General features: G+C 37.5%; 1 protein-coding gene across 1 annotated transcript; it reads left to right on the top strand.

The window, feature by feature from the left end:
• The first annotated feature begins 37398 nt into the window (after positions 1–37398).
• On the top strand, positions 37399–41822 carry LOC122034402. Its single transcript, XM_042593639.1, has 3 exons — positions 37399–37824; positions 38287–39646; positions 41477–41822. Exons 1-3 carry the CDS (start codon positions 37411–37413, stop codon positions 41722–41724), a joined length of 2022 nt encoding a protein of 673 aa, XP_042449573.1. The 5' UTR covers positions 37399–37410; the 3' UTR covers positions 41725–41822.
• Positions 41823–72089: the final 30267 nt, after the last annotated feature.

The raw sequence follows: 72089 nt of genomic DNA, 5'->3' as shown, positions 1-72089 counted from the left end.
ATTTAACCATTTGTATTGTATTGCAGGTGTGGATGTGTGAACATGTCAGAATAATGGATCCTTACAGACAACATGCCCTTCCAAGAATATGTAGATGGAAGTGGTCAAGCTCCCGTGTGGAGACAATAAAGTCTAGGATCGCAGAATTACCTGTTGTAAAAATAATTATTGATTTAAGTCCATCGGACCTAGAGACACATTTTCTTTCAAACGATTCTCTAAACGATGTTGTAGAGCATATAGATCAACAAATTGCTGAGGGGTTTTTACAATCAGCTGCTGAGCAACATCCTGAACAAGTTCCTAAGCAATTTCCTGAACAGGCAGCCGACGCTCAGGAAAATCCCAAGGCATGTCCTGAGCAGGAGAAAGAGGCTTGTACAATTGTCAAGCAAGGGAGGCCGAAATTGGTCATTTGGAGTCTATGGTTGAGGGCAAGGACTGACTCATTGCCCAGATGGAGACCAGAATTAGTGAGTTAATTGTTGAGATTCAAATATGTGCCAGTGATGCAGAACTTCAATAGCTTCCAACGGCAAACCAATTGATGAGAAGGATAGAATTATAGATGTAAAAGATCAAATTATAACAGAGCAAGATAGAAAAATTAAAGATTTTCAAAGTCAGTTGCTTGCCAAGGATATAGTGCTATTACCTGCCAATCGACCATTAACATGGTCAAAGAGGTGTGCTACAAAGAGAAGGACACCCCCAATTGCCAAAGAGATTAGGGGAGTGCCCTTGGCCAAAAGGAGTAAAAGTGTCATTTTCCAAGATGAGCAGGAGACAGAGATGACCAAGGGCAAAGGAGAGGAAAATGTTGAGCCTCCTGTTAATGTACCAGATGCCCCTGTCTCATCTACTGATTTAGCTTCCACATCTTCATCAACTAAAATCTTGCATACGCTTGTCAAACAAAAATCATTAAGGTACGATTTTGGTAAGTTAAATGTTTTGTCTTTTAGTCCTAATTCACATATAATTACTCACACAGAATACTTGTCTCTATATGTTTGTTCAGCAAGCGAAGTCATATTTTAAGAAAACTAAAGATGATGTGGTGGCAGAGGAATTGTTGAAACTGAGTCAGCTAAAGTGAGTCAAATGTTTCTTGAGTTATTCACTTACTGTAATGCAAATATATAATGAATCATGCTAATACTTCTATTGTGAACACAAGGATAAATTACATTAGAATTATCTTCTTATTGTATAGTCAAACAGTTCATTCATATTGTTGAATAAAATCAACCATGGCTGATTTAGAAGTTGCTATAACACATATAATTTATGTAACTGCTCCAATTGTAGCAGCAATAGGCACTATTGATGTAAAACCTAATTTATGGGCATGTTTTATTTTTGGTTTATGTAGGGCTACGACAAAGCCTTTATGGTCCAATGGAACGATTTCATTGAATATGTCATCTTTCCTATGTATTTTTTATTTGATTGTCGGTAGATATGGTGATTGCATAAATGCATATTTTGCAATCATTGCAGAGGAAGCCAAATCTTCAAGCATACCTTATTAGCCATCTATATTTTGTCTTGTTGGTTTTGCTGCAAACTCCTACTACCTAGTTTTTTAGTCTCCATATATTCCTCCAACAAGGTTTGTGTGCATACACAGGATTTGTTTACAATGGTAAACTATGAGGCATTTGGCCTATCAGCAAACACTGACACTGACAAGCCAGTCAGATATATATTCTGTCAATTAAATAATGCAGACGATCACTAACACCTACTGATCAAGACCTCCAAGAAGGTTACTATATGCATTATAACTCCCTTGGAGCCTCAAACCTCTTCACATCAAAGTTTCAAAGTTCTGTAAGTACCTGCCATGTTGAAGAAATCATTATGTAATAGATTTATGTGTGTATTGGATACTTACAAACTTCATCCTAATGCAGGTGGATTTTTTTTTAAAATATGGACCCTTCTTATTACGATATGTGGAATCCAAGGCTACCATCTCTAATATCAAGAGACTTTGATGTATCTATAGTCCCGGGTCCTACACAAGTAAAATCGTAAGTATATGTTTATCCATGTTTTTATACATCTCCACACTCCTGGCTGTAATTAGATTATTAACCGTGTGAAATCAACTCTATCTTCCAGTTTAGATTGTGCAATGTTTGTTATCTGATACGCGGAGAGTTTAATGTACAGAAGACCAACAAACCTTGGACAAGTTGGAATGAGAGAATACAATTTTCATGTTGGTCATAAGATTTTTACTAACAAACACTGGATTATTGACAGGTTGGTGGTGTAAATTTATTATAAATCCCATAAATTTTGCTTAGGTGGTGTAAATATTTTGTAATACTGTTGTAAATGTCTTGTTAAGGTACTATAGGGCATAACAGCTAATATCAAGTAGCTATTACAAGTAGTGGCAGTTATTCGCCAGTAGCTGCTACAACGTATGACAATCAATCGGCAGCACATTGTGAAGATGGCAAGTCCACCTTGTAGCAGCTAACTGTCCATGTATCTGCTACAACATCTATCTTCCGCTTGATAAGTCATTTTTATAACAACTATATTTTCAAGCACATATTACCCCTAAAAATAATATTGTTATGTATATTAACTTGATAAAAAAATAATTTGAACATTTTTGAATCAGCAGTAGCAACTACAACGTTGTAGCAACTTAAAATTTGTAAATATAAAATAGTAATATTTTCGATTGAAACATTTAAGCTGCGACACATTGTAGTAGCTAAGGTACACGAAGGAATTCAATGCCCGACACTTGGTTATTTTAAAATTAGTAAATGCTACACATTGTAGCAGCTACAACATAAAGTATAACACTATAGAGTAAATGTTATACGTTGTAGCAGCTAATCTGCAGTAGCAACGACAACGTGTAGCAGCTTATCACTAGTAGATGCTACAGGGGGCAAATACATAATGCGGGATTACAACGTGTAGTAGCTTATCGACAGTAATTGCTATATATATTCACTCGGCAGTGGGTTGCTTCTAACTGTCCTTGTATTATCTACTGCTTCACGTTGTCGCAGCTAGTCAGCATATGAAGAAGATTTGGCATGCATAGCTGTTACTTTCAAAGTTTAATTTAAATTTTATACTTGATCAAGATAAAATTAAACTTCACTTCTATCCATTGCATTTAATGTGTTATCTGGAAATGATTTTTCACTGCCTACAATGATATTTATGTCTACCACAAACTAGCTGCTACAACGTGGACGTTATGTTCTGTGTTCGCGAGCTTGATCCTTATTCATGAGTCCTCTTGAATTTATCACGTCATGAAATGATAACATACTTAAGAAATAAAATAGAAATAATATATAAAAAAATTAATTAATTGGGTGATTAAAAATAACTGGCATTAGCTGCTACATCATGTAGCAGCTAATTAGGAGTAAGATAACAAGGTACCTATAAAATACATTTATACCTTTACATGAGAAATTATTATCAATAAATTTACATTTCGATTGCATCGTAAGTTAAATATTGAACAGTGTTCAGATCCCCCATGATCGCTTACATTACTCTCAGCGTACAGAGAGGTGTGAACACCAACCAGCTTATATTATTTTGCACCTCCCTCGCATCCTTTGGTCGTGGCTGGGAAAAGTTCTTCGAGGTGATCATCATCTCCCTAATCCACTCCATGAGGGGACTAACCCCTTCAACATACACACATTAGGGATAGACGCTAGTGGTCGCTTTAAAGAAATTTTTTACGAACATGGAAGCTTTCACTAGACGGTGGAAGGCAACAAGACCACTTTGTCCGTCCCCATTTGGGAGCAAGATACACTTCAAGATTTATAGTGGATGACATGAAAAAATGACGAAGGTGGTGTCGATAAAATGTCGACATTCCATGAATAAGCTACTCATTTCCATTAGGATGTCATGACCAGAGCCACCCTCTGTCATATAGGGGCACTGCGGCCCTATACAATTCTGTCACGGAATATGTGTATTCACGAGCCCACAGTTGTCCTTCTGACAATGCAGGATTTTACCAAGAGAGGTAGTCACGGGTCATGATTTATGATAGATATGACTAGCCATATCGATTATGACAGCTATGAGTGGTCATTTAATGGACGATTAGAGAATAATGGACCAGATTTAGTAGGTTGCCATTTAATGGATGTTGTAGCAACTTGAGCTGATTATATGCTACAGACTGTATCCTTGATTATCTTTATTAGACATCTCGGTTGATAAACAGGTAATTAATTCCATAGGTAGCTGCTACAACGCTGTAGAGCTACTTGGAATGATAGCTGCTACAAATTTGTAGCAGCTAACTCAATGGTTAGCTGCTATAACGTTATAGTAGTTAGGGTCAAGTATGATAGCTGCTACAAATCTGTAGAGCGCCGTATGTATATGCTACCTTGCTTATAATTAGAGATTAACTGCTATAATAGAATATTCACAAACATTTTCATTCCTTTTCTATACGTCTGGTTTACCATTTTGATTTTTACGCAAGGTAAGGTATACTAAAATCGTCACCTTTTTCCTAAAATAACGAGGATTAGTAGAATTTCTGCTACTACTCTGATTTCTACACTATTATTCTATTAATGATCTTAGATGTCTTGCCTAATGCCTCTCTCTATGTTGTAGCAGCTACGGATCGATAACTGCTACAACATGAAGTCATATGTTATAGTAGTTTCCGACCCCGAACTGTTACAATATCAACTTAAAAACCCGCTGTTAGAAGCCCAGTAGTGGATGCGTGAATACAACTATTCCCACGTGTGATTTTTATTTGGATTAAAAAAAAGAGATTGTACACATTGTATCAACTTAATGTATAAAGAGCTGCTACACGATGTAGCAGCTTCTCAAGAGTAGCTCCTGCACTGTGTAGCAGTTACTTCAGATTAGCTGCTACACTGTGTATTAATAACTCAATGGTTAGCTATATAATTTAAATAGCATGAAAATCTGAGTCGAATGAGCAACTATATATTAGCTGCTACACACTATAGCAGTTAGAAAAAGGGATGGTGATGAAAGGAATTTTTATGAAAAAATGATTTTCTTATAACCAAAATTTAGGTTTATGTGATACATCTCAGATTCTTATTGGAATAATAGCGTAAGATTCAGATTAGAAGGAAAATCATATGTAATCAGTAATAACCGCTCACCGAGAGTTTGGTAAACCTAGCCTCATAACGCAACGGGCAAGGTGTTAGAGCCTACAACAATAGTACCATAATTATAAGCTGTAATTTATCCAGATTCAGAAATATAGTTAAATAAAAACTAGAATGTACCAGTTATAGATGCCAAATCTTCTTCATAGGATTCATCATCATTGGTATTATCTTTCTCTGTAGCAGTTGATCTGATAATCGATTCATCATTAACTTTACTATTAATGGATACAAATCATTGATATGCTCAGCTAAATTTTTACTACAAATGTATAACTAATGGACGCATACCCTTGCTGTAATAATGGACAGTTGCACTTGTCGTGTGAGACACCTCGGTGACTACATCCACGACATAGCCTGGACTTTGAGGTTGACGTCTCTTTTGAAGATTTCAATCTTTTCCCATAACCCTTTGCCCTTACTAAAGAAGGTTTAACAATAGAGGGACCCCATTGATGCCTTTCTTCCTTTGACTTTGGTTGTCACATTTTCTGCTAATGTTCAGCTCTTGAATTTTACTGTATATACAATCGAATTGGTCATTCAAAAAGTTTATCCCCTCATCAATCAAAGCAGCATCATCGATCACTACTGACGCTTTATAGAACAACCTCAAGTGTCTTGCCATCAATTTCACATTTGGACTACCAACGGAAGTTTGCTCACCAAAATCATATATTGCCCTAACCTTGACATTTCTTGTCCATCTGTTGAGTATGTACTTATCAACAAAGTAGAAACACTTGGTTGATACGGAAAAAGCTAACATATGTCTACATGGAATGCCCTCAAACTCAAATTTACTACAACTACACGATATGTAGTTTGTATGTTTGTCATGCGTGAGGACCCTTGGTTTTGCAGATGAACCACTTTAAAAATTCATGACATGGTAACCCACTAAATCACCAGCTATAGATGCTTGCTGCACATAATAACCATGACTCACACTCATTTCACTTTGAAAATCTAACCATTTCTTTTTGGTGTACACCCTAACCATTTGAGATTCCATAGGCCAGTTTGTCTTAATCTTTGGCTGCTCGACCATATCAATATGGTCGGCAACTAACTCATTGTGTCTTTGGTGTCGCAATGCTTTATTGAAACAGGTGATAAAATCTATCAATGAGTTCTTATGTGATACATACTTCTTGAAAGATGAATATGAGCTTTCAGATCGCTGACTACTTGACATTCCAGCAGAAAATACATGGCTAAAAAATAATGAGACCCGCCTTTGTCGTAAATCATACATCAATGTTAACCAAACATTTTTCTCCAAGCTAGAACACCTTATAACTTCTTCCCATGATTTCTCAAATTCATCAGGGGTTGAAGAGTTAACAATTACATCCTTTATGGTTTGATAGTAGTTACGAAACATCATAGGGGTTAATTAATCAGGAAATTTATTGAGTATGTGCCACAAATAATATCGATGCACTGTGCGAGGAAAAATTTGGGCAATGACCTTCGCCAACACTGGATCCTGATCAGTGATGATCACAATTGGTGGACTTTTAGGCATGAATTCTATGAATGATATGCGTAGATTTTATACACTTGTTTAGCATGTTTTGACACACATTCCTATATTTTATACATGTTTTATCTATGCATTTTCATACTCTTTGCTTTACTTTTATCATATTTACTCTTCTTTATTCAGAGATCTGCTCTTGTGTATTTTCTGTCTATAGGAGTCAAATTTGGAGAGGAAATGATGTTCATGGCGAATATAATCAACAAACGAAGGAAGTCAGCGCTAGCCATGTGTGCCACACGGTCATGCCAAAGGAACAGGAAGGAAAATGATCTTGGCCGTGTGGAGTAGACCAGGTGTGTAGCATCAGCAGAAGAGGGGGTTGACATGACCGTGTGGTTTCACACGGTCGTGTCACTTTTGAAGCAGAATCAGAACACGGTCGTGTAGATTTACACAGTCGTGCAACCTTTCCAGAAGCCAAGCATTATCAGGCAGTGTGTGCCACACGGCTGTGCAACCTTTCCAGAGGCCAAGCATTGTCAGGTCGTGTGTGTCACACGGTCGTGAACATTTCCAGAGGCCAAGATTGGTATGGCCGTATGTGCCACACGATCGTGTGAGCCGTCCAGAGACGAAGCATGGCACAACTGTGTTAATCTCACACGACCGTGTGACTCTGGTCGAGAGCTAAGCAGCCGAGGCCGTGTGAGGTCCACACGGCCGTGACACGGCTCGTGTGGCGCCTAAATCCCCTACTCTATATAAAGGGGTTTTTCCTCTTTGAAAGGGGGAGGCTCTCCCTTTGGGGAGATCCAATTTGGAGGCTTTTCTCCATCTTTTGGGTGTCGATCTAGTGATCTAAAGACGTTTCCATTCCCAATTCGACTCTTGTAGCAAGGATTGGTTCCGAAGATTACTCGTCATCTCTAGATAAGCATTTCTTTTCTATCTTCTTGATTTGGATTAAAATGTTTACGATCTTCTTGTCTTCAGATCTTTTCCTTTGTTTCATGGAGTAGATCTTCTTGTTATAGGATGGAGGGAGTATTTGTGATGTGAATTGATATAAGATTTCAAGGATATGTCAACTTCTTGTTTCAATGATATTGTTATGTTTTGTATCAATTCAATGTTGTATGGATTGTTGTGTTTGGATCTAATTACTGTTCTTGATTGGATGTTTGTATTACTTGTGGATCTTGTAGAGAAATTCTCTACATTCTATGATCGAGGGGCGTCGTGACAGGGTTGCCCCATTAACGGACATCTTGGGGATCACCTCGAAGGGTGAAGTAAGAATCTACAAAGAAGTGGGATAGATAGATGAGTTGTTCCCTATATCTTGATGTGAATTGATTAGTGATGTGTTTCTATGTTGTATGACCGAGGGGTGTCGTGATAGGGTTGCCCCGCTAATGGGCTTCATAGGGATCATGACTATTTAATTGCTTAAGGTGTAGATATAACTCCCTTGCCGGTGTTTTCTATAGGAGGTACCCAACGACTTCTTACAAATGCATGACAATTGAGGATATAATTGGTAAATCATATTACATTGATAAGTATTACAAAGAAATCAAATCTCCTAGAACTATCATAAAACCTAGTTTCTGCATTACTTTTCTATTTCTATTTTCTAGTTGCTTCTTAGTACGTGTAATTGCTACTTGATTGTTTAGCTAATTCGCTTTGAGATATTTTTAGTGGTTATAACTAGTACCTGTGGATACGATATCTTTTTATTAATGACGACAAAATCGTGCACTTGCGGTTGCGTAACAATGAACTTCTTAAGCAACCAAACAAACGACTTAGTTTTCTCATCACTTAGAAAGGCACAACCAAATACAATGCTCTAATGATGATGATTAACTCCTACGAAGGGTGCAAAAATCAACCCATATTTATTGGTGTTATATGTGATATTAAATACAACTGCATCACCAAAGACGTTGTATTCCCTCCTTGATACATGATCTTCCCAGAAACACCTAGTGAATCTTTATGTTGAATCAGTCTCATAATCATAGAAAAAGGCTGAATTCTTCTCTTTCTCAGTTGCAAATAACTCAATCAGTGTTTCGACATCAATTCCCTTTTATTCATCCCTTAGCTCTTTCTCAAAGTTTCTAATATTCCATTCTGTTCAACCTAGATGCTCAGCCCCTCCTGAATCTATCTCCAATAATCGAACTTATTGACAAGTTGACACATTAGCTTCTGAAAATTGCTGTGTTAATACTTTCTTGGCTTCAGAAACATGGTGATGTGAGCGAAGCAAATGGACATTCGAAGGAGTGGAGAGTAGATGATTATGACTTTCCATAAATTTTGTGACAATCGAATTTGGCCCGATCAGTTCCTTAACAAGTGAAAGTTTTAACCTACATACAGTACTTACTTCGCCACGTGCTCTTTCTTTTACACTGCCAACTTGTGCTTCTTTTTTCCTTTTATTATCTATATGTCCCTCTTTAAAGCATACAAATTGTTTCCATTCAACTTCATTTGTCCTCTTATTTTTCTTGTTGTTGCCTAATCTTGCACTAAATCCGGCTTCACGTGCATATTGATTATAGAATGAAAAGGTCTCCTCAAATGATGGAAATTCCATCCCAATTCGCGGTTTTCAATCTTTAGCAACTTGGTGAATGTATAGCTGATTAGCATCACAGGTGTCTTCCATTGCTAGAGAATGACATATTTAGCTCCAAATAAATTAATAAATTTCAATCAATGATGATGATTAATTATGAGAAAATATAATATAGAGGAAATATTTAAAATGCTCGTAGAGTTAACTACGCTATGCTAAAAGGCGATTCAAAACCATATAAAACCCTAAAAGTTCAAACCCTAATTCCTAAGCGAAAAGTTAAATTAACTTACGGTAGGGATGAAGATTCGAAGGTGAAAACCAGACGTCGCAGTGAGGTTGGTAGACGAAGCGAGGGTCGCTACTCCCAAACTTAGTATGGGTTTGTAGTGCTCATGTTCGTGGTAGCTTGGACAAAAGGGTGAATAGTCTATCACTTTAACATTTTAGAAATTACGGGAGAAGTAATATATATACGGTGTAGCAGCAACTGCTACCTAACTGCTACAGTATGCAGTAGTAAGTTATTTGTTGAAGCAAGACCCGCTACATCATTGTAGCCGCTAACATTCCAAGTAGGCTACTACACATTGTAGCAGCGACAAGGAGAGTTAGCTGCTACAGGGTGTGGCAGTTATTTGTCCAAGTTGCTGCTAGAACGTGTAGCAACAAAGCACAGTCGGTGCAGCAGGAAAAAAATTATAAATCAAATTCTACCAAGTTGATATACTGTAAAAAAAATAGGGGTAATATCTGCTAGAAAATGAAGCTGCTTGTAAAACGACTTACCGAGTGGCTGCTATATGTTGTAATAGCTACATGGGCAGTTAGCTGCTATAAGGTTTATCAGTTAACCGTCAAAGAAGTTGCTATAAGTTGTAGTGTCCTACTTTGGGATTCTGTGGGATGGACTGAGGAACTTTGTTTTTGGTTGAATCCTTGTCTCATGTGAGGAATATTCTGCTAATTTAACTTTGACCCAGACTTTTGACCGCCACATCACCTACATCCTGTGTCCCATGACCTGATTAAAATGGTGGACCTTTGGTCGTTCTTGTTGCACTAATCTTAGCTTTTCTTTCTCCATCTTCTCCTTGGTATATTGTCAAGAGCTATGAATTTAGATTTTTTCCCCTTGGCCTCAACTAATATCCGAGAAAGAGTGATCCCTAACACAGGCGATGCAAGCTCTAGATCTTCGTTGCTCACAACAGGGAGAACTTGAGGTGCGTCTATCTGCTGCTCATTCCCAAATTCGAGCTGAGGTCTCCTTAAGGGAAAAAATCTATTTGGACTTAGAGAAAAGGATCGCTGAACTGGATGACCTGGGATTGAAGCATGCTTTCGGGATCACCATCTTGATAAAGAAGACTCAAGCAGATGGTCGACTAATAGCGCAACAGCAGAAAGATTTGGAGCAGCAAGAAGATAAAATAAGGTCCTTACAATATGAATTAAACCGAGCCAACTCGGAGATAGCCTCTCTTTCACAGACCTACGAAGGTAAGTCTCATAAACGTAGGCAGATGGAGCAAGCGTCTCATCTTTGTCTAGCGTGTTATTCAGCCACACGACCCTATCTGGGGTGGGAGGAACAATCCGGAACCTCCACGAGGCACCAAAACAACTATTAAAGCGGTCATCCAATCTGTTGGAAAACATGGAATTCCAGGGCATATACATTGTATTGTAAATCATATTAATATATAATTCTATTCATGTATATCAAACCCAACTATAGTCTCCAAGTCTTTCTTCGTTTACGCTCAACATGATGTTAGTTTGTCGATCTCAGTTTTTTATTTAGATCCACTTAAATTGAGATTCTACACGCTTTATCAGTTAACTTATCATTACTTACGAGATGCTATATGTTGTAGCAACTACTATAGTACATTATAGCAGCTAGTTGTCCGAAGCTGCTACAATGTGTAGCAGCTTCTCAAGAGTAGCTGCTACACTATGTAGCAGTTACTATGGATTAGCTGCTACATATTTTTGGAGAAACTCCAGATACGTGAGCTACCACATCGTGTAGTAGTTACTGTAGATTTGCTGCTACACATTGTAGCAGCTGCTCCCAAGATGTGTACTAACACAACGTGTAGCAGTTACTGCGGATTAGCTTCTACAAATGATAAACAGAAAAAATTTGTATGCTTTAACATCTATCGCACAGAAATCAGAATAATTACAACAACTAGTTGGCAGTAGTTGTTACATAATGTAGCAACTCCTTACGTGTAAGAAAACAAGGTGTAGCAGCTATAAATTACATTTATACCTTTATTGACAAAATATTATGAATAAAATTACACTTCGATTACATCATAAGTTTAATATTCAGCACAGTGGTCAGAACCCCTATGAGCACTCACATTGTTCTCACATCTTGTGTCATTTTCGTATTGGTCGAGTTGCGTCCAAGTATTCTCCATGAGCGATCACCCTTGATCAATGTACTTAGTGGTCCGAACACTATACACCATGTGTTATTTTCCATCTCTCTCATGTCATTTGGTGGGGGATGGGAAAAATTCGTACAGGCGAGCATCCTATAGTTACTTCAAGAGGATTCCTCAGGGCATTGTAGAGGCTCTTCATCGCGAACATATGATTTTGGCCAGAAGTTCGACCACTACATGAGTAGCCTACCCTCATCCACGTATGTTGATCGAGGCTAGATGTTAGTGATCACTTTAAAGAAATTCCTTCACGAACATGGAAGCTTTCACTAGACGGTGGAAGGCAACAAGACCACTTTGTCCTTCCCCATTTGGGAGTAATATACACTTCAAGATTTACAAAGGATGATATGAAGGAAATGACGAAGGTGGTGTCGAGAAAATGTCGCCAATCCATGAATAAGCTGTTTATTTTCTTTTGGATGTCATGAACACAACAACCCTCTGTTATATAGGAAAACAGTGGCGCTTTACTATTAAATCTGGGAATAGGTGTAGTCATGAGCCTATAGTTGCCCTTCTGACAAAGCAGAAGAGAGGTGCTTTATACAAGTAGTCACCGGTCATGATTTATGACAGCTATGACTAGTCATATGGGTTATGGCTACTATGAGTGGTCATTCTAGGGACAATCAAAGATTTATGTTACAATGTACATGTCCTAACTACAACACGCTGTTAAAGCAACTCGGACCGTTAGCTACTACAACGTGGAGCAGCTACTAGAAAATTCAGTGTAGCAGCTACTTGGACAGAAAACTGCTACAACGTAGAGTAGTTACTTGGTAAGTCATTTCAATTTAAGTTTTATTTCCCTCTCATCCTACTATATTATTTTTGTTCATGATTATAAAAGGTCTATTTAATTAATATAGGGAAAAACATATGTTAATTGGGGTAGGGGCGCTATACACCAATCCTCCGTAAGTAAATAGAATGTAATAATACCTTTTGAAGCGTACATTGATAATAATCCAGAGAATACCTCCATTATATTGACAGGAAAATCTTGAGTATTTGTATTAACTTTTTGACTTAAGATCTATTTGGAGATGATTATGTTATTATCTTTATTTAGAATATTAATATTATTCCATTCAAGTATATCAACCCTAACTATAGTCTCCAAGTCTTTTTTCGTTTACACTCAACAAGATGGTATCTGCATTTTCTACTATTGAGAAGCTGCAATATGTTGGTAGAATTTCTGCTACTACTCCGATTTCTATGCTATTATTCTATTAATGATCTGAGATGTCTTGCATAATGTCTCTCTGTGTGTTGTACCAGCTACGGATAGATAGCTACTACAACATGAAGTCATATGTTGTTGCAGACCCGTAACTGCTACACCATCAACTTAACTATAATTAAATTTCACCCACCCCACCCGTTGCTACATGGGTGTAGCAGCTACCACATTATGGCTGCTACAACGTGGACCCCATGTTCCTTTTTCGTGAGTTTGATAATGGATCATAAGTCCATTTTAATTTACCGCGTCCTCATATCACAACATAGCTAAGAAATAAAATTGGAATAATACATTTATTGTCAATATGACAGAGATTACATAGTAAATATAATATTGTCAATTAAAGACTACATTTCCCTCACGTCATTTGCTCGGGGATGGGAAAGTTCGTCGAGGCCAGAATCCTATGGTTACTCCATAAGGATTCCTCAGCGAATTCCCGAGGCTCTTTGTTATGCACACAGGAAATTGTACAAAGTTTAGACCACTCCGTGAGCGGCCTAAACTCAGGCACGTACGTTGATCCGGCTCAGACAATGGTGTTTGCATTAGAGAAATTTCATTACAAATATGGGAGCATACACTAGACCGTGGAAGGCAACATGATCGCTTTCTCTTTCCCGCTTCCAGAGCAAGAAACACTTGAAGATGTAGACTACATGCCATGAAAGAAATGGTGAAGGTGATGTGGGGAAAATGCCGCGAATCCATTTATAAGCTACTCATTTTATCTTTGGATGTCGAGAAATGAGCCTGGCTACCTCTGTTATATAGGAAAACAGGGGCGCTTAGTATTCAATCTGGGAATAGTTGTATTCACACATCCATAGCTGAGCTTTTGACTAAGCAGGTTTTTTAATTCTTCACAAGTAATGGTTTATGACTGGTATGACTAGTCATACCTCTCATAAATGATAGTTATGAGTGGTCATTCTATGGACGTTATGGATTAATGTGTTAGTTAGAGCCCTCGAGCCAATCATATGATGATTATTGTATGAACTCGATGTATCATATTCCTATATACTTATAAAGGTATTTTTTTATGGTTATTATACTTACTTGTATTGGTGCCAAATAACTAAGTATAATAGCGTCCTTAAGTAGAAGGTTCTTATCTATATCAATCGATTGGTTGAATTGATAGTGAGATGATATAGAGAACACTACTCTTAATCATTTCTAGTCAAGTATTAACATTCAGGGACAATGTTAATGCGATGAGACTAGCATGTAGGTCAACTTGATGACTTGATCTCACAAGTTATGGATATAGAGATATCAAGTTGACACATGGGTATGCATTGGAGAATGTATACTGAATGGCCCGCCATGAGAAAGTATCATGGATCGTTATATGAGTGTCATATACTTTCTCATGTGACTATTAGTATGACTATCAGTTCTTGGACCTGAAGTCACCATGGTTCCCTACATAAGGAGTTGCATACTTTGACTTCGTCAAACGTCACCCGTAACTGGGTGGACTATAAAGACGATTACTAGGTATGTAACAAATTATGTGGAGGGGTGTGAGTGATGTAGATGAGATCTATCCCTCCTATATAACGAGAGTGACATCATGATTTTTGATAGAGTGAGACCACTAAGTGCATGACCATGCCCAAATGAGTCAATATGAGATATTGAGCTCATTTGTTTAGAGTGAGTCTACTTGGAGTTCAAGATATAAATTGATTAGAGGATGACACGGTCTATGCCTCATCTGATCAATTTAGATGTCAAGGATAGAAGGGTGTTGTCACATATTGTGAGAGTCATAATTAGTAGTCACAAAGGTGATGTTGGATCTCAACATTCTTGTAACTTAGGTAGTAATGATGTGTTGCTAGATACCGCTCATTACTTATGCTTCTAAATGGGTTTAGGAGCATTGTCAATGTTACAAGAACCTATAGGGTCACACACAAAGGGCAATTAGATGGAGAATAGGTTCATATGATGGACTAAGAGGATTAGGTTCATATGATGAACCAAATTGGATTAAGAGTAATCCAAATTAGATTAATTGAGTTGGACTCAATTTGATTCATGTGTTGAATGACTCTAATTTAGATTATGACTCATTGAATCAATTTAATTCAATGAATTGAGATTCATTAAATCAAATTGACTTGAATCAATGGTTAGATTTGATCAACCATGGGAGATAAATGGGTCAAGTTTGACTTGACTTGAGAGGGAAGATGAAGAGTCAAGTTTAACTTGATCAAATGCCACCTCATTTGTGACTTGGCATGGGCTGGCCAATCATGGTGTTCCACATCATCAAGAGCCACCTCATTGTGTGCCACCTCATGAGGAAGATCAAGAGCCATGACTCTTGGTATTACATGGAGGTATATAGCACTCAATGTGTGACCGACCAAATTAAGTGTTGCATTCACTCTTTCTTCTTCCTCCTCTCTTCTTTCTTGATCTCCCTCTCCTCCATTGTCGTGACTCCTTTGGGGTGCTAGCACACTCTAAGGTGTTTTCTCCATTTTCTTGTCCGTGTGGATACGTATAGAGGAGTGTACGCTTGACACTCTCGAGATCCGGCAACCTTTTGGACGAGCGAGATAAGCGAAGGGCTTCGCAACAAGGATAACGCTTCTTGTTCATGTAGATCTAAGGTAGATCTAGGTTAGAAACATGTACATGATTTATTTTATATATCTTCACACGGATCCGTGGTAAGAGTTCAAGGTTTCTGCAATGCGAAAAATGATTTTTGTGGCTCGAAAGTCCCAACAGTGGTATCAGAGCCACGTGCGAAGAATGTACAAGTTTATATTTTAATTTTATGAAAATATTTCACCTTCCGAAATGGCAAGGTCTCGCCCAAATTATTTTGGGACAACGACTTAAGGCGCTGTTAGATCAAGATGGGACACTCGCGATATTCATTTCGCGAGAAGGGGCGCTGCCCCTAACCCCGCAAGCGGCATTGTCCCACGATCGCGCCAAAAAATCCGCTAAACGGGACCGCCGGGAAGTTGTGACTCATAAAATCGATAAAATCAGTAGTAAAATTATAGAAATTTATGTAAAATACATAATTTAGAATTATGTGTGATTTTGTGATGGTCATGGCCCAAAAAACCCTAATATGATTGGTTAAAATGTGTTGTAATTCATAATATGGCCTGCACGCCATTTTTGTATTGTGCGTGTTGTATATGTTATATGCGACCTGTGCGTCGTGCCTCTCTTTTATATTCTTGTTGTAAATAGATTTTAGATTCGAATGTAACTCGAGTTTCATATTTGTAATGTACAAAATGAAGCGGTGGAAGGCCCACTCAAGAAGGAGTTACGAGGAGGGTGATTTCAACACATAGCGGTCAAAGGGAGGCGCTTGAAGAAGTCGTTGACCCTAGGTTGACTGTCCGATCTTTTCATTGGCTTGAAAAGATCGTAGTAGGGCCATGACCTCATCACAAAATAATTAATTATCTATCATTTCTTGTGTATGTGATGCATGATAATGTAGGGTAATTAGTGCCTTGATGTGTATATGATACACATTCACGATTAGATTAGATCTTAATCAAGTCAACTTGAAATGCCTACCAAGTTTTGATACCCATCACTACCTCGATCATTTGTTGTTGTTGAATCTGCCAAAGCAGAGCAACGCATATTATCTTGGTAGGGTGCGGAGGGACAACTTTGGTCCCGCCTATCAAAGCTTGGGTGAGTACAAACTCAATTAGATTGAGCATAACTAGTTAACTCAATTGGATTGGGTAAAACTATAGGCATTTTTCAATGGTTGGACGATAGGATAAAAATCACATTTATACTAAATCTTGGGCGATTTAGCCAAAGCTAACTCAAGTTTTAATATAAATGAGATTTTTGATCCTATAAACAAGAGTTTCATAGAGATGTAATTGATAATTCGTTATCTACCGATCATACTAAGTCTTGAGCGATTTAGCCAAAGCTAACTCAAGTCATAGTATGATGTGGATCTTGTCTCATGAAAATTATAGCGAATTGGTATGAATCTAGTAGTGTGGTTTGACCACATCCATGACTTGATTCTATAAAAGCTCTATAATTCAGTGGGAGTATCATTTAGTTAAAGGCCTAATTAAATAATAAATGGAATATGAATTTACTTTCTGCATTATTTCTGTTGTAGATTGCCATGTCGACAAACACAAACACCTTCTCCCTGCGTTCTGTCCTTGACAAGGACAAGCTCAATAGAGCTAATTTCCTGGACTGGTATATGAATCTGAGAATTGTTGTCACACAAGAAAGGAAACTGTACGTCCTGGAGCAGCCCATTCCCGAGGCACCTCCTGCCACTGCCGCGTGAGCTGACCAAGATGCTTATAAGAAGCATCAAGATGATGCATTAGATGTGTCATGCCTCATGCTCGCGACCATGAACTCTGAGCTTCAGAAGCAACACGAGTTGATGTCTGCTTATGATATGGTTGAACATCTTCGTCAATTATATCAAGGACAAGTGAGGCACGAAAGATTCGAGATCTCCAAGGCACTGCTTGAGTGCAAGATGCAAGATGGGACTCCCGTAGGTCCATATGTGCTCAAGATGATTGGGTATATAGAGAACCTACAGAGGTTGGGATTCCCACTTGGCCAAGAACTGGCCACTGACTTGATCTTGCAATCCTTGCCAGAGAGCTACAGTCAATTTGTCATGAATTACAACATGAACGAAATTGACAAGCCACTTCCTGAGCTGCTAAGCATGTTAAGAACTGCTGAGCTCAACCTTAAGAAGGTAAAGCCCAACTCCATGTTGATGGTGCAAAAGCATAAAGGCAAGGGCAAGCCTAAAGGTAAGGGACAGTCCTAAGACAAGGGCAAAGGCAAGATAATGAAACCTAAAGGAGGGGTTGCCAAGGATGCTACCTGCTTCCACTGCGGTCAGACCGGGCACTGGAAGAGGAACTGCAAAGTATATCTGGAAGATCTTAAGAAGAAAAGAAGTGAGACTTCTACTTCAGGTATATATGTTATAGAAGTCCATCTATCTATTTCTATATCGTGGTTATTGGATACCGGATATGCTTCTCACATTTGTACTAATACGCAGGCGATGAGAAATAGCAGGGCATTGATGAAGGGCGAGGTGGACCTACGAGTAGGCAATGGAGCATGGGTTGCTTCTGTTGCTGTAGGAACTTACTATCTATCTCTGCCCTCTGGGCTTGTACTAGAATTAGATGAATGTTGTTATGTGCCTGCTCTTACAAAGAACATCATTTCAGTCTCTTGTTTGGATAAGAAATGCTTTTCTTTTGTAATAAAGAACAAATGTTGTTATGTTTATTTAAAAGATATGTTCTACTGTAGTGCACCTCTGATGAACGGATTCTATATTCTAGACTTAGAGAACCCCATCTATAACATAAATATCAAAAGGTTCAAGTCAAATGATATGAACCAAACCTATCTCTGGCATTGCCGCTTAGGTCATATAAATGAGAATCGCTTATCCCAGCTCCATAAAGATGGTTTGCTGGACTCATTTGATTTTGAATCATATGAGACATGCGAGTCATGCCTACGAGGCAAGATGACCAAGACTCCCTTTAGTGGACACAGCGAAAGAGCGACTGAGTTGTTAGGACTTATACATAGTGATGTATGTGGCCCTTTCAAAGTCGCTGCCAGAGGTGGTTATAGGTACTTCATCACATTTACTGATGATTTCAGTAGATATGGTTGGGTGTAATGTAATCTTGCTTGTAATGTAATCAAATTTGAAATGTAATGTAATGTAATCTTGATTACATTACTACGTTTGGTAATGTAATGTATGTAATCTTTGATTACAAGGATAATTATATTCTTTTGTTTGGTGTCCATTATTTTTATAAAGAATGTAATTCATATTATTATAAAATGACAAAAATATCCTGCGACCTCTACCGATAGCTAATGCACCTCTGCCGGAGCTTGCGACAACCAACAGTCGTCGCCTCCTCCGCCGGCAGCCGCCACCGGCAACCGGCGACGATCGTCAGCGGCGACCAACGGTGGTCGTCGGCGACGATCGTCAGCGGCGGCCAACGGTGGTCGGCGGCGGCGGCGGTGGTCGTCGGCGGCCGGCGGTGGTCGAGGATGACCGGTAGGTGGGGTAGACGGCGGTGGGCAGCGGCAGCCGACGACAATGGATGGCGGCCACGATGGTCTAGGGGTATATTCGGCATTTAAATTTTGGTTAAACGGTGACCTCGTAATGTAATCCGATTACATAGTATTTGCTTTGTAATCCAGATTACAAAACTTCACTACATTTTGTAATCCAGATTACATTACATTACAAGTTTAAAATTAAACCAAACAAAATAATCAACCTTGTAATGTAATCCTGATTCCATTACAAGGCAGATTACACCCTACCAAACGTAGCCATAAGTCACAATCTTTTGAAAAGTTCAAAGAATTCAAGAATGAAGTACAAAACCAGCTAGACAAAAGTATTAAGATACTTCGATCAGATCGAGGTGGAGAATACCTTAGCCATGAGTTTCGTGACTATCTAGCTGAGTGTGGGATTCTATCCCAACTCACTCCTCCTGGAACACCACAGTGGAATGGTGTATTCGAAAGGAGGAATCGTACCCTATTAGATATGCTACGGTCTATGATGAGTCACACAGATCTTCCTATGTCTTTTTGGGGATATACTCTAGACACAGCAGCCTTCATCACACTTAACCGTGTTCCATCCAAGGCTGTGATAAAGACACCATATAGGATATAGATTGGGAGAGATGCCCAGGTATCTTTTATGAGAATTTGGGGTTATGAGGCTTACGTTCGACGTCAAGTCTCGGACAAACTGGAACCCAAATCCGACAAGTGCTATTTTATTGGATATCCCAAGGAAACGAAAAGATATTACTTCTACATTCCCAGTCAACACAAAATGTTTGTGTCTAAGACTGGGGTATTTCTAAAAAGAGACTTTGTTTCTAGAAAAACTAGTGGGAGTACGTTCGATCTTGAAGAAGTTCAAGATATGGATCATAGCACTAAGGCCTTGATGGAAGTTGAACTGGAACCACAAAGTGTTGTGGATGATGAGATTGTTCCACAAGGAGTTGAGGAACAACAGCCAGTTCAAGTAGACCTACCTCTTCACAGGTCTAATAGGGTACGTCGTCAGTCTGAGAGATACTCATTTCTCTTGTCTGACCATGATGACGTTATACTCATTGAGAATGAGCCTATCTCCTATCAGGAAGCTGTGATGATACCAGATTCTGAGTCATGGCTAGAGGCCATGAGATCCAAGATGGAATCCATGTACACCAACCAAGTATGGACTTTGGTTGATCCACCTGAAGGTGTCAAACCCATTGGGTGTAAGTGGGTCTTTAAGAGAAAGACTGACATGAATGGACTTATTACCTATAAGGGTCGCTTGGTAGCTAAATGTTTCAAGAAAATTCATGGTATTGACTATGATAAAACTTTTTCTCCAGTAGAGATGTTTAAGTCCATTCGGATCATGCTTGCTATTGCAGCATACCACGATTATGAGATCTGGCAGATAGATGTCAAAACCGCTTTTCTAAATAGAAACTTGCTCGAGAATGTGTACATGACACAACCTGAGGGTTTTGAAGATCCACAGCATACTAGCAGAGTATGCAAGCTGCATAAGTCCATTTATAGACTAAAGCAAGCTTCTCGGAGCTGGAATCTTCGATTCGATGATGCGATCAAACAGTTTGGTTTAATCAAGAATGAAGATGAGCTCTGTGTCTACAAGAAGGTTTTTGGGAATACAATTATCTTCCTTGTATTGTATGTGGATGACATACTACTCATTGGAAATGACATCCCTTTGATGTAGTCTGTAAAAACATGACTGGGGAATTGTTTCTCAATGAAGGGCTTAGGTGAAGCAGCTTGTATTCTAGGAATAAAGATCTATAGAGATAGATCTAAGAGATTGCTTGGCCTAAGTCAAAGTACATATATTGACACGGTATTACTACGGTTTGCCATTCAGAATTCTAAAAAAAGATTTCTGCTGATGTCACATGGTGTGAGTCTTTCTAAGACTCAAAGTCCCTCTTCTAGAGAGGAGAGAGACCACATGGATAAGATCCCTTATGCCTCAGCCATAGGATCTATCATGTACGTCATGCTATGTACTCGTCTTGATGTTTCATATGCTTTGAGCATGACGAGCAGATACCAGTCAGATCCAGGTGAGCATCACTAGATAGCGGTCAAGAATATTCTTAAGTACCTGAGAATGACTAAAGACTATTTCTTGATATTTGGAGGCGATGGCGAGCTAGCTGTAAAGGGTTACAGTGATGTCAGCTTCCAAACTGACCAGGATGATTATAGATCGCAGTCTGGGTTCGTGTTTTGTTTGAATGGTGGTGATGTGAGATGGAAGAGTTCGAAGCAGGACACAGTTGTTGATTCTACAATAGAGGCCGAGTATATTGCTGCATCAAAAGCAGCAAAGGAGGCAGTTTAGATTCGCAAGTTCATTACTGAGCTTGGGGTGGTTCCTAACATAGTCGATCCTATAGAGCTCTATTGTGACAATAATGGAGCAATTGCATAGGCTAAGGAACCTTGCTCACACTAGCGGACCAAACATATACTACGACGCTTCCATCTCATTCGAGAGATCATCGATATAGGAGATGTGAAGATTTGCAGAGTACCCACAGAGGCTAACGTCGTTGATCCCTTGACCAAGGCTTTGGCACAGAGAAAGCATGATGGTCATACTAGGTCATTAGGTGTTAAAGCCTACACTGATTGACACTAGTGCTAGTGGGAGATTGTTAGTTAGAGCCCTAGAGCCAATCATATGATGATTGTTGTATGAACTTGATGTATCATATTCCTATATACTTATAAAGGCATTTCTTTATGGTTATTATACTTACTTGTATTGGTGCCAAATAACTAACTATAATAGCGTCCTTGAGTAGAAGGTTCTTATCTATATCAATCGATTGGTTGAATTGATAGTGAGATGATATAGAGAACACTACTCTTAATCATTTCTAGTCAAGTATTAACATTTAGGGACAATGTTAATGCGATGAGACTAGCATGTAGGTCAACTTGATGACTTGATCTCACAAGTCATGGATATAGAGATATCAAGTTGACACATGGGTATGCATTGGAGAATGTATACTGAATGACCTGCCATGAGAAAGTATCATGGATCGTTATATGAGTGTCATATACTTTCTCATGTGACTATTAGTATGACTATCAGTCCTTGGACCTGAAGTCACCATGGTTCCCTACATAAGGAGTTGCATACTTTGGCTTCGTCAAACGTCACCCATAACTGGGTGAACTATAAAGGCGATTACTAGGTATATAACAAATTATGTGGAGGGATGTGAGTGATGTAGATGAGATTTATCCCTCCTATATGACGGGAGTGACATCATGATTCTTGATAGAGTGAGACCACTAAGTGCATGACCATGCCCAAATGAGTCAATATGAGATATTGAGTTCATTTGTTTAGAGTGAGTCTACTTGGAGTTCAAGATATAAATTGATTAGAGGATGACACGGTCTATGCCTCATTTGATCAATTTAGATGTCAAGGATAGAAGGACGTTGTCACATATTATGAGAGTCACAATTAGTAGTCACAAAGGTGATGTTAGATCTCAACATTCTTGTAACTTGGGTAGTAATGATATGTTGCTAGATACCGCTCATTACTTATGCTTCTAAATGGGTTTAGGAGCATTGCCAACGTTACAAGAACCTATAGGGTCACACACAAAGGGCAATTAGATGGAGAATATGTTCATATGATGGACTAAGAGGATTAGGTTCATATGATGAACCAAATTGGATTAAGAGTAATCCAAATTAGACTAATTGAGTTGGACTCAATTTGATTCATGTGTTGAATGACTCTAATTTAGATTATGACTCATTGAATCAATTTAATTCAATGAATAGAGATTCATTAAATCAAAATGACTTGAATCAATGGTTAGATTTGATCAACCATGGGAGATAAATGGGTCAAGTTTGACTTGACTTGAGAGGGAAGATGAAGAGTCAAGTTTGACTTGACCAAATGCCACCTCATTTGTGACTTGGCATGGGTCAACCAATGATGGTGTTCCACATCATCAAGAGCCACCTCATTGTGTGCCACCTCATGAGGAAGACCAAGAGCCATGACTTTTGGTATTACATGGAGGTATATAGCATTCAATGTATGGCCGACCAAATTAAGTGTTGCATTCACTCTTTCTTCTTCCTCCTCTCTTCTTTCTTGATCTCCCTCTCCTCCATTGTCGTGACTCCTTTGGGGTGTTGGTTGCTACTCGGAAAACCTATAGGTTCCACTGTACAAAATTTTTGTACAAAGGTCTGAACCTTTTCCTAGCTACCATGTGTTCTTTTAAATTAAATTTTGGATCGCCTGCGGAACTTTACACGTTTGATCCAAAACTTAATCTATTTGTTCTTTTAGGTTTTGACTTGGATCTCCTGCGGAACTTAACACGTTTGACCCAAGTCTCCTTAAGTTATTAATTCCATTAAATATTAATTTCCATAAAAGGTTCCCAGTGCTGACGTGGCGAGGCACATGGCCTTCTTGGATATGGGAGCAACCACCACCGACTAGACAAAACCTTTAATAGAAAGCTAATATTTAATTTCCTAAAATAACTTTAGGTTAACCAAAGAGAACAATCAAATCACAAGGAAAAGAAAGAAACAAAAGAACACAACTTCGAAAAACCATATTCGAAACACTAGAACGTAAGCCTCTTGTATTTAGTATTATTTCCAAAAATAACTAGTATGATGCGGAAAGAAAAATTACTAGTTATACCTTTTAGAAAAACCTCTTGATCTTCTACCGTATTCCTCTTCTTATCCCGGACGTCGTGTGGGCGACGATCTTCCGAGACGAGAACCACCACGCACCTTCTTCTTCTCCAAGCAAGGTTAGCCACAAGAAGAACCACCTCCAAGGAAGAAGAACTTGATCACCACCAATGCTCCAAGGGATCTTCAAGATGAGGCTTCCTCCTCTTCTTCTTCTTCTCCTTCCTAGGTCCGGCCACCAACAAGAGCTCCAAGAGATGTATGGTTCGGCCACCAAAAGAGAAGAAAGGAGAAAGGCTAGGGCCGGCCACAAGAAGAAGAAAAAAGGGAGAGAAAAATAGAATAGATTCGTTAGCCATGAAGCCTCCTCTACCCCCTCTTTTATAATCCTTGATCTTGGCAAATAAGGAAATTTTAATAAAAACTTCCTTAATTCTTTTGCCATTGAAAAGGAAAATTTATTTAATTAAAAATAATTTCCTTTCTCAATTTTATAATGGCCGGCCACAAGAAAAAAACTCCAAGCAAATAAAATTTTAAACACCAATTAAAACTTCCTTATTTGCTTCCGGAATTTTATAAAATTTCTCAATAATTTTTATCCCTTCATGATTGGTTTATAAAAAGGAAATTTAATAAATTAAAATCTTTCTTTTAAACATGTGGATAAAAAGAAAGTTATCTCTAAAAATTAAAATCTCTTTTAATCTACAAATAAGGAAAGATATCAAATCTTTTCTTAATCTCTTGTAGAAACTTATAAAAGAGAATATTTAATTTTTAAACTTTCTTTTAAATCATGAACATGTTTAAAAAGGAAAGTTTTCTTAAAATTTAAAATCCTCCTTTAATCAACAAATAAGGAAAGATTTCAAATTTTAAACTCTCTTTTAAACATATAGATGATTTACAAATAAGGAAAGTTTTACCAAAAATTAAAACCATCCTTTTAAACTACAAATAAGGAAAGAGATTAATCTCTTCTCTTAATCTTTTGTAGAAAGCTATAAAAGGAAATTTTTAATTTTTAAACTCTCTTTTAAAAACATGATATCCACATAATAAATAATTTTAATAAAATCCTTTTAATATTCTAGTGGCGGCCACCTAAGCTTGGGACCCAAGCTTTGGCGGCCACCAACTCGACTCATCCATCTTGGTCGGGCCTAGCTTGGGTTCCAAGCTAGCTTGGCCGGCCCATTGGATGGGTAAGAAGGTGGTATGCGGTGGGTATAAATCTCATATACTAGAGGCTACGATAGGGACCGAGAGGAGGAATTGGTTTGGTCTCCCGATAAAATTAAGCATCCCGTGTTCGCCCCGAACACACAACTTAATTTTATCAATAATAATTCATTCCACTAGAGAACTATTATTGAACTACCGCACCAATCCCAAATTACATTTTGGGCTCCTTCTTATTATGAGTGTGTTAGTCTCCATGTGTTTAAGATAACAAATGTCCACTAATTAAGTAAGTTACCGACAACTCACTTAATTAATATCTAGCTCCAAGAGTAGTACCACTCAACTTCATCGTCATGTCGGACTAAGTCCACCTGCAGGGTTTAACATGACAATCCTTATGAGCTCCTCTTGGGGACATTCTCAACCTAGATTACTAGGACACAGTTTCCTTCTATAATCAACAACACACACTATAAGTAATATCATTTCCCAATTTATCGGGCTTATTGATTCATCGAACTAAATCTCACCCATTGATAAATTAAAGAAATAAATATCAAATATATGTGCTTGTTATTATATTAGGATTAAGAGCACACACTTCCATAATAACTGAGGTCTTTGTTCCTTTATAAAGTCAGTATAAAAGAACGACCTCAAATGGTCCTACTCAATACACTCTAAGTGTACTAGTGTAATTATATAGTTAAGATATACTAATACCTAATTACACTACGACCTTCCAATGGTTTGTTCCTTTCCATCTTGGTCGTGAGCTACTGTTTATAATTTATAAGGAACCAATAACATGATCTTCTGTGTGTGACACCACACACCATGTTATCTACAATATAAATTAATTGAGTAACTACATTTATCATAAATGTAGACTTTTGACCAATGTGATTCTTATTTCTAGATAAATATTTATACCAAAAGCTAGGCTTTTAGTATACACTCTAACAATCTCCCACTTATACTAAAAGACTAAGCTGTCATATCTGCTGCCATACATCTGATTCCCATGCCTTTCAAAAAGCTCTTGCCTTAAGGACCTTAGGTTATCATCTGATGCAATCTAGGCGGCAACAACTTCTCCTCGTTTATACGATTTCTCGTATTGGGTGGTACTTGCGCTCTATTGTGTTTACTTGCCTTATAGACTTATGGTTTCTTCGAGTTTGTTACTGCACCAACATTATTACAATAAATTGTAATAATCTTTGGACAAACCAGAAATCATATCTAAATCTATCTTGAGGTTATTGAGTCATTCAGCTTTTATGGCTACCTTAGAGGCTTGCCATATACTAAGCTTCTATGGTGGAGTCCAGATAAACACCTATGCTTATCACTCTTCCATAGTTATGACTTTACCTCCTAAAGTAAACACAAAACCCCGAGGTTGACTTAATATTGTCCCTATCCGATTGGAAGTTAAAATCCATGCAACCCACAGGGACCAAAATAACTGCCTTGTAAACTAGCATATAATCTCTAGTGCCTCTAAGGTACTTATATGCTTTACTGCAGTCCAATGTCCTTGTCTAGGGTTACTTTGATATCTGCTAACTATGCCCTTGGCAAAACAGATTTTTGATCTCGTGCATAGCATACATTAGGTTGTCTAACTGCCGAAGCATAAAGAACTACCTACATGTCCTCAATCTCCTTTGATGTCATCGAAGACATCTCTTTAGATAAAAACACTCCATTCTTAAAAGGTAAGAAACCTTTCTAGGAGTTTTGCATGCTAAAAATGAGTAAGGTTTTTTTTTCGATATATTAAACTCGGGATATATCTATATATATTTTTCTTGCGATCCCTTATTACTTTGATCACAAAAATATATACATTCTCCCAAGTCCTTTATATCGAATTATTCGGACAACCATACCCTTACTTCTGACAACATTTTGATATTGTTTCCAACTACCAAAATTGTTATCTACGTATAGTACAAGAAACACCACCACGTTTCCATCACACCATTTGTATACACAAGACTTATCCGTTTACTCAATAAATCCAAAGATCTGGATTACTTTGATAAACTGGATGTTCCAAGACCTTGAAGCTTTGCCTCAGTCCATAGACTGATTGAGCTTTCACACAAGATGCTCTTAGCCCTTTATAATGAACCCTTCTGGTTTGCTTTATGTGGATGCTATCTTCAAGACTTCCATTAAGGAATGCTGTCTTGACATCCACTTGCCAAATAGATAAAAGAATCTGGATAGACTTAAACATGGCTACCAGTGAAAAGTTTCCTTTTTCATCAAGCCTTGCTTTGAAAGTTTCTACCTTCCTGTCTATCCCTCTTTTCCTATTATAGACCTTTTTACACCCAAAGGCTTTTACACCATTTGGTGGTTCTACAAGCTTCCAGATTTTATTAGAATATATATATTCTAATTCTTTTATTCATTACTCTTTGCCAAGATGCTGAATCTTTATCTTGGAGTGCTTCATCATATGTCCGGGATCAGGCTCATGTTCATTTGGGATCAAGTCCAAAGACTCTCCCAAAACATGAATCTCTTAGGTTGCTTGACAACCCTCCCACTATGAAGAGGCACTATCTGTAATTGTGTATCTTTTATGATACGTGTTGCAGTTTCTTGTGATATTTCATCTTGTACAGTTGGTACTAGATTAGACATGTCCTTTATTATTTCCTTAAGAACAAATTTACTTATGGGCATGTGGTTTATTACATAGTCCTATTCTAAAATCGGTCATTGATAATGACCTTCTGATTTTTAAGACTATAAACCTACTTTTGTTTCTCTAGGATAACTCACAAACAAGTGAACTCCTGCCCAACTTATCAGTGTCTCTTATGTGCTAGACCACCCAAATCCGAATATACTTCAGACTAGGCTTACGCCCATTCTGCAATTCTATGGGAGTAGAGAGTTCTGACTTTAGAAGGTATTATGTTCACTTCTGTTTCTAGTGTATATCCTTAAAACAAATTTGGTAATAACTCATCATCGATCTAATTATTCCATAAGAGCCCTATACCTTCTTTCTACTACACCATTCTGTTGGGGTGTACCAGGTGCAGTTAGTTGGGATTGAGTCCCGACTTCTGATAAGTGACTCCCAAATTATCCTAAGAGGTACTTGCCACTACGATCTTACCATAGTGACTTAATACTTTTACTTTAACATTTCTCCGCATCAGCCTTGTACTCTTTGAACTAATCAAAGTACTTAGTCTTGCGGCACATTAAGTAAATGTATTTGTATCTTGAATAGTTATCTATAAAATAGATGAAATATTCGATACTACCTCTTGCCTGGATAGTCATAGGATCACACAAATCAGAATGAACCAATTCCATCATATCTTTGGCTCCATACCCCTTTGACTTAAAAGCTTCTTGGTTATTTTTCCTTCCAAGTAAGACTCGTAGGTTGGAAAGATTTCCACTACTAATGAACCCAAAAGTTCATCAGCTACCAATGAATCCTACTTAAGTTAATATAACCTAGCCTTAGATGCCAAAGATATTAATGGTTCATTCCCGAAGGTTGCTTTCTCTTAAAATTAGAAGATATGTTATAATTTCCATTTATTACATCGTGGGAGTTATTGGATTATAAATTGTCAACCAACATACCAGAATCGATAACTTGTCTATTTTTCTTGATAACAGCTTTGTTATCAAAATAGACACAATATCTATTCTATAATAGTTTAGAAACTGAAATCAGGTTCTTCCTAAACTTAGTACGTAAAGACAATTACTAATAATCCAAATTTTATTCCTATTAGAGAATAAACCTCTCCCACTGCAATAGCTGCTACTTTTGCAGTAGTGCCCATGTGGACGGTGTTTTTTATTTTCATTTAGTTGTCGGGTTTCCTGGAACCCTGCAATCAATCAGTGGCTCCCATATCTACACACCAGGTACCGGTAGATAACTCCACTAAACATGTTTCAACTAATGAATAAAATACACCTATATTATTCTTAGTTCTAAGAGGACAGTCTACCTTAATGTCCAAATCCTATTTCCAATCAATTATAATTGGGACCACTAAGTATATCAGCTAGGGATTGATCATTATCCTAAGAATCGCAAAAATATTTGGTTAAGACCAACTCCTTAAAAATCCCATGAATTTTGTATGCCACGTTAGTGTGGACGTATACAAATTCAAAGAGGAAATTTTATCATTTAATTTTATTATCTCGTCATCCTAACTTTATGACGAATAAAATTAATAGTTGGTCTATCTTTAATCAAATATTTGGTCAAGACTCTAAATTTAAAATAATATTGATTCCTCTAACAATACTATTTAAATTTACCAACACCTCAAAACACCGTGAATTTTGCATGCCACGTTAGTGTGGACGTATACAAAATCAACATTTGTAAGAGGAGGGTTTTTACCCATTAACTATCTTGTCAACCTAACTTTATGACAAATAAAATTATCTCAAACACCGTTAATTTTGTATGCCACGTTAGTGTGGACGTATACAAAATCAATCATTTGTAAGAGGGGTTTTAACCCTTTAATTTTATTATCTTGTCAACCTAGTTTTATGACAAATTAATAGTTGGTTTCATTTGGTCACACAAATAATAGCAATGACTCCGATGGGAGGATACTATTAGATGTGTCTAAGTGTATACCATTACTTGACACTAAGTCCATTAATAAGATTATGCCCTTCCGGTTGGGGAAGATCACACGCTTAATTAACTTCCTATAGTCATCCAAAATGGAAGTCTGTTCTAGTGATCCGCAAACTAGCTCATCCGTTATGGAGGAAGGCACTGAGCCAACGCAAGCTTGTTTGCATCACTTACAAACCAAGAATGGAGACCATGGGATTTACTTAAAAATCCCTCTCCCACTTAGTTATTTATTAATGAGGAATTTTAACTATGCTAGCCTACTAAATATGTAAACTAACATGCACACACAGCACAATATAAAAGCAATAAATAGAAAATCTAATTTTCAACTATTATGGCTTTTATCTCTTGTTGTCCTCCGTGTGTTGTCATCCTAAGCTGCTGTCATATTTGGCCACTGCCACCGGGTCTAACTGTCGCATCCATCTTGCTCCTAGTTCCGCTGCGCCTCTGGTCCTTAGAAGGTTCCACGTTTTGTAAGATTCGATCCGCGACATAAATAAAATTTTACATTTTGATCCTATATTCCATAAAAGGAATGTACATGTATCTAGATCAAAAATAAAATCCTAATAAAACTAAATACAGCTCCTGCTGTATTTTATAATACAATCATGCACACACAATAAAATGCCCTTGACATGTCCAAAGGTCCAATCACACATATAATAACTATAAGTCATAATAGTTGGATCCTACATCCACAAAGTTAGCACATCCTACTATTATATCCTGCCTAAATTATGTATGACATGTGCATAATTAAACTAATACTAAATACACAGAGGCAAAACCCTAGCTCTGATACCAATTGTTGGTTGCTACTCGGAAAACCTATAGGTTCCACTGTACAAAAATTTTGTACAAAGGTCTGAACCTTTTCCTAGCTACCATGTGTTCTTTTAAATTAAATTTTGGATCGCCTGCGGAACTTTACACGTTTGATCCAAAACTTAATCTATTTGTTCTTTTAGGTTTTGACTTGGATCTCCTGGAACTTAACACGTTTGACCCAAGTCTCCTTAAGTTATTAATTCCATTAAATATTAATTTCCATAAAGGTTCCAGTCTTGGCGTGGCGAGGCACATGGCCTTCTTGGATATGGGAGCAACCACCACCGACTAGACAAAACCTTTAATAGAAAGCTAATATTTAATTTCCTAAAATAACTTTAGGTTAACCAAAGAGAACAATCAAATCACAAGGAAAAGAAAGAAACAAAAGAACACAACTTGGAAAACCATATTCGAAACACTAGAACGTAAGCCTCTTGTATTTAGTATTATTTCCAAAAATAACTAGTATGATGCGGAAAGAAAAATTACTAGTTATACCTTTTAGAAAAACCTCTTGATCTTCTACCGTATTCCTCTTCTTATCCTGGACGTCGTGTGGGCGACGATCTTCCGAGACGAGAACCACCACGCACCTTCTTCTTCTCCAAGCAAGGTTCGGCCACAAGAAGAACCACCTCCAAGGAAGAAGAACTTTATCACCACCAATACTCCAAGGGATCTTCAAGATGAGGCTTCCTCCTCTTCTTCTTCTCCTTCCTAGGTCCGGCCACCAACAAGAGCTCCAAGAGATGTATGGTTCGGCCACCAAAAGAGAAGAAAGGAGAAAGGCTAGGGCCGGCCACAAGAAGAAGAAAAGAGGGAGAGAAAAAATAGAATAGATTCGTTAGCCATGAAGCCTCCTCTACCCCCTCTTTTATAATCCTTGATCTTGGCAAATAAGGAAATTTTAATAAAAACTTCCTTAATTCTTTTGCCATTGAAAAGGAAAATTTATTTAAAAATAATTTCCTTTCTCAATTTTATAATGGCCGGCCACAAGAAAAAAACTCCAAGCAAATAAAATTTTAAACACCAATTAAAACTTCCTTATTTGCTTCCGGAATTTTATAAAAATTTCTCAATAATTTTTATCCCTTCATGATTGGTTTATAAAAAGGAAATTTAATAAATTAAAATCTTTCTTTTAAACATGTGGATAAAAAGAAAGTTATCTCTAAAAATTAAAATCTCTTTTAATCTACAAATAAGGAAAGATATCAAATCTTTTCTTAATCTCTTGTAGAAACTTATAAAAGAGAATATTTAATTTTTAAACTTTCTTTTAAATCATGAACATGTTTAAAAAGGAAAGTTTTCTTAAAATTTAAAATCCTCCTTTAATCAACAAATAAGGAAAGATTTCAAATTTTAAACTCTCTTTTAAACATATAGATGATTTACAAATAAGGAAAGTTTTACCAAAATTAAAACCATCCTTTTAAACTACAAATAAGGAAAGAGATTAATCTCTTCTCTTAATCTTTTGTAGAAATCTATAAAAGGAAATTTTTAATTTTTAAACTCTCTTTTAAAAACATGATATCCTCATAAGAAATAATTTTAATAAAATCCCCTTTTAATATTCTAGTGGTCGGCCACCTAAGCTTGGGACCCAAGTTTTGGCCGGCCACCAACTTGACTCATCCACTTGGTCTTGGCCGGCCCTAGCTTGGGTTCCAAGCTAGCTTGGCCGGCCCCATTGGATGGGTAAGAAGGTGGTATGCGGTGGGTATAAATCTGTATATAAGAGGCTACGATAGGGACCGAGAGGAGGAATTGGTTTTGGTCTCCCGATAAAATTAAGCATCCCGTGTTCGCCCCGAACACACAACTTAATTTTATCAATAATAATTCATTCCACTAGAGAACTATTATTGAACTACCGCACCAATCCCAAATTACATTTTGGGCTCCTTCTTATTATGAGTGTGTTAGTCTCCCTGTGTTTAAGATAACAAATGTCCACTAATTAAGTAAGTTACTGACAACTCACTTAATTAATATCTAGCTCCAAGAGTAGTACCACTCAACTTCATCGTCATGTCGGACTAAGTCCACCTGCAGGGTTTAACATGACAATCCTTATGAGCTCCTCTTGGGGACATTCTCAACCTAGATTACTAGGACACAGTTTCCTTCTATAATCAACAACACACACTATAAGTAATATCATTTCCCAATTTATCGGGCTTATTGATTCATCGAACTAAATCTCACCCATTGATAAATTAAAGAAATAAATATCAAATATATGTGCTTGTTATTATATTAGGATTAAGAGCACACACTTCCATAATAACTGAGGTCTTTGTTCCTTTATAAAGTCAGTATAAAAAGAACGACCTCAAATGGTCCTACTCAATACACTCTAAGTGTACTAGTGTAATTATATAGTTAAGATATACTAATACCTAATTACACTACGACCTTCCAATGGTTTGTTCCTTTCCATCTTGGTCGTGAGCTACTGTTTATAATTTATAAGGAACCAATAACATGATCTTCTGTGTGTGACACCACACACCATGTTATCTACAATATAAATTAATTGAGTAACTACATTTATCATAAATGTAGACTTTTGACCAATGTGATTCTTATTTCTAGATAAATATTTATACCAAAAGCTAGGCTTTTAGTATACACTCTAACATGGGGTGCTAGCACACTCTAAGGTGTTTTCTCCATTTTCTTGTCCGTGTGGATACGTATAGAGGAGTGTACGCTTGACACTCTCGAGATTCAGCAACATTTTGGACGAGCGGGATAAGCGAAGGGCTTCGCAACAAGGGTAACACTTCTTGTTCATGTAGATCTAAGGTAGATCTAGGTTAGAAACATGTACATGATTTATTTTATATATCTTCGCACGGATCCGTGGCAAGACTTCGAGGTTTTCGCAACGCAAAAAGCGTTTTTGCGGCTCGAAAGTCCCAACATAATGGACCAGATGTCGTATGTCACCTTTAATTCATTGATGTGTCTAAAAAAATTTATTATTTTTACAATAAATATCTGACCATAGAATTTGTAATAGAGAGTAGGGCTTGTTAGTTGAATAACCAATAGCTGCTACATATTGTGGCAACTCTCAACTCTGGATTAGCTGCTACACGTTGTAGAAGCTAATCCGCAGAAACTGCTACACGATGTGGCAGCTACGTGTCTGGAGTTTCTCCGCAAATGTGTAGCAGCTAATTCGTATTAACTGCTACATAGTGTAGCAGCTACTCTTGAGAAGCTGTTACACGTTGAAGCAGCTTCGGACAACTAGCTGCTACAATGTGCTGCAGTAGTAGCTACAATATGTAGTAGCTTCTAACTAATTATAGGTTAATTGATAAAATGTGTAGAAGCTCATTTGTGTGATCTAAATAAAAAAATGAGATTGACAAACTAACAACTTGTTGAGCGTAAATGAAGATGACTTGGAAACTATAGTTGGGTTTGATATACATAAATAGAATAATATTAATATATTAAATATAGATAATAACATAAGACATACATAATCTTAAGCCAAAAAGTTAATACACACACTAATGCTAAAATCATTTGCTTTATAGCATTCTCTAATGTTACATTAAATTGAGATAGTTATCGTCACACTTGGACAAATCCAATTTAAATCTTTTTCTTTCATAGAAGGGCAGCATCGCTAGGGAGATGTGAGGCTGAGCTTCACAAAGAGTGATATTTCACTCATTCTTTTAATTTATAACATCCTCTAATGCCCCATTGACCTGGGACAGTTGTCGTCGCAGTTGCACAAGTTCAGTTTGGTTCTTTTTCTCTCGAAAAAGGGAAGCTTCTAACTCCTTCACCTAGTTCCATTATTTTGAGAAAATCTTAATATAGCCATAAACAACATGATGTTCCATGGCTAGACTAAGATATCTATTACAATTATTTTAAAAAATTCTAGATTCCAAGGAAAGAAAGTTATATATATAATATAAGAAGAATGCATAATACAAACCGAGAAGCACACGAGTTTATTGATATAGATGATTTTTCAAGGGAAGAAGATGTAGAGCTTGAATCCTCTTCGATAGGGGGTTCTTTAACACCACCCAGATTGTGTTTCATCTTCCTGCTAAAGCAAGACATGATAATGAAATAGCTATAATGTAGACCAAAGGCAAGGCAACGTGAAAGAGTTTGTTAGGTTAATAGACGCTTTATAGGAAAAGAGGCTCAAGCAACCCTAACTCTTGATAAAGACTAGTCAAATGGAAGCGTCTCTTGATAAAGACTAGTCAAATGGAAGCGTCTTTTTGATACCATGGGTTATCAAAAGACTTAGTACAACTCCTTAACACATGGGAAAAGATAAGATTATAATACAGATAGTAAAGACAAGGATAATCAACCGTCAGGCATTCTTCTGTGCACCAAGGTACAAAAGCTGCTACAACGTGCCACAGTTTAAAATGTTTCAATCGTAAATATTACTAGCCCTACAGTGCCTACACACTGATAAAAAAAAATTAGTGAATACAGTGCCTACACACTGACTCAAAACTTTCACCCCTAACAGAATACTTACGATGGAGGTGAAGATTTAGATAAGAATCAAGTCATCGCAGTGAGATTGATTGACGAAGACACCATGTGGGCATCGATCTACTATGATTGAAATTCTTTCAAAGTGTTTGTCACACAGCAAGTTTAGGGGTTAAACCTTTGGCCAATGAGGGTAAAAATATAATTGCACAATAATTGCAAAAAGTTAATTGGTCAGAAAAGGTTATTTGGAGATCAGGGGTACCTACTACGTGTTGTAGCAGCTATTCTTGAGTAGCTGCTACAAAGTCTAGCAGCTAATTAGAAGTAACTGCTACACAATGTAGCAGCCACTCTTAACAAACTGCTACACCGTGTAGCAGCTTCTGACGACTAGCTGCTTCAACGTGCTGCAGTTGCTTCTACAACGTGTAGAACCTCATTTAATTGATCTAAGTAAAAAAACTGAGATTGCTATGATCTATTTATTATTGGTTGAAAATACAGAGTAACATCTTGTTAAGCGTAAACAAAGAAGTAACTGCTACACATTATAGCAGCTTCATCATTTCAAGTTAGCTGCTACAAGGAGTAGCAGTTATTAGTCGAAGTAGCTGCTACAATGTGTAGCAACAAAGCAAAGGCACTGCAACAACATAAATATTTTTAAATAATTTTTTAGCAAGTATTTTTAGGGTTAATATATGCTAGAAAATATAACTAGTAAAAACATGACTTACCAAGCGGCTGCTATAAGTTGTAGCAGCTACATGGAGAGTTAGCTGCTACAAGGTGTAGCAGTTACCTGTCGAAGTAGCCGCTACACATTGTAGCATCTACATGGACAGTTAGCTGCTATAAGGTGTAGCAGTTAACTGTTGAAGTAGCTTCTATAACTAGTAGCAGCAAAGGAAAGTCCAAGTGGCTGCAGGCGTTTGTAGCAGTCGTCGGCCTTGCACGCCGTAGCATAAATTCTTCCTTCCTTCTATGACCGCCATTCCAAGTTAGCTGCTACAAGTTGTAGTAGCTACAAGGGCAGTTTGCTGCGAAGTAGTTGTTGCAACATTTCGAAGCGAAGCAAAGACGCTGCATCAGTAAAAAATAATTTCAAATAATTTTTTACCAAGTTGCTATACATGAACTTAAATATTTGTAGGGGTAATATCTGCTAGAAAATTTATCTACCATAAAATCGACTTACCAAGTGGATGTTTCACGTATGTAGCTACTACAACGTGTAGCAGCTAACGCAGATGTGGCTGTAGACTGCGAGCATTTGTAGACCCCGTCGTCCCTGCACGTTATATAATTAATCCTTCTAATATATGTATGTTATAACGGTGGAGACTAACAAATTAAAATGAAAAGAATTACCATTGGGAATGGAGAGAGGTGGTAAGCTCTCATAGTAGCTGTGAGATTGAAGTCGCCGGTGAAACTTTCCAAGCGGGAGACGCGCGGTCCGACGGACGACGGAGACGGCGGGAGCGAGAGAGAGAGTGGCGAGAGAGATTTTAATTTGAAAATTTTCCCACGTAGAAGTGTTTTAAAAAAGGCGGAAGGGGAGAGAGAATAAATTATATTTTTTTGTAGCGAAATCGAGCGGGCAACGTTACGTTTGCGTGTCGCTCATGGTGGCGTACAAAGCGTCACTTAGCATATATATATATATATATATATATATATATATATATATAATACTCAATAATATTTATATTTTTATATCAATGAAAGCTTATAAAATCTAACGCTTTAGGGTCTCAAGCCTTTGAGCCAAAAAAGAGGGTCACGAAATGGCTCAATTTAAAGATCAACAAAGTAGCTCCCAATAAAAATATATATATAATCATTTGTAACGTAGGATTGTATTGATTCTACCGATCTTAAGTAATCCCAATGATTCTACTCCAATTTCATTGTAAATGATGATTCCAAATAATCCAAGAATGATTTGGTACTTCTAGAGAGTAGAGTCGTGCGATCCATTTGGATCGCAATTATGCAAACTATGATTTACACTTTAAGCCTTAATCCCTATCCCAGGACCTATCAATTCATTAGGTCAATCATGCATACAATTATGATTTATGAAATCTTTCTGTCACGAGGTGAAAAATTCCAATATCTTCCAACGACCATTCGATCATCTTTTTCTCGACCACACTCAGACTCGTAGTTTTACATTGTTCAAGTGATACAAGAGCCTATAACAAGTCTGGATGGTTTCGGCTATTTATTTATTTTATTTGTAAAAAAACGTTTCTATTAATCTCCTTTGAAGTTTTCATTTTCGAATTTAGTCCTGAAGTTCTGTGAAAATATATAAACGCTCGCGCTGCTGACAAACATGATGACGCCAATATTCATGAGGAGAGGGATGGAGCGGATTGGAGAAAGAGGCGAAGAATCGTCGGCATCTTCCGGATCCCAACCGGGGCCGCTCAAGCGCCTGAAAACCCTAGAGAAGGGCAAGGCGAAGGTGGAGATGAAACCATGGGGCGTCGGAGAAGATTACGCGGCGTTCTCCGAGAAGGCGGAGGAGGAGGAGGAGGAGGAGGAAGAGCAGACGTGCGGCATCTGCTTTTCCGGTTCCGGGAGGTCGGTCCGCGGCCGGATCGATTGTTGCGACCACTACTTCTGCTTCGTCTGCATCATGGAGTGGGCTAAGATCGAGTCGAGGTGCCCCCTCTGCAAACGTCGCTTTGGTTCCATCCGCCGCCCTCCGGTGCGCGGCGTCTTCCTCGCCGAGCGGGTGGTCGATGCCCCTGTCCGCGATCAGGTCAGGAATATTTTTGACTTTTAGTTGGTTTTGGTAGCATTTATCGATTATTTTTTACTTTTAATTTCTCAAACAATCACCTTCCTAGTTGGGCTCGGATAGTTTAGAAAATCTTTTCAGGATCATTGGATGTGAGCTACTTTTTTCTTTTTGCATGCGTATGCATATCTCTCATTGCAGCAATGGCTTTAGTTCTTGTGAGGGAATATTTATGGTGATTAAAATGGTTGTCTTAGTGAAGTGGAACTAGGACTTGATGTACGACGTTGCACAGATTTCTTTGAAATGGAGTAGACAAAAGGGGTAGTTTGATTTTGACATTGGTCGGTGGTGCTTCTAAGGAGCCCCTCAATGTTGAACAAGGAAGTGAAACCGTGTTGAGTACCTTGCAGCTGTAGGCATTCAGTTCATGATCATCATTGGCTGAGTAAATAAAATGGCTTCGGTAACTTTTGGTTGCAGGTTTACAATCATGGAAACGAGAGCAGAGCGCCTGATCCATATGCAAATATTACCTGCAGTATTTGCCATGGTTCTCAAGATGAAGAACTACTACTGCTTTGTGATTTATGTGATTCAGCTTCTAATACATTTTGTATTGGTTTGGGGGCTACTATACCTGAGGGAGATTGGTACTGTGCTGATTGCACCATTTCTAAGGATTGGCATTCAGGATTGCAGCTTGAGGATGATCCTTGTCCTCAATATTCTCCCAAATTGGGACTATCTAAGCAATTCATTTCAATCGCCGACGTTGTAGCTGATGAAATCCCTTCTTATCCATCCAGAAGGTTTAATGTCGGTGTTCAAGAACCACAAACAACTTATCAGTCCAGAAATGTTTTTCATGGCAGACGTGATAACTCTGGTACACAGACAGATTCTTCGTCTGTTCCTACTATTGGTGAATCTTTAAATAACCCAGCAATACAGAATGAGGCAGTTGCCAGAACCTTGCAAAGTTCTCGTAATTTACATGGTCATATACAATCTTTGCGGAAAAATTGGAATAACCTTCGTACTGGTTCGTTACAGTTCTCCAATTTATCAGCTGTGAGGATAACTGAGAAAAGACAATTTGAGCCACTGGAAACTATGAACACATCAAAACAAGAAGGCAACTCATATCATGCAAACCAAGAACAAACAAATACATCTAGTGTTTATAACAGTACATGTAAGATAGCAGATTCAGAAGATATCAGCAAAGCATGGAAAATGATGGAAATGGCTAAAGCTGTACAATCAAATGGAAGAGAAAACAAATCTAATAATCTCCTGAACTCTCTTTGTAAGAAGAATGACATAAAGAATGCTGTAAATCATCATAGCTTGGCAAATTACTCTAGCATGAGAAATGCCTCTAAGGGAGCTGAAAAGTGTCAATCTGGTTTGAGAACTTGCAATGGTGAATCACCACTTGGCAATAGTGCTTCTCAATCTGGAGCAGAAGAGAAATTTCAAGGACCTCACTGGAAGAATGAGCTATCACCACAAGTGGCCTTATCCCAAACTTCAGTGTTGCCTAATTCCCAAAACTCACTTACTCATTCTGGTTCTGCTGCCTTCTCTTCTGATATTGAAGCAAAAAACAAAGAAATCTCACGCAACAAGATGGACACTAGTTTGAACTTGAGCACTGACAGTAATAGGGTTAAAAGAACTCCTAACCAAAAGTTTGAATCATTTGATAAGCTGAATTTGGGTGGCCCAAGTATAGATGCTTTGAAAACAAGTGATTCCACCTACAGTAGTTGTAAAAGTGAGATCCAGTATTTAGTCAAGTTGAACCTGAGGCTGCTAACCAGAGACAAAAAATTAGGTAAGCTTATTATTTCTTAGCCATTTTGCCAAATTATGCCCTTTCAATTTAGTTTTTGACCAAATAATGCCCTGTGTAGTTTAACTATGTCAAGTCTCAAAAACATTTTTTCCACTCAAATTATCATTAGTTTGCAACTTCTACCAAGTCACAAACTAATTTGCAAGTCAACTTATGGCTAGATTTTTTAGAATTTCCAATCCAAGGTAGTCAAATTACACCTTTTGTTTAAATTTGATCTACAAGCAACTTGCATGGTTTAAAATTGTGCAGAATGACCCGCAAACTTGTGGTATGATTTATAAATAAAGACGAGATATTTTTGTTTCTTTATGCCTAAGATGGTCATCAAGGGTTCTCTGATGTCTTTAATTTTTGCCTAATTTTAGGGGTTTGAGTTTTGATCTCGTTACTTGATTTGCAAATCAAGTTGCATGGGAAAAAAATGATGCAATAACCTGCAAGCTGATTTGTGAATCAATTTTAACTATCTTGCAACATAATTTAGATAGAAACTAAATTCTTGAGTGCCTTCCAATCTCATATGGTTAATTTGGAGTCTCTCACATCTTAATCTTATGTAAGTTTGGAAACTTGACTCCATAAGTTGATTTGCAAATCGACTTGCAAGATGTTTTAAAGCTAGAAACTATAACATGAACTCCACTCAATCTAATTGTTTGATTTTTTTAACTATAAAGAAAATTACTCGATATAAATATACATCTTGCGATGGTTGGTTATCATTTAGATATACACTTCCATATATATGATGAAAAATTATTCGTACTAAAATCATATATATGGAAGTGTGTATCTAAATGATAACCAACCATCACAAGATGTATATTTATACCGAGTAATTTTCTTTATAGTTAAAAAAGTCAAACAATTAGATTGAGTGGAGTTCATGTTATAGTTTCTAGCTTTAAAACACCTTGCAAGTCAATTTGCAAGATCATACTAAAATCATAATATACCTCCATATATATGATAAAAGATCATTCATACTGAATTCATAATATGCTTAGTCGTTCCTCGTATGATGAAAGATCACACATACTAAAGTTGTGATATACTTTGTTGTGTTCATATAAATATATACCTCCATATGTATGATGAAAGGCCATTCGTTTTAGTCATATATACTTTGTTGTGTCCATATAAATATACACCTCCATATATATGATGAAAGATCATTCATACTAAAGCCACAATATACTTTTTTGTTATATTCATGTACGTGGATTCATCACACATTTCTTCATCATATGTAATAACTAATCCAATTGCATCATTTGCAAATAAGGTTGCCAGTCATTCAGTGTATTTTTCATTATGAAGTAGATTCACAAACTAGCTTACGCATTCAAATCCATGAAGTTATACAAAAATTTGACCATCTTAGGTTGGAAGGTGATAAAAAATTTGTTTTTGTCTATAAACCATACTGCAAACTCATTTAAAAATCAGGTTGTGGTTTGAATTAGGGAGGACAATTGAAAACCAAAGATAATGTGAGGAAAGAAAGACGGGCCACATATGATAAAAGTGGCATGGGCTCATAGAATGGTCTTATTTCTTTCCTGTTGGTATAAACAAGAACCAGATAACAGTTGAACTTGGGAAGATATTTATGATTGAATACATCTATTCTCGACTCCTTTCTGCTCGATCTCCTTCTAGTTTTGTTTGACTTTTTATCATAGTATTATGAAATATTGTATCACTAGTTGAACCTACATAGGAGGGCCATGTTTGTTCCATTTTGTATCTAATTATACCTTGTGCCAACATAGAAAGGTACATTGAGAAACATGTTTTCCACAGAAATTGCAAGCTTCAAGCAAGTTGCAAGGATTGCTACTCACACCATATTAGCTGCATGCGGATTGGAACATTCCGAATTGTGCGCTCGAGCTTTCTCAACTCCAATTTGCAAACACTCCAAAGAAAATCAATTCCGTAAGTCGAATTTAATGTCCAATTCTTGTCATGAATGCTTCTGCTCCTTTGTACAGAGTGTTGTGAAATCTGTTACATCTGAAACAAATTTATTCCAATCTCCACCATGTTGACTTCTGATCTTCTGGCATTGGTTTGGTGCCTTGGATAAATGCAAGTCATCTCTTTGTACCTGATTCTTTTTTGTTATAATATACATCTTAAATTATTATTTCTTGAATACCGGCAATTCTAATGTGAATCTTTGTGCCATATGTTGTGTATATTATTGTAGCTAAAACTAGAGTACAATCTTGACCAATATGGATAATAAAACTAAAACTAGTAGATTCGCCAATCAAGATTGGCGAACTGGAAAACCATATCCATAGTCCAGGCACTGAAGATCAAGAAATTGAAATCTCTCTTCCCGGTGGTGTCACCAACCCCCGTCTTGCTTGATACAACAAAGGTGCTAGGTCACCTTGAAAATAAGTTGTCTGAACAATTGAAGTTCAAGGTAAGTCGCCATTTGTTGGTTGCAGTTGCCATCACCATGTGCATAGTAATGACATATTTATGTTACTCTTACTCCTACTGATATACATTTTCTTTTGTAGGAAGATAGCCTTCTCTTCATCTATGAAATGATACTTCCCTGCAATCCCCTTTGGGGTTTCTGATGCCAATAAGAAGCTCCGCCTATTGTAGACTTTTTTTTTTTGATAATGAATCTTTAGATTATAAAGGAGAGCTTGGCACAACAAAAAGTTGTTATTATGTGACCGAATAATTACGAGTTTGAGTTGTGAAAATAATTTTTTATAATGCAAGGTAAGACTGCATATAATATATCTTTATTTGAAATCTTACATTAATGGGAGTTTTGTACACCGAATTATTCTTTTAATGAATCTTTAGATTATAAATTAACATGCATGATTTTTAAATTATTTAGCATATATTTTAGGGTTTAGATGTTCAAGTCAAATGGCTATTACTCTAATTTGAAGGCATTCATTAACACATTGAAAAAAAAATATATATACCCACATTGTGCAGGTATAATGGGAAGAGAAAAAAAAACAAGGAAAGTGAATAATTTAATTAAAATTATTTCTCTCTTTAAGTCTAGAATTGCCCCAGGTGCTTTGCGCGTTAACAGAAGAATTGGGCGGTCACTAGTAGCGGGGGTTTGAGACCCATGCAATGCATTTTCGGACACTTGCGGCGTTGGAATTACTCGTGAGCTAGGATTTAACACCTGGAGCCACATGTTTCTCTCATTTATCCTGGTATTCGATAGTAATTTTTCATGGGATGGAGTCAGTTACCTCTATATATATATATATATATATATATATATATATATATATATATATATATATATATATATATAGTTCAAATAGATTATATTGTGTAGATAACAAATAACATTTTTTTTACCTCAAAAACATTCCTATTGGTTCATATGTCTATAAATGTTAGGAGTTGATATAGCAATTTTTGAGAGGAAATGAGCAATAAGTGGGTTCTTGTACACGATACTACTATAATAATCAAACTTTATTCTTCTAGGTGGAGTCAGTTATATGAATCTTTTTATACCATTAGGTTCTATCTCCTACTATATCATAGTCTATACTTAAATAAATTTTATCTTATTTTATTGTTTTCCTCTTCTTCATTCGACGTGCGTATTTGTCATAATTTCGCATCGTCTAATTGAAACATTTATTGGTCATCTAAATATATGTTTGTATCATCTTAAATATGATTCTCGAAGTTTTCCCTCAATAGATGTAATTCTGATTTTTTATCTAATGATCTCATTTCTTGTTCTGTCCATTCTCATATGTTCACACATCCACCTTAACATCTTTATCTCTGTAATTTACATCTTTTGCTCATGTGCTCTAATCATAGCTTAACATTCAGCGTTATATAATATAGTAAGTTTAACCGTTATTTGTAGAACTTTTCTTTAAGTTTTAGAGATACTTTACGATCACATAAAACACCTGACGTTCTCCTTTATTTCAACTATCATGCTTGTATTTTATGTAAAATATTTTTCTCAATCCCTTCATCATTTTGTAAAAATGATCCTAAATACTTAAAGTTCTTGGTTCCAGACAACTTGTCATCTTTTATCTTATAGTTGTCAAAAGCGCACGAAGTGCTTGCTTAAGCGCAAGGTGCAGCGAGGCGCAAGTCTTGTGCTTCCGAGACCTCAGAAGCTCACGAGGTCTTGAAAGCGCTCGCTCCGTGCAAAAGCGTACGCTTGTGCTTGTAGGATCGAGAGAGTGAGAGAGTGCGATAGAGGGGGGTGAATATCACACTCTAAAAACTTTTCTTTTACTCGTTTAAATCAAAGTTGTGCAGCGAAAATTAAATAACACACTTCAGTTACTTGGTTCGAAGCCTAGGTTGACTCCTACTCCAAGGCCTGCGATCCTTGATCGCACCGTTGGATAATCCACTAAAACTCTTTTCTCCGAAAACCTCGGAGAGAAGCAGATTGTACAATGAAATGAGTAAGATAGTAACAACCTACTATCTTACTTTAGATTAAGTACAGAATAAGCTAAATATACCGATTACTTAGATAGAAGATACAACTCGATTGGTTCTTCTTGGATGGTACAACAACTTGCTTGATGGATGCATACAAGAGTAGTAACACGAACAACAGCTTGCACAGAGATAAACTTCGAACATATCTCGTTTCATTTCACAGCCTTGGACCTCGAGCTCACTTTTATAAGAGTCGTCGACATTCGGTCGACTGATCCTTGGGTTCGGTCGACCGAACCAGCTCTCTTCTATCTTCATTGAGATCTGATGTTGATTCGGTCTTCGGCATTAAATGATAATTAAGTGTTCGGTCGATCGATCCCCTTGTTCAATCGACCGAACAAAGATCCTTCGCTGTTCGCCGAGATCTGGAATTAATGCGTCATTAAGTGATGATTGTTCGGTGGACCGATCAGTTGCTCTTCCTTCTTTGCTTCTGCTCGATCTGAACTATGCTGAATCATTAGGGTTCGGTCGATCGATTCTCTGGTTCGGTTAACCGATCAAGCTTTGATCGGACCCTAGTCTGTTTTGGTCTGAACTGATATATGCTCTGAGTTGGCCTTGTTCGATCGATTGATCATCGAGTTTGGTCGACCGATCAGGTCGAACCTACAAAATAGTGTTAGACACTAATCCTGCAAAACAAAAGTTAGCACAATAATATTATATTTGATGCATGAGTAATATTAGACAATAGAACTGTCTTGATCTCAACTTAGAAACCTTCCCGGTTTCTTCAGTTGGATCAGCGACCTTAGGTTGTTACTTTCAGGAACACAACCTCACTGTCGCTCCTCTAGTTGCATACCTCAACTTACCTGTCAAATATTGATCCTCCAGACTTGTTTGAACTTTGTCTGCTCAGTGTCTGATCGTCTGATCCACTAAGACTTTTCCTACAATACTACATTAGCCAACAACAATAATAGTAATACTGAATACTATGATAAACCTAAACTTAGATTTACTGAGATCCGCTGGTCCTGTAATACAGAAAAGCGTGTAGCAAAAAAATATGATTTTTACATTGAAAGATGGTGGCCCGTTAGTGAAAATATTACGACTGATAGACGGTGAAAAAAGGTATCATATGGGTTATATTTATAAGTCAATGGGCAGAGCCGAAGAAGCTTTCGTTGCATCATTTAATAATAATGAAGAAAAATATCGTAGATTTTTTGAATTCATTGACAAAAGATGGAATGTCCAACTTGATCGACCTTTGCACGCAGTCGGATATTTCTTGAATTAGAGTGTTTTTACTCAAACCTTGATATAGAAAATGATACAAAAGTGATGGAGGGTTTGTACAGGTGCATATCTAGATTGGTGAGAGGTGAGGATTTATAGGATAAGATCACAAATCAATTGAAAAAAAAATATAAGAAAGCAGGACTTTTTTATTTTCCAATAGCTACAGACAAAGAACTTCAAAATCACCAGGTAAATTCGTAAATAATATATTATACATTATTAATATTCCAGTAATAAAGTTAATCTTATATGTTTTTATGTTTCAAGCTGATTAGTGGTCTTCTTATGGTGCATCAGCACCATAATTAAAAATATTTGCAATAAAGATTTTGAACCTTAATTGCTCTTCTTCATGTTGTGAATGTAGTTGGAGTGTTTTTGAATGTGTAAGTTAGAATTTTTTTAATATATATTAAAATTTATATTATGAACTTAGTTTTTTTTTTACTTTTTAAATTTTTTTAGATACATTCTAAGAAAAGAAATAGATTTTCTCAACAACGATTGAATGATTTGGTATATATCAAGTACAGTAGAGCTTTTAGGAGAAGATATGATGTGCGAGATAAGATTGATCATATTACTTTGTTAGAGATAGATAATAATAATGAATGGTTATTGGAAAAATTGGATGACAGTGATAAAGACAATGATAATAATTTTATCTATGAAGGTGAAGATTTGAGTAGGAGTAATGTAGTACGAGCATCTGGGATTTGTGAAAGTGTGTATGGCTTTCGATCTCGAAATGTGTCTCTTCAAAAGGGGCATTATCATCTACATCAGCAAAAAAAAAAAATCTTTAGCTTAAACTAGTCTTGTAAATGAAGAAGAGATTAACCTTGATGATAAAACTGAATAAGAAGATACTGATGGATACAAATCGAGTGATGGAGCTGATGACGTAGATTTGGACAATGAAGATGAAGAAGATAATTATTTTTTTTTATTTGATATTTTATCTATCATATTTTTAAATACTTTTAACTTATTTTTAGTTTTTTTGAATAATTTATAGCTTCATCAAAGAATATTTTATTTATGGTCATTTGGATTTTCAAGGACATTTCAAAGACTTTTAATAGATATATTAGTTCTTTTATTTATTATGTTTTTTTTCATAAAGCATGCACTTTGCTTTGCGCTTTAAGTCCCAAGACCCTTGAGAACTTTTTAACACCTCATGATTTTGGCAACTATGTCATATCTTAACAATTATCACATTATGTCTAATATTACTAAACTTAAATTCCATATATTATGTTTTTTACTTTATTAAACCTAAAACTTTTCACTTCTAGTGTTTCCCGTTAAAATTTTAGTTTAGCATTTACTCCTTCACATGTCTCATATACTAAAATAATATCATCTACAAATAACATGCACCACGATACTGTGTCTTAAATGTGTCTAATGAGTTTGTCCATGATTAGTGTAAAAGGATATAGACTTAGATCTGCTCCTTGATGTAATCCTATCTTTAAGGTACATTAGGGATCATGTGGAAGTCATGCGGGTGATCGCTCTCTTGCTCGGAGAATTTTATTGACTGGATATTTTTGGCCTACTCTACAAGCTGATGCATCTCAATTAGTAAAAATCTATTTATCCTATTAGAAGCATCAAAATATTCCATATCACCCCATAGAAATGCTTAAAATTTCCATTGTCTCTTGCCCTTTTGATCAGTGGAGTATGGATATAGTTGGACATTTTCTCTTGGCATTTACCCAGAGAAGATTCTTGATAGTGATAGTGGATTATTTCTCAAAATAGAAAGAGGGCGAGCCACTGGCTAAGATAACCGAACAAATGGTTATCAAATTCTTATGGTAGCATGTTATTTGTAGATTCGGAGTCTCGCACAAACTGGTGTCAGACAATGGACGACAATACTAGGGTAAGAAAATTCGGGAGTGGTGCTCAAGTCATGGAATCACTCAGACCTTCACATCCGTGGCTTAACCCTAGAGTAACGGCCAAGCAGAAGTAACAAACAGATAAATTATCAGAGGACTCAAAATCAAACTGAATCATGTTGGAGGTATCTGGGTGGATGAACTACCTAGTATATTATGGGCATACCGTAGACCCCTCGAGAAGCGACAGATATAACCCCTTTTCACTTGGTTTATAGTGGTGAAGCAATGGTGTCGATTGAAATTAGCGTGGAGTCCGATCAAAGGCGGTTGTACAATGAAGATAATGGCAGTCGTCATCTTATGGAGCTTGATCTGATCTAAGAAGTCAGAGACAAGGCAACAACTCGCCTCATGACCTATCGTAAAAGGATGAGACAATTACAACCAAAGAGTTATCCCTCGATTTTTTTCAGGTTGGTGATCTAGTCTGGAAGCGAATCGAGTCAGTCGGGGATGTCAACAAGTTAGAGCCACAATGGGGAAGATCATATAAAGTGGTACAAAAGCTCACCTCAGGTTCATATTACCTTGAAAATTCCGAAGGTAAATGGTTAGAGAGGCCTTGGAGCACGAATAATCTACAACCTTATAAGGCTTAAAAAGTACGCTTATAATTTACTCGTGTATTATATAAAATATTTTACACTTGATGAGAATGCAGGCGAATTTTTCTAAAGATTCTCATAAATTATAGCCTCGAGTTTCAGACCGAGCATGTCCTAGACTCTTAAGCGGATCGACCGAGTTATAAGCAAGCATGCTCTTGTGCCTTAAAACTATAGCCCTGAGTTTCAGATTAGGCCTGTCCCAGACTCCCGAGCCGATCGGTCAGGTTATAAGTGAGTATGCCCTCGTGCCTTAAAATTATAGCTCCCGGTTTTAGACCGGGTCTATCTAAGACTCTTGAGCCGATCGGCTGGGTTATAAGCCAGCATGCTCTCGCGCGTTAAAATTATAGCCCCTGGGCCAATTGGCCAAGTTATGAGCGAGTGTGCTCTCACGCCTTAAAATTATAGCCCTAGGGTTTCAGACTATGCCTATCCCAGACTCCCGAGCCAATCGGTCGGGTTATAAGCAAGCATGCTCTCGCACCTTAAAATTACAGTCCCTGGATTTCAGACTGGGCCTATCCCAGACTTTCGAGCCAATTGACCGGGTTATGAGCGTGCATGCTCTCACGTCTTAAAATAATAACCCCTAGATTTTCAACCAGGGTTGTCCCAGACTCTCGAGCCGATCGACAGAGTTATTAGCGAGCATGCTCTCGGGCCTTAAAATTATAGCCCCAGGTTTTAGACCGGGTCAGTCTAGACTTCCAAGTCGATTGACCGGGTTATAAGCGAGCATGCTCTCATGCCTTAAAATTATAGCCCTGGATTTCAAATTGGGCCTGTCCTAGACTCCCGAACCGATCGGTCGGGTTATAAGCGAGCATGCTCTCACGACTTAAAATTATAGCCCTAGAGTTTCAGATCCGGCTTGTCCCTAACTCCCAAGTTGGTCGGTCGGGTTATAAATGAGCATGCTCTCTTGCCTTAAAATTATAGTCCCTGGATTTCAGACCGGGCCTGTTCCAGACTTTTGAGCTGATCGACTGGGTTATAAGCGAGTATGCTTTCGTGCCTTAAAATTATAGCCCCCGAGTTTCAGACCGAGCCTATCCCAGACTCTCGAGCTGATAAACTTAGTTACAAGTGAGCACGCCCTCGTGCCTTAAAATTATAGCCCCCGGGTTTCAGACCAGGCTTGTCCCTGACTCCCGAGATGATCGACCTTATTACAAGCAAGCATGCCCTCGTGCCTGAAAATTATAGCTCCCGGGTTTCAGACCAGACCTGTCCCTAACTCCTGAGTCGAGTAGCAAGGTTATATGCGAGCATATTTTCGCGCTTATCCATTATGAGCTCTTAAAATTCCCGTTCGGTATCATTATCCCATCCAGTTCTATTATTTATCCTGACAAGCAATGACAAAGGAGTTCATTAAGGAATTATCTCACAAATGTGTTAAGCGGTTATAACCAGCCAATCTCGTTAATCCGATTATCATTATTACCACACTCAATCTATGATGCAGATCAAAAAATAGCTTTAAAATACCGGTGGTTCTAGAGATAGGTCGAAAAAGTTTAGGAAAATAGGTACGATTCAACAAAGTTTAATTTACATTTTAACATTTCAACTTATGCTTTACAACCGCGTAAGGGCCATGGCCTAAAAAATATGGGTAAATACCTAGTTGAACTCAATTAAGATGTCTTCTGGAAGTTCTCTATTGAGGCGATGACAATCTACAAATCGCGGGAGAGGTTCTGGGGACAAATAGCCAACCTCTCTCAATTGTTTGGTAGCTCTCTCTGCTACATGGAAGAGGGTCTTGAAGATGTATTTGGTGAATGTTGTCCCAAAATTGAGTCTATGAACTGGCTCTTAATCTCGAGCAAGGCTTAGGTCGAACGGGTTTAACCACAATCAATCCTAAACAACTTTACTCTCAGAATCTTTGGCCATTATGGTTCATATGGTTTTCAAGCTCAAATGAATAATAAACTATAATCGGCCATACTTTGGTCCGGGCATACTCGTGCTATCTTTAATGTATCATGCACATTCAAGTAAAAAATACAATTTACTAGGACTCATGTTATTGGACGAAGTGGACATTAGAACGATGACACAGAACAAATTTGATACAAATTTAATTGTTAATTGCAAACATAAACAAGGAGTCTTGACAGGGGAAAACAAAGTAAATCACAACAAATCAAAATAGTTGTGGATACAGGTCAGGCGGAGCCCTATGATTTATCCTTTTGCGGTCTAGAAAATGGGTCGAAGGATCGGAAGCTAAATTGTTCCACTGTGACCTCTGCTCCAAGAAGAAGTGCATTACTGATGGAATGGATGATGGATGCATTGAATGCAGGTATTTTGAAAATAGCTATCTTCCTCGTTTCAATGCGCTCATCCTCTCCTGCTCAGTAGGCTTCCAACTCCGTCCAGGCGGCAACTAGCTCGGTTGAAATGCCCGCTAACTCAGACTCTTTAGCCGATAAGACGGTCTGAGTGGTCATTAGATCTGAGTGTGAAGTATCCCGCTCAACCTCAAGGGACACCAACTAAGAAACCTTGGTAGCTAATTCAGCGTCATAAGCAGCCTTTTGTTCCTTTAGCTAAGAGGATAGGCAATCAGATTATGTGATTTTTTTCATCCAACTATGCCTTCATACTTGCTCAGAAGGTCATTTTTGACTGAAGTTTAGCTTCAGCAGCTTCTAGGGCAGTCTTCAAGTGGGTTGCCTTCTCAAGATCACCTTTTGATAATCATCGTGCCTCTTCAAGTTAGGTTTCTAGACCGCTCAGCCATTTAGAGGAGGGGGTCATAGCGGCTTCAACAACTTATTGTTTCAAAGATTCATTTTCTTGTGCCAAAGAGTAACACTATTGGGCAATGCTCACCTCAATGGCCCAGCTCTGAAGGAAGAGACCAACAACATTAGAAGCATTCAAGTGTGTAAAGAGGTGAGCGGAAATGCTTCACCTTAGTTCGTATGTAAGCATATTTGTCTGCTAAATCCCTAGGAGCTAGCTCACTAAGTTGGTTTCCAGGGTCCTCCCAGGTTTTCGTTAAGTGACCCCTTAAAATTATCTAGCTGGTTGGGGCAGGCAGTTGAGGGGGGAGTTGTGGCCTGGGCGGACGGCATATCGAAAGTGGTTGAAATTGATGAGGTCGTCTCGGGCCAATAGATCCTGAAGGAGTTTTCGCCCGAGGAGATACAAAGAAGGCCAAGTCCATTGGCTCATTCGGCAAGAAAATAATCTCCTGAGTCCGGGGGGCCTTTGACATAGGGCTAGCAAAAGGAAGAGCGGATAGGGTCCGCTCGGAAGATTACTCCTGTACTTCCTCCTAAACGGGCTCCGTCTGGGCAGGGGATAGGTGAGTAGAAGGCACCTCACCTAAGGGTGCTCCGCTTAAGGGTGCCCATCCTTCAGGGATTCCAACGTGGACTAGTTTGCGCCTTTTGCGTCTCTTTAGAGGAGCATCCTCCCCCTCTAGGGGAGAACCTTCAGACGTTGGAGGCGGAAGGGAAGGTAACTCCTCCGAGGCTGCAACTACACTTGTAATGTCCGCCCCTCCTGCTAGTAGGGCGGGGTTACTTTACTACTTGTAGAAACATACATGCATATTAAAATTTCTTTCTAAATTAAAAACAGCGGAAGTATCATGAAGTCATGCAGAACATTAACATAAATAAACTTAGTTCATGTCAACATAAAAAAATAACATAAGCAGGTCTTTTATTTGTCTTAGCCGAGTCACCACCACACACATCTCTTGCCTCTCCTGCGGCTCCCCTAGTTCATCCATTCTTTGCCTTTATCTGCGGTACAAGGAAAGTAAACTATAAGCACACAGGCTTAGTAAGATCCTTTCCTACTCACAAAAATCATATATCATAGCATAATCACATAAGCATATAACAATGGAAAACATAATCATCTAACATAATATTGTGAAAACATAGTATCATAACATATCATCTCATAAAGAACATCATGCTATATCATGTCATAAATCATAAGAGCATCATGTCATATAAATCATAAGGGCATAGCATATCATAAAGAAATATCATGATGTATCATATCATCAATAAAACAAAACATCATGTCATATAAATCATAAAAGCATATCATATCATAAATCATAAGAGCATCATGTCATATAAATCATAAAAGCATATCATATCATAAATCATATCATGTAAGATGTCTTTTAAAACATGTGTCATGTCATGTGCAAGATGTCTTTAAACATATCATATAGTACTTGAACATAATATCATCATGAGGGCCCGGCTTGTACCACATACATATATAAATGCGCGCAATCCCTAGGACAGGGTAGCTAGCCCCGAACCTACTAGGGAACTAGGTTCGTACTACGACCGTCGACCTAGGGGCGTACTAAGGAGCTCATCCCTTTTTACTAGACCCGTTTATAGTCCGTCGGCCTAGGGGCGCTTATGGAGCCCACCCTTGGTACAAGTCATACAAAGTAAAATAGCATATCATGGTTCATGTCATAACATATCATATCATATCTTGTCATATCATGAAGAGTGCTCTTAGTCCCTAAGGGGAAGCAACTCTTAGGCCTTCACTTATCATATCATAAAGAGTGCTCTTAATCCCAATATAAAGGGAAGCAACTCTTAGGCCTTTGCTTATCATATCATAAAGTATGCACACTTGGGCACATAGCACATCATAAGAGACATTATCATGCATGGATCATAAGCATACATAAATGAGCATATTACTTGTCATATCATAAAGCATGCATACTTGAGCACATAGCACATCATAAGAGACATTATCATGCATGGTTCATAGGTATACATAAATGAACACATCACCTATCATAGAAAACATAATCATGCATGGAATCATTAAATAACATCTCTTAATTCATAACATAGCATGTGAGGCACATCTAGGCTCCTAATCCCATCATTGCCGAAAGCTCAAAGAGTATGAACTTAAACTCTAAATAACATACAAGCATAAATATCAAACTAACTTCATATCATATCATAAAGAAAGTCATAAGCATGTTAATCTAATTTTTAAGCTTTCCTAGGTCTTGATCCTTATCATGGCCGAAAGTTCATGAAGTAGGAAAATAAACTCTAAACAACATACAAGCATAAGTATCAAGCTAACTTCATATCATATCATAAGGGGATTCATGAGCATGCTAGGTTTAATTTTTAAGTTTCCTTGGACCCTAAACTTGATTATGGCCGAAAGTTCATGAAGAGGAAATCAAACTCTAAACAACATACAAGCATGAATATCTAGCTAACTTCATATCATATGATAAGGGGATTCATGAGCATGCTAGGTTAAATTTTTAAGCTTCCTTGGACACTAAAATTCACCATGGCCGAACCATAAAGAAACATGTGTCTAGATTTCAAGCAACATCAAAACATGATAACCCTAAGTTAGCTTTATATCATATCCTAAGGAGAGTCATGAACATGTTAGACTAAGTTTTAAGCTCTCCTAGGTCTTTCATTCACATCATGATCGAAACCCTATAGTGTAATACCACTAGGTTCCAACAACATACAAACATGCAAACACTTAGAATCTTTCATACCATTTCATAAAGAAGGTCATGAGCATGATAACCTAAATTTTTAACCTCTCCTAATCCATTATTCAAGTCTTGGCCGAACATCTTAGGAGCATGAAATTAAGTTTTAAGCAACATACAAGCATAAGAACACCAAACTAATCTCCTATCATAGCATACATATCATAGGGACATAGTGAACATGGTTAGTTTAGGTCTTAAGCTTTCCTAGGTCTTTCATCTACACTTGGCCGAAAGTTCAAAATCATAGATCTTGGTTTTAAGTAAGCATACAACATAAGAACATTAACTAGCTTCCTATACTAGGGTAGTTATCATAAGAACATAATGAACATGCTTATTTAGGTCTTGAACTTCCCTAAACCTTTTATTCATGTCTTGGCCGAACACCTTAGGAGCATGAAATTAAGTTTTAAGCAACATACAAGCATAAGAACACCAAACCAATCTCCTATCATAGCATACATATCATAGGGACATGGTGAACATGGTTAGTTTAGGTCTTAAGCTTTCCTAGGTCTTTCATCTACACTTGGCCGAAAGTTCAACATTGTGTCCCTAGGTTTCAAGCATTCTAATCTTATGGAAAACATAAACAACTTGTACCACAGGTGAGGGGATACTTACATCCTTTCGCTTGTTGTTCCTAAAGAAAGTGGTACCCTTGTGAGGAGGAAGAAGGAGCTTCTCTTCCTAGTTCTCCCTTTTGTTTTCTCTTTCTTGTAAGGAGTAAACCTTGAGACTCCTTTTTAGGAATTAGTTTTCTTAGAGAGAAAACCTTAGCTTGGATTTTGGAAATGAGGGAGAGAGAGCTCTATGTCTCGGTGGAGAAGGAAGAAGGAGAAAGAAGAAGGAGGAAAAATTAACAAAACTTTTCTTTCCCTTCTCTTCACTCATTCTTATTTATTCCTAATGAGGAAAAAGTGTCCCAATTCATCCCCTTGTCTTCTCCATCTTCTCCCCTCTTCATTCCCACCAAAATAGCAAAGGGAGGAGAAAGACAACTTGTCTTTCTCTTTTCCTTGCTTCTTTTCTTAACCAAGAGAAAGAGGAGAATAGCTACTTGACTTTCTCTTGTTCTCTTACTTAATCATACTCTCACTTTTAACTACAATTCCCACTCTTTACAAATCATAAGTCATTCATGGTTCTAGTGGTTATCATGTACTAATTTAACATTATCTATTGTGAGAGGTTCAAGGTTCAAATTTTAACCTCTCTTCCTTTTTATTTCATTTTGGTTTATATTTCCATTTCTCTTCTTTTTATAAAGAATTTACCCATATGTATAGCTTATCATTTCGTGGATGTTACAACACTAGACTCGGCTGCTAGGATATCAGACACCCCACTGGTGGGGGTGGTCGGTGGTAAGCTGCACTCGTCTTGCAGCTCTCGTTCCTTAGCACGGATTTCCTCCTCATCTAGGTCGATCGAGTCATCGACTAGGGCTGCAAAAATGGCTTTCACTGCACAAAATAAAGGATACCATAGTTAGTGATAACGCAATGACTAAGTTGTCGAAACTTACCAAGAGAGCCAGGAATTTTCTTTTGCATAGGACTCAAGCCAAACAAGTGAAGGAGGTCTTCGCATAGCCATTGGTGGATTTTAAATTGTTGGCTACTTAGTTTGGGAAAATACGTGATATAGGTAGCGTCCTATTTGTAATTCCCTATGTCAGGAAGGGGAGGAAGAGAAGATTGCCAGATGGTCGGCCAAGTGGCAGGCTCAGGCATCTCAAGGAAAAAGAAACATGACTTCCAACCCTTATTTGGAAAGGGCATGTCTTTGAAGAAGACGGACTTTAGGTGAGATTGAAAAAGGAAAACACCTGGTTTCGATTCTTTTGGATACTAAACCAAAAAAAAAAATATTCAAAGTGTAGGAGGAATGCTAAACAAACGAAATAATATGAATGTGTCGCATAGGGCACGGATAGCGTTCGGAGTGAACTATTATAGAGGGATGTGAAAACACTGACTCACTGCTGATAGAAATGGGGGAACAGGGAAATGAAGATTGGTCGCTAGCTAGTCCACGAAAAGTTGATATAATTATCAGGAGGGTGATGAGGATAGGCGTCGACAGAAGGGATGGCAATTCGATAGCTCTCGAGGATTTCGTACCGAGAATGGAGGTAAGATTTGTAAGCGACATCCAAGTCCGAAAGGGTCAGGTATACCAAGGAGCAAAGGATTCTTCATCCATAAGAAAACACGAAGTAAGGAACAAAATGAAGGACTTACTGGTTGCTTAAGGGAGAGGAGAGAAAAAAATTGTAGATGAGAGATCACCGGAGAAGAAAGCGGAGAAGGTGAAAGGCAAAGTAATTGAGAATGTGGATTGTTTAGGGTTTTATAAAGTGTCGATTAATTACAGTCATCAGATTAAAACATCACATTCCTTAAGCAATGTTGATCGGCAAGGAGAGAGACACTGGGAAGTCGTGCGTCAAAAGCCATTTCATAGAACGAGAAATGATGTCACGTGACATTTACCCATAAATGGGCATTTGTGATGAAGATGATGGTCAAAATCATTCTACTGTCAAAGCACTTCTCCGCGCATCCTCGGTACTCTCTCTTTCACAGTTCGCCTCTAATGGATAGTGTTTAAATTTAAAAAATAAGTGCTAAGTATGTAAGGCATGAAAGCTGAACGACCTTGACAAGGAGTGGTCAGTAACTAAACTCGGGTCCAGTCAGTCGGCTACACCTCCTTCGACTAGACTTGAAGGGAAGCTTAGTGATATGAGATATAATGAATGGACCCAGGAGATGACATGACGCTTAAGGTCAAGTGACATGGCGGTCAAAGTCAATGGAGGAGAATGTCCCCCATTTGGCTTCCTCATTTACCCAACCTTAAGGCTTTTAGGTTCAACCAAGCTAGATTACAGGTCGGGCGATCAGTGGACGACCGACTTAAGTGTTGGTCAAATATACAAAATCTCGTACTCTACCTAAAAGATAACCCGTCTAGTCATTTAATAACTGACTGAGTTGTGGGTGGTCAGTCTTATAGGATAGATGGTAGGTCCAGCCCATCTCTCAATCGACAAGCCATAGGTTTGGTTAGAGTATGGGTTGGCCTCCTCGAGGCTCGTGAACCTCTTTATGCGGGTCCGCTCGGGGAAAGGGTCGTTTGGGTTTGAAGCACTTATCTCTATATTACTACTCAAAGGGATTTCCAAGGAGCCCAGGACATCCTAATTATTTCTTAAATAGATTTTTGATATGACTAAGATATTATATTATTATTCTCCAAGCGAATGCATAACATAATTGAATGGCTTAATGCCGAGACAAATATAAAGGTGGTCAGCCTTACAGGTCGACAAAGATACATACAGTACAATATGCGGCAAAGTGAACTACATAGCATGTGATTGAGCAGCTCAATAAGGACGACCGGCCTTAAGGACTGGTCGGCACATACTCAGCAGACAACTTCCTAATAGCCTGTCAACATATCAATTGTAAGTCTCTTACGGCCGACAAGAGGGGGGTGAATTGCCCTGTACAAAATAAAATAGCAAACACCTTTCTCAAAAATCAGGCTTTATCTATTACACACTTAATCAAAATATAATGGAATTAAAAGAGTACGAGACACATAAATTTTTACTTAGTTTGCAATTAGAGGATTGCTACTCTAAGGAAAGTAAGCTCAGTAAGAAGATCTCCTTCTTGATCAAAATGTTCGAGGCGGAGAAAGCTTCATACACGAAAATGATGCTCGGAAATGAAAGATAGAAAGAAACTCTAAGTACAAAGTGTGTTATTCGAAAAGGAGAAAAACAAGACTCTATTTATAGCTCACTGGTCAAAACTGACCGTTTGCTAACGTGGCATGGTCTGGGCCCCCAGACCCTCTCTAGGCTCCCCCAGCATGGCAAATCTCATCTTCTCGTAAATGGCTATGCAACAGACACGGGATAAAATTTTATCCTTCTCTAGGCGCCTGGACCCGTTCCGAGTACTCGGACGCACTCCGAACGTCAAGACCTTGACTGATGCTCATCCACTGCGCTAAGGAATCAAGGTGCCCTAGCTGGACCAAAATGGTCTAGGCGCCCGGAGTAGCTTCGGGCGGCCAGAGTAGCTCCCGGCGACCGAAGTAGCTCCGGGCAACCAGAATACCTACGAGCGCCTAGATAAGAGTCAACTTCCAATTGACTTTTTGTCCAAGCTTCCGCTCGCTTGGGTGATTTCAGCCATCCAGAATTGGACTTACCCAAACTTATCTTCTGGCCTTCTCGAGCAATCTTCCACTCCAGCTTCTTGTCCATTGGAAACGTCGCGTGCTTCCTTCTCATCGGCCAGTGTACTCTTCCGCAGTACCTCGTCCCTTAGACGCACCAAGCCCGTTGACTCCTTCCCATATAATCTTTCTCGCTAGTTGTGTCTCTCGCTCGACTTCTTGTGCTCCGAAATTCCTGCACACTTAGACACAAGGAACAAAACACAACAGGACCTAATTTGACTTATTTGAGCATATCAAAACTACCACAGGGTACTCATAATCTCCCTCTTTTTGATATGAGCAATCCAAGTTAAGTTAGGGTAAATCAAAAATAAATAACCATAAAATAGCAAGTATATAATTCGCAATTAATAACATGTAATGTGAAAACAAAATATACCCTCCTCTAAACTTAATCACTATTTCTCCCCCTTTGATCAAATATTTAAAAATAATTTTTAAGCTAAAAAAATCTTGAAATATTTTCTGAGAATGTAATAGAGCAATTATTTTTTAAAAAAAATCAAAAATTGAATCTTCGAGAATTTTTAATATTAAAAATTAGTATTTGGATAAATAATTCATAGAAAATTAATAATGATAAAAAAAATTCAAAAAAATTTTCTTTAATAGAGAAAATATTTTTTAATTCAAAAAAATATTTATCATAGAAAAATAAATTTAGCAAAAATAACTCTAGAAAATATTTTTAAATTGACAAAAATGATTTTTGTTAAAAAATTTATAAAAAATAATACAATAGTAAAAAAAATTTAAATTTTTTTCTACAGAAAAGCAATGAAATCCTTTTTCTCAAAAAAAAATATAATATCAAATGAATTTTGAATAGAAATTATATGAAACAAAAAATTTTAGATAATTTTAACTAAGAAAAATATTAAATCAATTTTAAAATAAAACATTGCACAAAGATTTTTAAACTAAGTATGATTTTGGAACCCTCTATATTCCTTTTTACCGAATTAATTAAAAATTTTCTTAGAATATAGTGTAGTGATAATTTCCTAATTTGAGTCTTATTATATCTAGAATGTCAATTAAGTCCTTGATAATTTCTAAAAGTAGTAAAATTCGAACATGCAGAATTCTTAAAATTTTCTATTTGTTCTTTCAGTTTTTTATTTTTTATTTTTATTTTGTCTAAATCTTCTAGTCGATAAGATTTTGCTAAAGTTCCTTTTAGCTCTTGGTTTTCTTTTAATAATTTTTTATTCTTATTTTCTAATTGACAGGAATTTTTTGATAACATTTTAATAAATTTATATAACTAGTCAGGAGGTAGAGATCGTACCTGACTTATTTCGTTGATCACATTATCTGAAGCTCCCCCTATAGTGTTGCTTCCTTCTGATGTTGCTCTCTCTTCATCGATGCTCTCGATGCTCATTTCCGATGAGCTTGCTTTGTCATCTTCTTCGTAACTTGCCATCAGCACAAATTCGGCATAGGCTTCAATCTCTGACTCTAATGATGACGTTTCGTCCCATGTCATCTTTAAAGTTTTGGACTTTGTTTGGGTTGGTTTTTTGTCCTTGTTCTTGTTCTTCAGTTTTGAAAAGTTATCTTTCACATGCCCATTTTCATTGTAATGATAGCATCTCACTTTCCTTTTTCTTCTTTTGGCCTGCACTTGATTGAATTTATTAACTTTAAAAAAAACTAACTTCCTTACTATAAATGTCATTTCGTTATCGTCGAGCGATGTTTTAGAATCTGGTTTTTTTATTTTTTCCTTTAAGGTAATGTTCTACTTTGGATCCTTCTTTAGATCTGCACATCTAGACTCGTGAATTTCAAAAGTGGAAAACAATTCTTCTAAATTACTTACCTCTAAGTCTCTAGATATGTAATATTCATCTACTAGAGATGAGCATTCAGGTGTTCTAGGAAAAGCGTTAAGCGCATACCTTAGCGAATCCCGGTTGGTTACCTTTTTTTCGAAATTCGTAAGTTCGGTGACTAGTTCCTTGTTCCTTTAGCTTGGCTTACAGTTGAGGGACTGTTTCACTTTCCTTTATGAAGAAGATTTCCTCTTGCGAGCTTGGCTTCAGAGGATCCTTCATATAGCTCCAGGAATTTTTTTCCAGATGTCTTTTGCAGACTCGTAGACTCCAATTCTATTTACCTCTTGTTGTGGCAGTGTAATTAGCAAATGGAATTCTACTTTTCTGTTGGACGCAAATTCAGTTTGTTCCTTCTTCATCGAGTTTTCTTCTTTCTTTAGCTACCCATTACTATCAGTAGGTACTGCAAAATCATTCTTTAAGATTAGAAATATATCAAAATTGATTTTGAAATATACCTCCATTTTCTTTTTCTAGTGTGCAAAATCTCCCTCGAACTTCGGCGGATGGATGTTTGTTCCAGCCATCGTCTTTTGTTCTTTGTTCAGCAGTTAGTCCTTTTGAAGCGGTTGGGATCTGATACCAAGTGTAGCTCCTTTACGGCTGGTAAGAGGGGTGAATTGCCCTCCATAAAATAAAATAACAAACACTTTTCTCAAACAATCGGGCTTTATCAATTACACACGTAATCAAAATATAATCAAATAAAAAGAGTATGTGACATATAAATTTTTACTTGATTTGCAATCAGAAGATTGCTACTTCAAGAAAAGTTGGCTCAGTAAGAAGATCTCCTTTCGAACAAAACGTTGGAGGCGGAGAAGCCTCGTGCACGAAAATGACGCTCGGAAATGAAAGACAAAAGGAAATTCAAAGTATAAAATGTGTTGTTTGAAAAGGAGAAGACCAGGGCTCTATTTGTAGTCCACTATCTGAAACTGACCGTTTACTGACGTGGCACGGTCTGAGCGCTTGGACCCTCTCTGAGTGCCCCTAGCATGGTAAATCTCATCTTCTCACAAACGGCTATGCTACGGACCTAGGATAAAATTTTATTCCACTCCAAGCGGTCGGACCCGCTCCGGGTGCCCGGACCCTGACTGATGCTCATCCACAACGCCGAGGAGTCGAGGCGCCCTGTCTAGACCAAAGTGATCTGGGAGCAGCCGGCAAGAGGGGGTGAATTGCTCTGCATAAAATAAAATAGCAAACACCTTTCTCAAATAATCGGGCTTTATTAATTACATACTTAATCAAAATATAATGGAATTAAAAGAGTATGAGACACACAAATTTTTACTTGGTTTACAATCAAAGGATTGCTGCTCCAAGGAAAGTCAACTCAGTAAGAAGATCTCCTTCTCAAACAAAATGTCGGAGGCGGAGAAACCTTGTACATGAAAATGACTCTCGAAAAAGAAAGACAGAAAGAAACTCGAAGTACAAATGTGTTATTTGAAAAGGAGAAGATCAGAGTTCTATTTATAGTCCATTAGTCAAAACTGATCATTTGTTGATGTGGCACAGTCTGAGCGTTCCCAGCATGGCAAATCTCATCTTCTCACAAATTGCTACGCAATGGACGCGGGAAAAAATTTTATCCCGCTTCGAATGCCCGAACCCTGATTGATGCTCATCTACATTGCTGAGGAGTTAAGGCACCCTGGCTGGACCAAAGTGGTTCAGGTGCCCGAGTAGCTCCTAGTGCCCAGAATAGCTCCGGGCATCCAGACAAGAGTCAACTTCCAGTTGACTTTTTGTTTGGGCTTCCGCTCACTTGGATGATTTCAGCATCCAAAATTGGGTTCACCCGAACCCATCTTTCGGCCTTCTCGAGCAATCTTCCGCTCCCGCTTCTCGTCCCTCGGAAGTGTCACACGCTTCCTTCTCGTCCGCCAGTGTACTCTTCCGCAGCACTTCGTCCCTTGGATGCACCGAGCCCGTCAACTCCTTTCCGTGCCATCCTTCCTGCCTCTCTCGCTATATTTCTTGTGCTTCTAAGTTCTTGCACACTTAAACACAAGGATTAAAACATAACATGACCTAACTTGACTTAGTTGATTACATCAAAACTACCACGAGGTACTTACAATCTTCTCCTTTTTGATGTGGGCAATCCAAGTTAAGTTATGGTAAACCAAAAATAAATAAGAGTAAAATAGCAAGTACATAATTTGCAATTAATAACATGTAACGTAAAAAAATAAAATGTACCCTCCCCCTAGACTTAATCTCTAATTCTCCCCTTTGATCACATTAAAAATAGGAGAAATCTTTGAAAATAACTCTGAAATAAATCTAAAATAGTCTCTAAGGGAAAAATTTACTAACAATCAGAAAAATTATGAACTTTAAATTTTAAAAATATGAACTTTTACAATTTATAAAGAAATTTTAGATAAAATAATTTTAAAATAATTTTTAATTATTAAAAAATTATGAAAATTTTTATAACAGTTAAACAGATATATCCAAAGTAGTGATAAAATTTTCATGAAAACGTGAAATTAATTTAAGCAGTAATAAATTATATTCTATAGATAAGAAATGAAATTATCTTTCTTAGAAAAATTAATATCAAATTAATTTCGAACAAAAATTATATGAAACAAAAAAATTTAGACAATTTTAAGCAAGAAAAATATTAAATTAATTTAAAAGTAAGGCATGCATACAAATTTAATCTAAGCATGATTTTGGAACCTAATATAGTTCCTTCCTACCAGATTAATAAAAAAATTTCTTAAAATATATTATGATGATAATTTTCTAATTTGGCCCTTATTATATCTAGAATATCAATTAAGTCCTTGATAATTTCTAAAAATAATAAAATTTGAACATGCAAAATTCTTGAAATTTTCTATTTGTTCTTTCAGTTTTTCATTTTCTATTTTTATTTTGTCGAAATCTTCTAGTCGACAAGATTTTTTTGGCTCTTCGTTTTATTTTAATAATTTTTTATTCTTATTTTCTAATTGACAAGATTTTTTGAAAATATTTTAATAAATTTATATAGCTGGTTAGGAGGTAGAGATCGTATCTGACTTATCTCGTCGATTTCGTTATCTGAAGCTCCCCCTGTAATGCTGCTGATGTTGCTCCCCCTTCATCGATGCTCTCGATGCTCATTTTGGATGAGCTTGCTTCGTCATCTTCTTCGTGACTTGCCATCAGCGCAAGTCCGACGTGGGTTTTAATCTCCGACTCTGATGACGACGTTTCATCCCACATTGCCTTTAAGCTTTTGTGCTTTATCTAGGTTTGTCTTTTGTCCTTGTTCTTCAGTTTTGGACAGTTGTCTTTGACATGCCCTTCTTCATTGCAATGGTAGCATCTCACTTTTATTTTTCTTCTTTTGGCCTGCATTTGATTGAATTTATTAGCTTTAAAAAAAAATTGAACTTCTTTACCATAAATGTCATTTTGTCATCGTCGAGGCATGTTTCAAAACCTTGTTAATCCATTTTTACCTTTAAGACAATGTTCTAATTTAGCTCCTTCATATCTACACATCTAGACTCATGAATTTCAAAAGTGAAAAATAATTCTTCTAAATTACTTACCTTTAAGTATCTGGAGATGTAATATGCATCTACTAGAGATGACCATTCAGGTGTTCTAGGACAAGCGTTAAGTGCATATCTTAGCGAATCTCGGTTGGTTACCTTTTCCCTGTAATTCGTGAGTTTGGTGACTAGTTCCTTTATCTTAGCGTCCAGTTGAAGGACTGTTTTACCTTCCTTTAGTCGTAGATTCATCAGTTGATTCCAAAAAAGATCTCTTCTTATGAGCTTGACTTCGGAGGATCCTTCGTGAAGCTCCAAAAATTTTTTCCAGAGGTCTTTTGTAGACTTGTAGACTCCGATTCTATTTACCTCTTGTGATGTTAGTGTACTTAGCAAATGGAATTCTGTTTTCCCGTTGGCCATAAATTCAGCTTGTTCCTTCTTCGTCGAGTTTTCTTATTTCTTTAGTTCACTGTTGCTGTCAGTAGGTACTACAAAACCATTTTTTAAGATTAGAAAGATATCAAAATTGATTTTAAGATATAACTCCATTTTCTTTTTTCAGTGTGCAAAGTCTTCCTCAAACTTCGACGGATGGATGCTTGTTCCATCCATCATCTTTTGTGCTTCGTTCAACTGTTAGTCATTCTGAAGCGATTGGATACCAATTGTAGGTCCCTTGCAGCTAGCAAGAGGGGTGAATTGCCCTTCACAAAATAAAACAACAAACACCTTTCTCAAACAATCAAACTTTATCAATTACACACTTAATCAAAATATAATGGAATTAAAAGAGTACGAGACATAAATTTTTACTTAGTTTGCAATCAAAAGATTGCTACTCCAAGGAAAGTTAGCTCAGTAAGAAGATCTCATTCTTGAATAAAACATCGGAGGCGGAGAAGTCTCGTACACGAAAATAACTCTTGGAAATGAAAGACAGAAAGAAACTCGAAGTACAAATTGTGTTCTTCGAAAAGGAGAAGACCAAAGCTCTATTTATAACCCACTGGTCGAAACTGACCATTTGTTGACGTGGCATGGTCTGGGCACTCAGACCCTCTCCGGGCGCCCCCAGCGTGGCAAATCTCATCTTCTCGCAAACGGCTACACAATGAACGCAAGATAAAATTTTATCCCGCTTCGAGCACCTGGACCCGCTTCGGACGCCTAGACCTACTCCAGACGCCAGAACCCTGACTGATGCTCATCCACATCACCAAAGAGTCGAGGCACCTTGGCTGGACCAAAGTGGTTCGAGCGCCCGGACAAGAGTCAACTTCCAATTGACTTTTTGTCCGGGTTTCCACTCGCTTGGGTGATTTTGGTCATCCATAATTGGGCTCATCTAAACCCATCTTCCAGCCTTCTCGAGCAATCTTTCACTCCGGCTTCTTGTCCCTAAAAGATGTCATGCGCTACCTTCTCGTCCGACCGCATACTCTTCTGCAGCACCTTGTCCTTTGGACGTACCGAGTCCATCTACTCCTTCCTATGCCATCCTTCTCGCTAGCTACGTCTCTCGCTCGACTTCTTATGCTCCTAAGTTCCTGCATACTAAGACACAAGGATCAAAATACAATATGACCTAACTTGGCTTGTTTGATCATATCAAAACTATCACGGAGTACTTACATATCTTGTCTTCCATCAGCAAACCAATTATAACTACATATTCCTTCAGCAACCTCAATAATAACAGAAGTCACAAATGACAAAAGAGGTAAACATGTGGGTAAAGGGAAGATTCCTCAGATAATCATTACACATTACCAAGGTGGTACAATTTCCTTTACCTAACAAACTCTAACACATTCTGCCACCTCACGACTGTGGAGGCTAGGTGAGGAGGTATATAAAGGAGAGTCCTCTCTGTGGTGAAGGTATGTTCTCTGAGCATCTACAACTTTACTCTAAGGCACATGTTCTTATTGTTCTTCATCCACCTGTTCAGATCGGTACTGACTTGAACATCGGAGGGCCTTCTCCAGGGACTCTTCCTGGTTCCTAGGCATTGATGTCTGGTTTGCTCATTTCTTTGTGCGTAGGATCGAGGAAAAGCTTCTTCTCAAAGAGAAAGGTCTCCTGTCGATCAATCACCAGTCCACTACGTCCAGTGCGTCATCTTTGTAGTTTTTAGACAAGATAACTTGTATTGAAGCTATTGGATAATTTGGATCAAGGATGAAGCATCTATCATATCATGAAGTTAGGGTTAAGTATTTGAAGGAGTTGGCAAATACAAGCTCGCTTCTCAAATCCCACAAAGAAGATCATGCTAAGTTTGGGTGCACAATCATGGTAGATGGGTGGACTGATAGACTCTTATAAATTTTTTGGTAAATAATCCTAATGGAAGCATATTTGTTGAATCAGTTGATGCTTCAGGCTATTCTCACACAAACAAGATGTTTGAGTTACTTTCTAAATTTATGTATCGGATTGGAGGAAAAAATATGGTTCAAGTTATAACAGATAATACAAGTTGCAATGTTAGTGCAAGTAATATTTAAAATTTGTATTACTTTCAATTAAGAATTAGATCGTATTTTTAATTTTTTTTGACTAAATTTACTTTGTTTTTTCAGGTCATCTTTTGGAAAAATAGATTTCCACACTATTCTGGACTCCCTGTGCAGCTCATTGTTTAGATTTGTTGTTCGAGGATATATTCAAAATTTCTCTTCTCAAAAAATTATATGAACGGACATTGATGGTGAATGGTTATATTTACAACAACCATAAGTATTGAGTATGATGAGAGAGTTTATTGGACAAAGAGACATGGTAAGAAACACAAAGACATGTTTCGCAATCACTTTTTTTTTACTTTAAAATGGTTTCATGTACAACAAGCAAATTTGAGAAAAATGTTTACATCAGAAAAGTGGGTAAATAGTTATTTTTATAAAGATGTTGCAGAAAAGCATGTAGCAAAAGTGATATTGATGTTTTCTTTTTGGAAAAATATGATTTTACATTAAATGTTGGTGGCCCATTAGTAAAAGTATTATAACTAGTAGATGGTGAAAAACAGTATCATATGGGTTATATTTATGAGTTAATGGATAGAGCTAAAGAAGCTTTCGCTGCATCATTTAACAATAATGAAGAAAAATATCGTGGAGTTTTTGAATTCATTGACAAAAGATGGAATGTTCAACTCGATCAACCTTTGCATGCAGCCTAATATTTCTTAAATCTAGAGTGTTTTTACTCAAACCTTGACATAGAAATGATACAGAAGTGACGGAGGGTTTGTAGAAGTGCATATCTAGATTGGTGAGAGGTGAGGATTTACAAGATAAGATTACAAATTAATTGGGAAAATATAAGAAAACATAAGGACTTTTTGGTTTGCCAATGGCTATCAGACAAAGAACTTCAAAATCACTAGGTAAATTCATAAATAATATATTATACATTTCAATATTCCGATAATAAAGTTAATCTTACATGTTTTTGTGTTTCAAGATGATTGGTGGCCTCCTTAAGGTGCATCAACATCATAATTAAAAACATTTACAATAATGATTTTGAACCTCACATGCTCTTCTTCAGGTTGTGAATGTAGTTGGAGTGCTTTTGAACATGTAAGTTAGAATTTTTTTAATATATATTAAAATTTATATTATGGACTTAACTTTTTTACTTTTTAATTTGTTTTAGATACATTCTAAGAAAATAAATAGATTTTCTCAACAACAATTGAATGATTTGGTGTTGGTGCAGCGGAGACCGGCAAGAGGGGGGTGAATTGCTGTAAACAAAAAATGAAACTAACCTCCTCGGATTTCAACTCAGAATAAATGCAGTAGTAAAATAATAATGATAGAAAATAAAAGCAGAAACAGAAGTTTAACCTGGTTACAACCAAGAGGGTTGTTAATCCAGGGCAGTGAAAAGCGCACTAAGAAAATTCTCCTTCTCTGAAGGCAGAGAAACCTTTTATACTCTAATTGCTCAGAACTACTGCTAGGAATTACTTACAGATTGATTTCTTGAGTTGTTCTTTAATTCCTAGCTCCAGGGGTCTTTATATAGCTCCTGGAAAGTCTATCCCGAGGGTCCAAGGCACCTCCAACAAGGTTCAAGGTGCCTCCAGCTCGGTCAGCGGATAAAACTTTATCCGCATGCAAACGGTCAAAACTGACCTGTCGAGGGCACCTTCAACAGGGTTGAAGGCGCCTTCCAGGGTGCCTTCCAGGGCGCCTTCAAGGGCGCCTCCAAGCTGGTAGCCTAATTTTCAGCTTGGTTGCTTCAGCTTTCGACGCTCCGTTCTTTTGGGTGATTGCGGTCAACCGGAATAGGGCTCATCCGAACCCAATTCCCGGCCTTCTCCTCGAGCAGCCTTCCGTCCCGGCTTAACATCCCTCGAACGCCACGCACGCTCTTCACGCCCACCGGAGTACTCTTCCGCAGCTCTCTCGTCCTTCGGACCCACCGAGCCCGTCGGCTCCCTTCCCGTGCCGTCCTTCTCGCTAGCTGCGTCTTCCACTCGACTTCCTGTGTTCCTAAGCTCCTGCACACTCAGACACAGGGATCAAACACAGCAGGACCTAACCAAATTGGTTGATCACATCAAAACTACCACGGGGTCCAACAATCTCCCCCTTTTTGATGTGCATCAACCTAAGTTCAAGTTAGGGTTAAAAATAGACATAAACAGTAATTTTAAAGAAAAAATTACTAAACTAACAACTTAAGAATAATTTTTGCAATTAATAAAATTGCAACACTTTTTTAAAAAAAATTAAGTTTTCTCTAACTCCCCCTAAACTTGTATTTCTCTCTCCCCTTTGATCACAGCAAAAATGGGGTCTTAAGAATTTTCAAGTAAGATTGAAGTTTTTGAAAATTTTCTAAGTTAAAAATCAATTTTTTAAAAGATTGCTAAGTTAAAATAAATTTTCAAAAAAAAGATCTAAGTAAAAAAAAATCCTAAGTAAATGTTCAAATGTTCTCAAAAAAAAATTTCTAAGTTAAGTGAATGAACTTTGAGAATTTCCCAGAAGAAAATTTCTAACCCAAAAAAAAAATTAAGTTAGAATTTTTCAAAAAAAATTTCTAAGGAATTTTTGTTTATTTTAAAAAATATTTGATAAACTTTCAAAGCATTATTTAATTCTTGTTTAATGCTTTTTCAGAAAGTTAATTAAACATTTTCTTTCAATATTTTAGCTTCCAGGTCGTGGCGAGGCACTAGGCCTTCTTGGTTATTGGAGCAACAACCACTTCCTTAGACAAAGCTTCCATAAAGAATTTCAATGTTTAATTTTCTCACTGTAAGCTTTTAATTTTTGAACAATTAATTAAGTACCGATTTTGGAACCCAATAGAGGTTCCTTCCTACAGGATTATTCAAAAATCTAGGGGGTACATAGTTTCTTGGTATTTTCCTAAGTTGACCTTGATGCTTCCTTATATACTAATTTAATTTACCATAAATTCTAATTTTTGACTTTGGAAATTTCTTTAAGCATGCATCATTTTTCAATTTTTCAATTTCTAATTTTAAATTTTCATTTTCTGATTTCAAATTTTCATTTTCTTTTTCTAATTTATCTAATTCTCTAGAAAGAGTTTTAATAAATCTAAAAGATTGATTCGGGGTTAGATTGTGTACCTTACTTACCTGATCTGGTGACGCTCCCCCTTCACTACAGCTTTCTTCTGACGTTCCTCCCCCTTCGTCGATGCTCATTTCTGAGCTGGACATTTCTTCTAGCTGATGGTTGGCTATCAGTGCTAGTCCCGAGAATTCTTTGACTTCCGATTCGGAGGATGACGAATCATCCCACATGGCCTTTAGATTCTTGTGTTTGGAGGGTTCTGGCTTCTTGTATTTTGACTTTTCCCTTTCTCTCTCCTTTCTCTTTAGCTTTGGGCAGTCATCTTTGATGTGCCCCTCTTCGTTGCAGTTATAGCAACGAACCGTCCTCTTTTTTTTATGATGCCTCTGCGATTTAAATTTAATAGTACTGAAAAACTTATTGAAGCGTCTTACCAGTAGTGCCGCTTCGGATTCGTCGACTGAGGCTTTGGAGTCAAAACTGTTCATCTTTGCCTTTAAGGCAATGTTCTGACTTGTCTTCTCTGCTCCGTTGGGTTCTGAAACTCGAGATTCGTGAAGTTCAAAAGTGGAAAATAATTGTTCTAAAGTACTTACCTTGAGGTCCTTAGAGATGTAATATGCATCTACTAAGGAGGCCCACTCTGGAGTTCTCAGGAAGGCATTGAGCGCGTATCAGATAGAATCCCGGTTGGTTACCTCTTCTCCAAGGTTCGTTAGTTGCGTTATCAGCTCCTTGATTCTCGCTTGGAGTTGCGCTACCTTCTCGCCTTAGTTCATCCGGAGGTTCGTTAACTGGTTCCGGAGGATATCGCGCTTCGCTAGCTTCGCTTCGGAAGTACCTTCGTGAAGCTCCAGGAATTTTTCCCAGAGATCTTTCGCGGAGTCGTAGCTTCCTATCCGATTTACCTCCTGAGGCGGTAGAACGCTTAGTAGGTGGAACTCAGCCTTTCCGTTAGCGACGAAATCTGCTTGCTCCTTTTTCGTCCAGGTATTTTCCTTCTTATCTTTAGGAACTGCATAGCCATATTTCATTATTAAAATAATGTCAAATTCGGTTTTAAAAAATACCTCCATTTTGCGCTTCCATGTGGCAAAGTCTCCGTCGAACTTCGGGGGATGAATGTTCGCTCCGGCCATCGTCTTGATCGTAGTGCTTCAGTTGGCGGTTAATCCTTCTGAGGCGATCAGGCTCTGATACCACTTGTTGGTGCAGCGGAGACCAGCAAGAGGGGGGTGAATTGCTGTAAACAAAAAATGAAACTAACCTCCTCGGATTTCAACTCAGAATAAATGCAGTAGTAAAATAATAATGATAGAAAATATAAGTAGAAACAGAAGTTTAACCTGGTTGCAACCAAGAGGGTTGTTAATCCAGGGCAGTGAAAAGCGCACTAAGAAAATTCTCCTTCTCTGAAGGCGAAGAAGACTTTTACACTCTAATTGCTCAGAACTACTGCTAGGAATTGCTTACAGATTGATTGCTTGAGTTGTTCTTTAATTCCTAGCTCCAGGGGCCTTTATATAGCTCCTGGAAAGTCTATCCCGAGGGTCCAAGGCGCCTCCAACAAGGTTCAAGGCGCCTCCAGCTCGGTCAGAGGATAAAACTTTATCCGTACGCAAATGGTCAAAACTGACCTGTTGAGGGCGCCTTCAATAGGGTTGAAGGCGCCTTCAAGGGCGCCTTCAAGGGCGCCTCCAAGCTAGTAGCCTAATTTCCAGCTTGGTTTCTTCAGCTTCCGACGCTCCGTTCTTTTGGGTGATTGCGGCCAACCGGAATAGGGCTCACCCGAACCCAATTCCCGGCCTTCTCCTCGAGCAACCTGCCGTCCCGGCTTAACGTCCCTCGAACGCCGCGCACGCTCTTCACTCCCACCGGAGTACTCTTCCGCAGCTCTCTCGTCCTTCGAACGCACCGAGCCCGTCGGCTCCCTTCCCATGCCGTCCTTCTCGCTAGCTGCGTCTTCCGCTCGACTTCCTGTGTTCCTAAGCTCCTGCAGACTCAGACACAGGGATCAAACACAGCAGGATCTAACCAACTTGGTTGATCACATCAAAACTACCACGGGGTCCAACATTTGGTATATATCAAGTATAACAGAACTTTGAGGAGAAGATATGACATGCGAGATAAGATTGATCATATTACTCTATCAGAGATAGATGATAGTAATGAATGGTTGTTGAGAAAATTGGATGACAGTGATAAAGACAATGATAATAATTTTATCTATGAAGGTGAAGATTTGAATTAGAGTGATGTAGCACGAGCATCTGGGGTTGGTGAAAGTGTGTATGGCTTTCGATCTCAAAATGTGTCTTCTTCAAAACGGGCATCATCATTTGCATCAGCAAAAAAAAAATATAATATTTAGCTCAAACTAGTGTTGTAAATGGAGAAGAGATTAACCTTGATGATAAAACTGAAGAAGAAGATACTAATGGATATAAATCGAGCGATGGAGCTGATGACATAGATTTAGAAAATGAAGATGAAGAAGATAATTATTTTGTTATTTGATATTTTATCTATCATATTTTCAAAGACTTTTGACTTATTTTAGTTTTTGAATAATCTATAATTTCATCAAAGAATATTTATTTATGGTCATTTGGATTTTCAAGGACATTTTCAAAGAATTTTAATAGATATATTAGTCCTTTTATTTATTAGATTTTTTTCATAAAGCGTGCGCTTCGCTTTGCGCTTTAAGCTCCAAGACCCTTGAGTATTTTTTTGCACCTCGCACTTTTGACAACTATGTCCTATCTTAATAATTATCACATTATGTCTAATATTGCTAAACTTAAATTTCATATATTATGTCTTTACTTTACTAAACATAAAACCTTTCACTTCTAGTGTTTCCCGTCAAAATTCTAGTTTAGCATTTACTCCACATGTCTCATCTACTAAAATAATATCATTTACAAATAATATGTACCATGGTACTATGTCTAGAATGTGTCCAATAAGTTTGTCCATGATTAATGTAAAAAGATATAGACTTAAAGTTGATCCTTAATGTAATCCTATCTTTATTATAAATACTTCAGTTAATTTGCCTGAAGTCTTCGCTGTGGTCTTTACATCCTCATAATTTCTCTTGGGACTCTATACATAAGTTTTTTTTTCTAAGTCAATAATTATTATGTGTAGATATTACTTTTTCTCTTGATGCTTTTCAATTAGTTACTTGAGAAGATATATATACCTTCTATTGTCGACCTTTGAGGCGTGAACTCAAATTGATTTTTGATTACTGTGGCCTCATTCCTTAAGTTTTCATTACTCTTTCCTAAAGTTTCATGGTATAACTCATTAGTTCAATATCCCTAAAGTTTACATAATTTTCTATGTCTTTCATGTTTTTATATAAGGGA

The sequence above is a fragment of the Zingiber officinale genome, chromosome 11B, assembly GCF_018446385.1.
Source record: "Zingiber officinale cultivar Zhangliang chromosome 11B, Zo_v1.1, whole genome shotgun sequence".
Lineage (NCBI taxonomy): Eukaryota > Viridiplantae > Streptophyta > Magnoliopsida > Zingiberales > Zingiberaceae > Zingiber > Zingiber officinale.
Note: the sequence above shows the minus strand (reverse complement) of the source record. Positions and strands in the feature narration are given on the sequence as shown.

Excerpts from the sequence above, each read along its gene's own strand:
- LOC122034402 (XM_042593639.1), top strand. The coding sequence starts at position 37,411 with ATGAGGAGAGGGATGGAGCGGATTGGAGAAAGAGGCGAAGAATCGTCG. Across the intron at positions 37,825-38,286 it reads ATGCCCCTGTCCGCGATCAG|GTTTACAATCATGGAAACGA; the intron begins GTCAGGAATATT and ends TTTTGGTTGCAG. Across the intron at positions 39,647-41,476 it reads AACCAGAGACAAAAAATTAG|AAATTGCAAGCTTCAAGCAA; the intron begins GTAAGCTTATTA and ends TGTTTTCCACAG.